This window comes from Bactrocera tryoni, chromosome 2 (genome assembly GCF_016617805.1).
Source record: "Bactrocera tryoni isolate S06 chromosome 2, CSIRO_BtryS06_freeze2, whole genome shotgun sequence".
Classification (NCBI taxonomy): Eukaryota; Metazoa; Arthropoda; class Insecta; order Diptera; family Tephritidae; genus Bactrocera; species Bactrocera tryoni.
The window spans coordinates 35,701,584-35,773,672 of NC_052500.1; the positions used below are offsets into that span (position 1 = coordinate 35,701,584).

General features: G+C 33.5%; 7 protein-coding genes across 8 annotated transcripts; 3 read left to right on the forward strand and 4 right to left on the reverse strand.

Moving 5' to 3' along the window:
• Positions 1 to 774: 774 nt before the first annotated feature.
• LOC120767400 (cytoplasmic protein NCK1) lies at positions 775 to 30,165 on the reverse strand. 2 transcript variants are annotated; one of them, XM_040093439.1, is made up of 6 exons: positions 29,585 to 30,165; positions 7,171 to 7,777; positions 6,696 to 6,900; positions 4,865 to 5,210; positions 4,350 to 4,778; positions 775 to 3,245 (listed from the first exon to the last, which is right to left on the reverse strand). In XM_040093439.1, exons 2-6 carry the CDS (start codon positions 7,682 to 7,684, stop codon positions 3,036 to 3,038), a joined length of 1,704 nt encoding a protein of 567 aa, XP_039949373.1. In that variant the 5' UTR covers positions 7,685 to 7,777; positions 29,585 to 30,165; the 3' UTR covers positions 775 to 3,035. The 2 variants fall into 2 exon arrangements, with proteins under 2 accessions (XP_039949373.1, XP_039949372.1); XM_040093438.1 differs by having other exon boundaries at positions 7,171 to 7,851.
• Positions 30,166 to 30,758: 593 nt separating this feature from the next.
• On the forward strand, positions 30,759 to 32,366 carry LOC120767666 (RCC1-like G exchanging factor-like protein). The gene is made up of 2 exons (XM_040093839.1): positions 30,759 to 30,947; positions 31,001 to 32,366. The coding sequence occupies exons 1-2, from the start codon at positions 30,848 to 30,850 to the stop codon at positions 32,266 to 32,268; spliced, it is 1,368 nt and encodes a 455-aa protein (XP_039949773.1). The 5' UTR covers positions 30,759 to 30,847; the 3' UTR covers positions 32,269 to 32,366.
• Positions 32,367 to 32,789: 423 nt separating this feature from the next.
• Positions 32,790 to 36,490, reverse strand: LOC120767668 (integral membrane protein 2B). Its single transcript, XM_040093840.1, has 3 exons — positions 36,212 to 36,490; positions 34,291 to 34,978; positions 32,790 to 34,191 (listed from the first exon to the last, which is right to left on the reverse strand). Exons 1-3 carry the CDS (start codon positions 36,335 to 36,337, stop codon positions 34,064 to 34,066), a joined length of 942 nt encoding a protein of 313 aa, XP_039949774.1. The 5' UTR covers positions 36,338 to 36,490; the 3' UTR covers positions 32,790 to 34,063.
• A 1,678-nt stretch (positions 36,491 to 38,168) lies between these two features.
• LOC120768933 (post-GPI attachment to proteins factor 2) lies at positions 38,169 to 39,464 on the forward strand. The gene is made up of 2 exons (XM_040095715.1): positions 38,169 to 38,953; positions 39,017 to 39,464. The coding sequence occupies exons 1-2, from the start codon at positions 38,317 to 38,319 to the stop codon at positions 39,151 to 39,153; spliced, it is 774 nt and encodes a 257-aa protein (XP_039951649.1). The 5' UTR covers positions 38,169 to 38,316; the 3' UTR covers positions 39,154 to 39,464.
• On the reverse strand, positions 39,453 to 40,596 carry LOC120768932 (peroxisome assembly protein 12). Its single transcript, XM_040095714.1, has one exon. It carries the CDS (start codon positions 40,500 to 40,502, stop codon positions 39,615 to 39,617), a length of 888 nt encoding a protein of 295 aa, XP_039951648.1. The 5' UTR covers positions 40,503 to 40,596; the 3' UTR covers positions 39,453 to 39,614.
• A 1,055-nt stretch (positions 40,597 to 41,651) lies between these two features.
• LOC120768089 lies at positions 41,652 to 44,562 on the forward strand. Its single transcript, XM_040094627.1, has 8 exons — positions 41,652 to 42,049; positions 42,115 to 42,261; positions 42,337 to 42,489; positions 42,766 to 42,907; positions 42,965 to 43,615; positions 43,695 to 43,825; positions 43,887 to 43,992; positions 44,045 to 44,562. Exons 1-8 carry the CDS (start codon positions 41,750 to 41,752, stop codon positions 44,470 to 44,472), a joined length of 2,058 nt encoding a protein of 685 aa, XP_039950561.1. The 5' UTR covers positions 41,652 to 41,749; the 3' UTR covers positions 44,473 to 44,562.
• LOC120768090 (probable ATP-dependent RNA helicase DDX28) lies at positions 44,476 to 46,258 on the reverse strand. The gene is made up of 2 exons (XM_040094628.1): positions 45,353 to 46,258; positions 44,476 to 45,292 (listed from the first exon to the last, which is right to left on the reverse strand). The coding sequence occupies exons 1-2, from the start codon at positions 46,205 to 46,207 to the stop codon at positions 44,564 to 44,566; spliced, it is 1,584 nt and encodes a 527-aa protein (XP_039950562.1). The 5' UTR covers positions 46,208 to 46,258; the 3' UTR covers positions 44,476 to 44,563.
• Between the last annotated feature and the right edge of the window lie 25,831 nt (positions 46,259 to 72,089).

The following is a 72,089-nucleotide window of genomic DNA, read 5'->3' on the forward strand; positions in this document are numbered from 1 at the left end:
CTAAAACAAATTAAAAAAGCTACTTTAAAAATACGAAATTAATATTATTTCTTCTAAATATTCGTCATTTATTACTGAAACTCATATCTCTTCCATATTTTAGGTTGCGACATTCTGCAGTAGTCGTCTGCACCCTTTATCGACCTTATAATAATTATTTTTTTAAATATTTTAAAAGTTAAGAATTAAACTATTTATATTCGCAAGTGGGACTTTTAGAATATTATTTTTGTCGTATTACTTATTTATATTTATAATATAATAATTTAGTACATTTAATAATAAAATGAAGCAGCTGGGCTGGTTCGAAAGTGTTTACCATTGAAAGGTAGAAGCGGGTAGTGGCGCTCCGTTGCTTAGTGGCTTTAGTGCTAAATAGTTGACTACAGAGCTGAGCAGCTACGTACATACATAGGTGCATGAGACCACGAATGCCATTTACACATACTAGTACAGCACATATATGTATGTTTATATAAACGTTATTTTTATTTTCCTACGATAGTCTGTTCTATTTAAAATATGTTTACTTTATATTTTCAGTGTTTTATATTTTATGTATTTGCATTTTTAATCATCACCTCTCCATGTTTTTGAATAATATATAGTAGTAATGAAATTTCGTATATATATTGTTTGCATAGTATAGTATACATATTACAATATTTTATGGTTTATGTATTTATAAAGTATTGTTTGGTTTTTCAATTTACTTTATATAGCTTACTACATACTAGTATGTCTGTGCAAGCTCTCCGAAAATGAAGGGATCTGTTTGTGAGTACGCAGTATTCGGTTTTTTGTATAGTAAAAAAATAATAACTTTTTTAAACATAGAGTTTTGTGAAAGTATTTCTTTGTTTTTTTCCTTTACAGAAGCGGCGTAATTTTATAACTGAGAAGCTACATAAATTCGAAGCAGTATAAACCCGAACCCTTCAAAATCGTTTTTTCGTTTTTTCGTTTTTATACTTTATGTGTCAACACATTACATTTTTGCAAAGTCTCTGGCCTCATACATTTATTATTTTGTTATTTTCTCATATGGTATGATTTTTTGTCTTTTGTAAATATGATATATGATAATTATATTTGTGACATTATATGACTTTTTCCGACCTTTCCTAAAAAGCTTTTACATTAAATATGTAAGCAAATTTAATATATTTTACATTTGCATTCAAAGCCTTCAATGTTTTGTAGTGAAAATCATATTAAACTTGATTTTAAATTTGATTTCACTAAATTATATTCACATTTTGTTTACTTAGACTTCACTAAACGATCAGACAGTTTAAAAAGAAAACTATTCGATTTTTCTCCTACTGAAATAAATCATTTTAATATTACGAAAGGAAAAGAATCGATTCCAGAAAATGGGTCAACATAGTCTGAATTTTGTCAAAGAAATTCGAAAAATCCTCCTAATGAATATATTTGAGACCTACTTGCTTTCTGGATCCAATAATCTTTTCGATACATTTTACGTCTTTCTTTTAGTTTAAAAGCCTTTATATGAATATATACAAAAGTTATAATTGTAGAAAATTACATTAAAGAGATATTTAATGACTACCAACCAACAAAATATGTAATCCAACGCTACAAATGAATTCTACCGAAGATCTAACTCTGGTTGAATCGGTAAGTAAGTATAAATGGTTTACAGGATATTTGTCATTTTTTTCTAGACGTTACATTCATTTCAGTTACAAAACAAGCTTGACATTGTTGCAAAGCTTTTTTCTTTGTATTCAGACGTACAAGAACAAATTTCGATGCAACTAAATTTTCGAGTGGTCACATATATACATGAAAAACTGAAATAATTTGGAAATTTATTTCTCAAAGTTACAAAAAGTTTATATTCTATGAAAATGAGCAAATTAATAAGTATGAGTATTTTAAAAATTAAAAAAATGACAAGCATTTTCTGAAATAAAATCCTTTTGTCGAATTTAAGAAAAAGCTATTTTATTTTCGAAAACATTACTTCAAATAGTATTTTCACTAATCACAAATATTTACAACATTTTTCGCGCTTAAAAATTGCTCTCAAATTAGTCGCGCCAATAAACAGTGAAGCATTTATTTAAGTCAATTGTGTTTTCATACCTATCTAAAATAATTTCAGCAACCAAAATATTTGTTCACTTGTATATTGTAAAAAAACCTATCTGATGTTTAAAATCAATCGCTCCCTCTAAATCTAATATAAATATACGTATCTATAAATATGTTTGCAATAAACAATGAGATTTCAGTGCGCACGCGTTCACAAATTGCGGCGCGTAATGTTGCGCTCGAACAAATATTGTCGAAAATGCTGGCAACTTGAAAATTGTTAGCAACTTAAATCGAATTAACCCGCTTTTTTCCGTGCTTGCCTTCTTCAAAACTGTCTTCATTAGAGTTGAAGAAGAACAAATAATCTAAGATAATAACTATGATAATAATAATCAACTAAAATATATAATACAATACTATGCAAGTGCCAGTTTTTTACGTTCATTTATTGTAATATATATAAATATATATATTTGCATCCATTAATTGATTCATAAGTTTATATATATAATTTAAATGTTTCGTTTTTTGGTAGTTGCATCCACGTTAATTAATTTGCTCTTTATAGTTTAAAATAGCAAAGGTTTAAATTGTGATAATTTGACGATACTCATCCCTCTCTAATTGTTATCAAGTTTGTTGTTGCATTATTTTTCATTTTGTTGTTTTGAAATTTGCTTACTTCGTTTTAGCGCTTGCTGTAGCTTTTCAATTACACATTAACCGTTATGTATGTCGTATTTCATTACATTTACGTGTATCGGTAAAATTATATAATAATATCTAAATTTGTTTGGGATACCGCCAGGCGGTATTAGCAGCAGTAAAAGCAACAGGTGCAAACTTCCTAAAGTGGCCAGTATCGATGAGTTGTGTGTATGTATGTAGTTGCGTATGGTTTTTCTGATGAATGTAATGTACTGGCATAACGAGGATTATGCCAAACTGCTGCCGCAAATGTAGTTTGCTTACGTGCCATTTGCCTTTGGTAACGGTCGTACCAAATATAATTTTTCGCCTTGCTTATTCGTATAAATCGGTGCTCTTTGGTAATGATCTACTAATTGATCTAGTGTGTGAAATTTACGTTGGCCAATGCAGTACATGCTATTCTCAACATGTACACGGAAGTGTTTATTGCGGCCTGGCGCCTTAAGAGAAACCGAATAATCACCCATCTGAAAGTGGGAAAGAAATATCATATGTTAATATACAGCTATGCTCATTAAAATAGTTGTGCAGGTGGGTTCTAACTATAAAATAAAAAGTAAGAAGATAAAAATACAAACTACTATTTCAGTAACATTTAAAATTAATTTACATTTCTTTGTTCTAATTTATTAAACTATGGCTAATTGTTATTATTGTTGTTTTAACGGAAATCCTGCTTGCGTAGAAAAGCCATCGAAAACATCTAACGGCAGCTCCAGAAAACTTGCTGTTTCGATGGGGTCGGATTATTGTTTCAAGTGCTGTAATTGTAATGCAAAATTGCTTAGAATCAAGCGGGGACTCGCTGTATGGTATTTCGAGGTCGATTCTGGATAAGTCAGTGTTTAACATTTTTAAACTGTCTGGAGAGTAATTCGTCAACCGAAAGCTTACGGGCCTCGCTGTATGTTTGATGGGTTCACATCTAGAGGCATCCTGTTATATTCCGGTGCTGCGTAGTTAATGTCCTGTTGGCTGATTGGCTTTGCCAAAAACTTTTCTTTGTCTTTTAATCACGTGCTGTCCGGTAACAACTTGCGAATTTTATGCGTGTTTGTACATTGGCAATAATTGCGGGCGAAGAAGAAGTAAATAACTATCTTCACGAATTTCTCGTTTCTTCTCTGCAAGGAGCCTAACACTCTTCTTTATCAAATTACTAATGGTATTCCTCTCCAGCTCAACAATCTTCTCTCTCTCAGGCTTAGTTAATTTTCAATGCACTTAAATTACAGAAGTCTAATCTATGGTTGTTGCTACTAGTACAAAATCCACCAAATACGTCCACAAAGAACACCAAACGAAATAAGGATATAAACGGACACAAGTTATATTACTTCGTAGTCTTGTCTTGAAAACAGAATGAGCGAGGAATGAGGATTTGTTGAGTGATTCCTGAACAAGGTGCCAAACTCGATGAAAGAGTGGTAGCGGCGTCAGGCATTCAGTCAATAGTTTTAGAGACTATACATAACCAACAATATAGATAAGAATTTTAAATAACAAAATGTAATTAAAATACTAAAAATAATTATTTTTCTAGGAATAATACTAATACTATCAACACTTACATTAGTCTCACTATCTCGTATAAGGAAATCACCATCATGTCCATGTTGATTCAATACTGTGTCGCATTGGCTACGGGTGATAGCGCCATAATACCAAGATTTCCCAGCCAAATTTGGCCGTTCCATCGGTGCCATAGGTGGTGAAGATTGCGCAGACATGCCGTCATTGCGACGATCAATTGAATCACCACCACTGCTACCGCCACCACCGCCATTGCCATTGCCACCACTATTATTACGGAACGGTGTAGCTAGATAATCGTTTAATTCTTGGAGATAGTTGCGTGGAACTAAACCGACTTGACCTTGATTATTTCTTGCCTTATACCAATCTGGATCAGATGCTGGACGATCCACAATTTCGAGTCTGTCGCCTTTCTCAAATGACAGTTCTTGGTCATTGTTCGATGAGAAGCTATAAAGCGCGACCTAAAGTGAATATAATTTAAATTTAATGTATTTCTTATTGATTTTTTGTTTTTATTTGGTAAATAATTGAAAAAAGAAATTTATACCACAATGTCGAGCACATTCTCCGCCATGGCATAGGTGTGTATTTCACCGTCATTATCACAATCCTCAGTTGTGTAATTACTTGGAAACCAGCCGACGGCATTTCCACTCTGTCCACGCCACCAGCCATCGTTTGACTTTTCAAGTATGAGAATACGTGTCCCTTTGCTCAGTGACAGTTCGTCTGGCTGTTGGGCTTGATAATTATATTTAACGATTGCAGTGCCAATAGCTTCGGCTGGATCTGGTGGTAAACGTCGTGACATTGTTGGACTTTCAATTTGCCTTGAGGGTGAACAATTTGGTAATGTTTTCGAACCGGAGCCTTTTTTCACTTTTTTCTTAATGCTGCAAGAAAGCAAAGTACAAATTAACAATGTATATTGGAACCAGTTATTTGTTTTATAATTAAGAAAGCTATGTATGAATGCCGCAATTGTATGCTAACGATTCAAATATAAGAGGGTTTAGCTACATGTCATGGAATGCAATTCAATAGTTATGTGGACTTTTGGTTAAACTAGGTGTATTATATATATGGGTGGATTTCCTTTAATATAACGATGCAGGGAATCTATATGTATTCAATGCTACATTTATATCCGAACGTATTAGGAGTAATTTAAACATGAAAATATTTTACGAATGCACATGGAATATAATATGTACATATGTAATTATATTTAAATTACCGGTAAAATACGCAAATGTTTCTAGTTCTCCAAACATAAAGTAATGTTCTAAACATTTTGATAATATAGCCTTTCACAAACCGATTAGTGACTTATGTACATATATAGGTTTTTAGATCAATTTACATTATTGAAATTGTATAAACTTTTTCATGACTTTTGGTAACAATATATTCAAATTATTCACTAATATTTTTTTTCGACAAAAAGTAAAGTAAAACTTTCAAAAATAAAAAAAAAATGTTAGCTTCCCAGGCAAGCTTTGAAGAACAGTAATACAGACTACTAATTTTTTTTAATTTATTAATAACTCAGCTTTGTTAATAAGAATTCCAATTTTATATCTGATGTTGGTGCTTTCCTAATATGTCTTCCAGAAGAACAATAAACAATTAACACCATAAATTGGTAGACATGATTTGTTAAATATTTTAAATTCCCTTCTGAAAATCATGTATATGAACCTTGACACAATTTTAAAGTGAAGGACAATTTTTCTAGAATCGGTTGTTGTTTTACATTGAGATCAGATCATAAGTGGTTTGGAGCTCATCAGTTTGTAAAACCCTACAATTGTAAAAACAAAACTCTTCCCATATTGTTAATTAAATAAAAAGAATTGGTAAAGTATAAAAATAATAATTTCGGAAATATTCTAAAAATATTGATTTGGATTCCGTAGAAAAATGCTGAATCACCTTTTAAAACAAATTCCTCAACTAATTCAATATACACTTCTGAAAAATTAAAGGTTCGCCTTTTAGTGGACAGGATTACTTTGATAACATGCTAGAAGAATACATTTCCTTTTTAAGATGGCTGTTAGCAGTCTACTAGTCAGCCAATCTATGAATAACCGAATCATTCAATACGAAGTATCTTGAATTTGATGTTGGTTTTAGTGTTTTTTGTGTAATGATTGGAAACAAGGAGCGACAAACTACGAATACGAAAATCATAATGTAAGCAAAGCAACAAGAATACCAAATTATAGACAAAACTAACACATTACAGAAAGTAAAACTCATAATTAGTGTTGCATTCACAAAATAGAAAGAGTTATTAAACAATATAAAGTTTTAAGTTCAGTTGCAGTGAATTGTTTTTTTCCTACTAAGAACTTAAGTAGGCGCCAACTCACCTATCGAATAATGACGGTTTCTCCTTCTTCACATAATTGCTAGGTACATAACCTGACAGATTGCGATTATTTTGCACACGCCACCAATGTTTTGAATCGTCTAGCAGTAAGTAGCGTTCATTTTTTCGCAAATCTAATTCTTGCGCACCTTGCGCCGCATAATCGTATTTGGCTACAACGTAGCAAACGTCTTCTTGTGATTTGCCTGTGAAATACCAAAGAGAAATATCAAAAGTAATTTGCATTCAATAAACAATTACAACCGACTTAAAGCAGCAACACACATACATACATAGGGGCTTAATGCTCGGCTTTGTCCGGCGGTTCGACTTGTTTGTTTTTGTTTTACTCATACTTATTCTTTTCGAAACAACGTTTTTGCAACATATTACCTTTATGAATACTGTTACATTTATGCAATTATTTTTGTATGTATGTATGTATGTATGCGGTCTACTTTTTGTTTAGTACCAACCGTGTTTCATGTTGCCCGCCATTGATTGTTGACCGCAACTGGAGTTACCGCTGCTGCTGCCGCCGCTGTAATCGCCTGCGTATCCGGCGATATTGGACGCTGCCGTCACTTGACCGAAGGTCACGCTCTTGTGCTGTGCACTACAACTGGATGCGGTCGACAGGGTGCGTTGGTGTTGCTGCTGCTGCTGCTGCTGCGACTGTGAGCGTGGTTGATATGAGGCGGTCACTGCAATTGCTGTTGCGTGTTGTTGTGGTATATGCCGATGTTGATGTGCTGGCGAACCCGGTGTTGCTGGATAGGGCTGGGGTGGATATTGCTGGTGGTAGTGGGCACCGACTAAGCCACCACCACTACTATTGCCTATCAGTACGTGTGGTTGTTGATGTGATTGCTGGTGATTATGATTATGATGGTGTAATTGATGTTGATGTTGCTGTTGATTTATCGGTACGTTACTCGCCGTTGAGGAATCGGGGATATTGCGAGCAAATCGTTGGGGATATTCCAACATTCCAGTACTCCTCTAAGCGCGGAGGAGGCGACGTCCTACGGGTTCTCACTAGATTTATGGATGATGCTAATCACAACGACGGCAATTTGGCTCCTGAGTATAAGTGAAAATAGTTTCAATGTTGCCCTCGGTTAGTCTGACTCGTTGCCAATTGAGTTCATTCATTGCTATAACAACGATAACAACAACAACAACGAATAGACGACAGTTGGCGATATGTATGATGTGTGTGAACCGAAATTGATGTGCATACGAGTTGAGTTGGTTGATGTGATCAATCAAGAAATGCAGAAAGAAAACAAATAAAGAAAGAGAAAAGGCCAACAAATTATAATTAAGGCATTCACTAGCAGTTAATAAGCAAATAGAATAACAATAATTGAATATATAATAATAGCAAATGCAAAAAAATATTTCGCAACAAATTCAAAATATGTTGGTGTGCTGCAAAATTATGTAATATGTGTATGTATCGTACACCTATGTAACATAATGTATTTAAATAAAAGGCAAATAAATTAAAATTTCAATGGTATATGTGCGAACCTAAATGAGTTACGGTCTTAATAAATCCTCACAGAGTACAACACTACTGCTATCAGAGTGATTACCTCATATCACACACATACAAGTCTACGACACTTCAACGGATGCAATATTTGTGTTGTGAAAAAGATGTTTTTACGTTTTATGATTCAATATATTTTTTTCCAAAAACGTCACTGCAGAGCTCCCATTTATGATCTTCCATTTACTGAGCGTAACTTCAAATATGCATTGTATGTGTATATGTATGAGAGTGATAATCGAGTAGTTGAAAAATTATATGACAACTACATATATTTTTAGAACTAATGATAAAATTATATAGATTTTATATCATTTGAAAAATATTATTTTACTCATAATGTCTATTATATATTTCAAGTCAATGTTTATATAATATGACATTAATCCTATGTTTAATTAATTAATACGACATTCACCCCATGTTTAATTTAAAAATAAATTATTTCTTTGGAACTTGTTGTTCTCGCTTTCATACAATATGATATTAAAATCCAAATCCGTTTAGTGGGCAAGTTTACTCCTTTACAAACGGCCCCGAACGATTATTGAAATTTAGATGCAAAACCAGAGAACTAGCAAATAAATTGAAAGATACAAAACTGTTATTTGGTACAACGAATTGCATGAGAAGGGGAATACAAATTTTAAAAAGTGGGCGTAGTACCGACCTAAAAGGTTTTATATAGATTTTTTACAAAACACCAGATTTACTTAGACCACATTTTTTCGACTCAACGAAATTGAATACATAACATTATCCGTTCATGCGTTCAACGCTAACCAAGCCTACTTTTCATATAATGCAATTTACAAATCTATCTGATTCTTTCACTTTACGGTATACAAATCAACACGAATAAATATATCAAAATAAAGCTTTGCACAAATTGTATCTTTAAGGGAGTATTCCACTCTAGAATTTTGAAAAATTCGATTTTTTTCATATATTTAAAGTTTAGACCCTTAAGAACATATCCTCCAAAGGATTTTTAAAAATTAAAATTATTTTAAGAGTGAATCACTTTAGTCACTTTAGTGACGCAGTCCCTAGCCCGGTTCGGCCGTATCGAATTTTTTAAACGCGTTTTTCTCGAAACTACTTTTTTCCACACGGTACCGGCATTATCTCAAGTTCTATACAACCGATTTACTTGAAATTTCGTGTGAACCTTCTTTATATAACCCTTTATCGTTCTTATAAGCATCGTGTCAAAATTTTTGTTTTTAATATTTTAAAAAAATTCAGGAATTTAAAGAAAAAGCGTAAAAAATTATTTTTATTTTCAGGCAGTCGACGTTTTTCAAAAAAAAAAAAAATTTCGTGTTCCCTGAGGTAGGGACTGTAACAGCATCCTTACTGATTAAGAATTTCTTTTGATTTTCTTCCAGACCACCAGGAGAGTCAGGATCAATGTCACCAGGATGCGCCATTTTTTTTTACACCTGTCTCAACCCCCCCTCTAATTATTTTAATTTTTAATATTTTTTTGTAAAATTTTTTTCTGTATTCTTAAGATATCAATAAAAACACCATAAAAAATGGATAGTAAAAATATTAATTGCCTTTTTTTACGACACTTTAAAAATTACCTGAAATTCATGCTTCTAGAGTAGAATACCCCCTTAAGGTATACCATACGAGACTAAAAATTTCCAAAATCGAACAATAACTTTTCAAGCCCTCATATATGTGGACGATAGAGACTAAAATGACTTTCTACTTAAAATATTGGTCAATAATATTATTACACACTTGCGTCAAAAATGTATAAAATCGGGTCTATATCCCTTATCCCCCATACATTACATATGTATAAAGAGTTTCGAACAAATTTTCTCTAAAAGAATATGAATAAAATTGGTATGTATACCAACATACAACGTATAAACCACATAAAGTTGTGTGCAATTAAAACTTGAAATTATCAATAATGGAAGGTAAATTGAGAATACACTCTTAAGAAATCGCTAATGATAAAAGCTAAGTTGAATCATACACAATGTTCATGTATTAGAAAAGCGAGCATTTTGGCGAAAAATTTCTCGAATCGAAAAAAAAATTATTTGCTATTTAGCTATTGTATTTGTATTTACTTTCGTTTTATCAAAACTGATTAACATTTTTTAAATGCTTATCATTTATTCCGTGCGAAAATATATTAGGGTGTTCATTATTTCCCAAGTCGAAGTTTCAGTTGATGTCAAGTTTTCAAACCATTTTACTTCGCCCAAATATTTTTAAAGGATTTTATTTGTCTTTTGCACATTTTCAGTACATTTTATGTATACTATTAACTGCGTATCACTTTGAAAGAATGTTTTTATGGAGACAATCAAAGAAAACCTTTTGTAATAGAATATAATTTATTTGTAAGGTTGTGGGTGTAATTGTACAATGCAACATATCAAATAATTCCATGTTATATGGATGACATATATGTACATAATTTGGCCACGATTATATGTATTTAAAATAAAAAGCTTATTTACGTTGGATCCTTTTTTATAGCATGAACGGAAGCTTCAAAGAGCATTTGCAAAAAAACAAAACTACTTGGGAAATAACGGACACTCTCATATGCATAAGCACATGAATTACGTTTATCAGGCATGAGTAGTGAGTAACAGCCCAAATAGATAAAACTGAATTTGAAGCTAATAATAATAATTGTTGGTTACTCGTAATGGCATGTGGCTCCGCGATATGCTTCAACTGTAGTGGAGCCATGACAAGATTTAAAATGCAAACAAACGAAAACAAGTGAAAGTTGTAGTATCTGGGAGCAAAAACTACATTTACAACTATATGACGGCGACAGTAAGCAACAGTAACAAAAACAACACATAACAATTACAACAAGAGTTGTTATAACAGTGATGGAAAAAGTTAAACACTTCGCTTGCCAATAGAAAAGGCAATTTAACAACAGCGAACGAAACGAGAGCCGATTCACTTTTTACTTGTTTTATCGAGGAAAAATCAAAATTTAAAAGACATAAATTAATTTTATGATGGTGACAAAAAATGTGAAGGCTATAATCACGTATGGAACATAGGCGTGCTGACTTTAATTATAAGCTCTGTCTTGAACCGATTTGTACTGTGTAGAGCAATTAGCTGTAAAAGCTAATATTCAAACTCGGAAGCTTATCGAAATTTTGACGGGTGCATAACCTGACTGAAATATTTAGTTTTTACTCATTAAAGGCAAATATGTACTTATGTACATTAATTTAAAGACATATACAATTGCATTATTCAACCTGCATGCACATACATACATTATATGTTTTTCCACTATCTCAAAAAAACCCACAACTTCGTCATGCAATTCGACACGCTGTTGTTGGTTCTTGAAGAGAGAGACATCCATTGTGCGCCTTTGAACGAAGTTGCTATTCCTTATCAGACTCCGCTATGGGTCAGAGTAAAGTATTTATAGCTCATGAAAGGAAAATTAACAACCAAATCTATACTACATATAAATGCAAGTTACAGTAATATCGAACATAAAATAAAATTGGAACATTCATGAGTCTGTTCAAATCACTAGGCTCCGGTAATGTGGAGTTTTAGATCATTTCAATACTTGGCCATTTTATCTTTAATATTAAAATAAATTTGTAACTTAATAACATTATTAAAAAGTATTACAAGGTGAGCTCCAAAGTAAACAGGACTTAAAACAAAAGAGAACAAATGTTTTTTTTCGGCAAAATCAATTTATTTTATTCAAAATAGTTAGTCTCTTTCTGCATCAATACAGCTTTTTGCACGGCCCAAAAGCATGTCGAACGAGTGTTTGAGCTCGTTGGCCTGTATGGCCGCCAGTATGGCCTCTACGTCTGCATAACGCTTTCCTTTCATTGGCAAATGCATTTTTTCCGAAAAGGAAGAAGTCGCACGGTGCCATATCGGGGGAATATGGGGAATGGTTAACGGTTAAAATTTGATTTTTGGTCAAATAATCGTGCTTCCAATGTTGGATTCTGAGCAATTTTTGGTCGTCAGTCAATTTGTGCGGAACAAACCGTAAGCCCAAATGTACGGTCAAAATGCGATAAATCGATGTTTTGGAGATGTTCAATTCCATTTTCATGAATTTCAATGATGATTTCGGCTGATTTTTGTTGAATTCACGCACAGTTTCGATGGAATTTCCGGTAATCACGGATTTTGATTGGCCCACATGTTGATCGTCATTTATGTCCTCACGACCACTTTGAAAACGTTGAAACCACTCGTGCACTCTACTTCGGGATAGGCAATCATCGCCATAAACTTGTTTCATCAATTGCAACATTTCGGTAAAAGTTTTACCAATTTTAAAACAAAATTTAATGTTGGCTCTTTGTTCGAAGCTCATTTTCGCACCGTTAACACAAACATACTGACCCTTAAAACGCAATAACTTCACTTCCAATCAATGAAATGTCATGAAATTCTCACTGGACAATCGATAAAGATAGCAGATTTTAATGCACGAGTCACATATAGGTGGCGCCACCAGGGGGCGCTGTTTACTTTGGAACGCACCTTGAATAATTATCCTCGAATAATTAAACATATTTCAACCAGAACAATTATATTCGACGGTTAATATGTAAGAAATCTTAAATTAAAAATAAGTGAGCGTGTATCATAGCGTGATAGAATTGGGTGCTAAGGCTTAAGGCAATTGATTCATGCCTTAAACCAGTATCTTAATATGATAGCTCCCGTTCGTTTTTTGTTAATTTTACGTCGTATATATAGGATAGAATATTAGTTAATACCAAAGTGCATGATCGGTCATTATATAATGAGTTTACTGATATATTCTGTCTGTTTGGTTGGATATAATGTAATTCATCAAAGTGTTTTTCTTTGTACTAAAAATACTTCTCAGACAGTTTTGTGATTGCTGGACTCAGTATTGTTTTGGCACCCCTCATAAACAGTTTTTTACCAATGGAGGAAAGTTTTCTATAAGCGTGATAAATCGATATATTCTAACTATGCTAAATAAATCCTTCAATTTAACACAAAAATAATGGATTTGTTTTTACTAGACCCTGCATACGAGATTTCCGAGATCGTGTTCTGTTTAATAAATATTTGAAGTCATCTTGATACAATTCGCACTCATTATATTTTTACTACATTTCAGATTTGGTTCCATTGGTATAGAGTACTTCTGCACTGATTTTATTATGCTTCTTCGAACCACTTCGTAACTACTATCGCAATCAGATAGATCTGATTACTCTAACCTTTTTACACATTCCGTCTGAAGATTTTCCCTCTCATGAGTAAATACATAAGTAATTTTAATGAGAATATCCTGATTCTCACTTGTAAATACGTGCAAGACTCATCTATTATTTAGGAATCATTATTTTTTTCTGCCATTTGTTGGGTTTATAACAATGTTCGAGTTTTTGAAAATTTAATCGTATAAAAAAAACATTTACAATAGTATTATTCACAGTATAGCCCATCTGAAGCTGTAACGTTTTCCCATCTTTCTGACAACTTGGACATTCATCCCAAAAGAACTGTCTGCTTGGGTTTTCATATTCTGTTCTAATGTGAACCGTATTCCAGAGACATCGTTCTGCATCGACCGAAACAAATAATAGTCAGAAGGAGCTGGGTGATAAAGCGGGTGAGGGTCAGGGGTCTGGGCGTTTTTCGGCAACCAATCGTTTTAATTTTATGGCGTTCCTAATTAATGGTTTCGCTCGGTTTTAGAAGCTCATAATACCGCACCCTCTTTTGCTCTCACCATACCTTGGCATAAGTAAGTCACAAATATTCGGCTTTGCCGTTGATTTGACCGGTTGGCCAGGTTTCATGTGTAATCTTTTGCATTTAGGGTTGTCCTCGAAACCATTATTTGTTGAAGCTTTTTGGAGCGGTCAAGCCTTATCTTCAAACTTCTTTGGGCGTCTAGGATGTTCTTCGTCTTCCATGCCAAAATCACTACTTGTAAATCGGCGGTTTTCAAACTGAGATTTTCTTCATAATACATCATTGAAAAAGAACTACTCGTAAAAAAATCTTTTTCAGCCATTTTTGAGAAAAGGTTAAACATTTTTAGGGTGGTTGTCGGATAGATTTTTCGAAGCATGATAATAAATGTGAACTAAAGTAATGTGAAATAGTACATAATATATATATAAATATAATATTTGGTTATAGAACTTTAATGAAACAACCTCAAAAAACCAGTTAAAGTAACATTTTAGGAAAATAATTTTCAAACTTACGACTTACAACTGAATATTCTTAATCATAACTAAAATGGCTTAACACAGCGTGTAATTATATCGAACTTATAACCGGAGGAAACCCGCCAAGATCTCAGGTAAATAAATTATAATTTTCAGACACTAAAGTCACATAATTTAAAAGGCAAATAAAAATCATAAGACATCTTTTTATAGCCTTAAAAAGTCGGTTTTCAAGGAAACTCCTATACACCCACGACCTCAAATGAACTCGAGAAGAACGAATGGTTAAACATAGCTCATTTACATGAATAGTGTCATAACTCAAAAAACACGGTTTTAAGTTAAGTATTATGAAATGAAATGTGCGCAATGTCATTGTACAAATTATGTAAAAATTGCATTCTGATGCCGTGAAAATTAAACAGTCGAGAAAAGAATGCGACGTTATTCCACTTGTTATGTCTTGCTTTTAACCACAATTAAGGCATAATTCAAAGTTATGCCTAAGGAAAAGCTGTAGTGCAGACTTTTTAGACTACTTATGGTCAGCACTTTATATTTGTTAAAAAGATGCAATTGAAAACTTTATAGCGCTCCTTAAAAATAGACTATTTTGAGTTATGACACTATTCATGTAAATGAGCGATATGTCTTTTACAATCCGGTAAACTCGAATACTAAGCAGAGTAAGCTGAGCAATTCAGAAATTTTATTAATCCATTGTGCTGCTTGAATTTACTATATAGTGTTGGCTATGAAAAACACAACTTTATAATAGAAATATTTATGTAGCTATGAATGTACAAAAACTGATGAATCATAAGCACTTCGGCTTAAATGATCTACTTAATGTATATATGTATATGTACATATGTATTATACAAAATATATATGTACATATGCATGTCTGCAAATTACTTGTGCGAAGTCAAGAAAGAGCGGGAGTGTAGAGATTGAACGAAAACATAAATGCAACTGGTTTATTTCGATTGTGTCAGCAAATCATTCATTGGTTTACATTAATACGTAACAATTATTTGCTTGACTCCATTTGTCTGCAGTGCGTCCACGCAAAATTTGTGTACAATATGTATGTATGTATGTAAATATATTGGCGCCTTAAAAAGAAAAAATAATTAAAGGTGAAGGTCGCGATCAGAACTGATAAACAAATATAAATATGCTTATGTAAGTAATATGTTGATATTGGTGAATAATATAGAAAGAAATGCTTTTGAGCGTTTAAATTCTTCCGTGAGGAGCCTTTTATGTCAAATAAAGCAAATATTTAATAAATATATTTAACAATATATTTAGACATTGGAAAACTTGGCGGTAATAAACGATATTTCGGGATTAGCGAACAAAAACAAATATTAATCATCGGAAACCGCTTTATAGTTTTTCGAAAATTTATCCATTAAGATCTATAACTTTTGCTTGCGTTTGAACCAAATGTTGAAGCAATTTTGCCAATGTGATTGATGTATCTCCAAAAAATGCGTTCTAAACGCATCAGCCACCTTTTCAGGTGTCGAAAAATGTTGACCTATTGGTTTATTTATACTCTCGCAACAAAGTTGCCAAAGAGAGTATTATAGTTTTGTTCACATAACGGTTGTTTGTAAGTCCTAAAACTAAAAGAGTCAGATATAGGGTTAAGTATACCAAAGTGATCAGGGTGACGAGTAGAGTCAAAATCCGGATGTCTGTCTGTCCGTCCGTCTGTCCGTCCGTCCGTCCGTCTGTCCGTCCGTCTGTGCAAGCTGTAACTTGAGTAAAAATTGAGATATCATGATGAAACTTGGTACACGTATTTCTTGACTCCATAAGAAGGTTAAGTTCGAAGATGGGAAAAATCGGCCAACTGCCACGCCCACAAAATGGCGAAAACCGAAAACCTATAAAGTGTCATAACTAAGCCATAAAGAAAGATATTAAAGTGAAATTTGGCACAAAGGATCGCATTAGGAAGGGGCATATTTGGATGTAATTTTTTTGGAAAAGTGGGCGTGGCCCCGCCCCCTACTAAGTTTTTTGTACATATCTCGGAAACTACTATAGCTATGTCAACCAAACTCTACAGAGTCGTTTTCTTCAGGCATTTACATATACAGTTCAAAAATGGAAGAAATCGGATAATAACCACGCCCACCTCCCATACAAAGGTTATGTTGAAAATCACTAAAAGTGCCTTAACCGACTAACAAAACACGTCAGAAACACTAAATTTTACGGAAGAAATTGCAGAAGGAAGCTGCATCCAGGCTGCTTTTAAAAATTGAAAATGGGCGTGGCCTCGCCCACTTATGGACCAAAAACCATATCTCAGGAACTATCGACCGATTTCAATGAAATTCGGTATATAATATTTTCTTAACACTCTGATGACATGTACGAAATATGGGTGAAATCGGTTCACAACCACGCCTTCTTCCAAAATAACGCTATTTTGAATTCCATCTGATGCCTTCTCTGTATAATACGAGTATAAACATTAGGAACCAATGATGATAGCGGAATAAAACTTTACAAAAATACGGTATTTGAAAAATATTTAAATGACGAATAATGAAATCTCGATTATCACTTTACCATGCGAGAGTATAAAATGTTCGGTGACACCCGAGCTTAGCCCTTCCTTACTTGTTTTGGTTTATAAAACTCGATTAGCACGTTTCACTCGGATAAAAGCGGAATTAAGCTTATAAAAGCGAAAGCACAAATACAACAACAATACAATTCAAATACAACTATTTGAATAATAGTCTTAGTTTTGGTTTCTGAAAAAAATATTTCTATAAAATCCGCTAGTGATTTAGTTAAGCTCTCATATATGTATGTATGTGTTATGAAGATGCAGTCTTACAAATCTAGTGTCTTCACAATTTTAGACTTTTATAATAAAAACGTCAAAAAAGTTATTTAAAAATAGTTTTTACTTCAGACAATTTCTTTTTTTACCTTATTCCGCAAAGATTCTTTTTGTCAAGTAGTTAGAGATGAGTTTAAAGAGTGCTTTTTAGTGAAATTTGTATATTCGTGTAGATAAATATACAATTGACTATATATTTTCCGTTTAATAATAAAAATAACTTTACTTTACCTCTAATACAAGTGTTATTTTTAAATGTCATCCGGATTTACTTTGGAATGTTCTACGTCCGCAATTGAAATAAATGCAATGTGTAAAGTATAGCGAAAATGCAAAAGGGTTGATTAGCTATCTATGTACATATGTATGTGCGCTTTGACAAGCTTTGCATGGAAAAGCACGCGGAGTGTGGAGTTCTTCTCCCCTACGTGTTATTTGGAACTTCAATGAACGGAATAAAGATCCAATTTGATGATGGAACATGTTACATACGTGGTATTAATAAAAGAATAAATCATTGCAATATCTTTAACATTCCAAAATGGTTCTATCTTAGTACAGAATTTCTCCCGGCATAGTCCCGATGTCGACTCTTTTGGTCGCCCAAACCGCTGATGCCTTGTGGCACGCTTTGTGTTCTTGTTCGTAATAGTTCGCAATCGATCGGTTTCAAAAGAATGAGTCTAATCTTTGAAACCCCATCGAAAACGAATTCGATATGAAAAGAATTTCCGATCGAAAATTTGTATGCGATCATTGATACCGTCGATAATCTGCTTTATCGTAAGTAGACTGTTTCATAACCATCGATACGGAAAGAACAGGGTGTGTAAAGGATACACAAGTATCTGCGTTATTTCCCATTGCTTGGTTAAAAGTTAAGGGATCGTCTCAGTGTGACCCTCCGAAAAATCACTGAGTTTCGCAATTTTTTTTTAATACTGTAATTGACCGATTAGGTCCGGTTTTTTTAAATAAATAAATACATTCATGACGAAAAGAAAATGATTTTTTTTATGTTTATTTATTGGGTGTTACATAAATTGTTGAAACGACAATTAAAAAAAAGTCGTGTTCGATGTCCACGATTGCGGCCGCAATTTTGATCTAAAACAAGAATTTCAAAAAGATTATTAATCTGTAGATTGCCATCGCGCTATGGAAGCTTTTTCTTTTTGAAATTAGACAAAAAGGGCAATGGTTTGAACAAAAAGTATCGACAAAAAAAGTATCCTTTTTTCGGCAGCTTCCATTTGTGCGATAGAGTATGACGTTACAAATGTTCTCTCCAAATTGAAACAAGGAATCTTCAAAACTCTTCCTTTGAGAGTGGAAGCCGTTTTTAAAAACACCATTCTGGAAAAATGTGTTTAAAGATTGGAGTCGCTACGTTCGCCACTCTGTTCCCTTTCTACAAGAAACGCTGTATGCTTGAGAGAATGTTTATTACAATGTACACTATCCGATAATGCGACAAAAAAACTGATTTTTTCGAAAATATCACAATGAGGCGATCCCTTAAATATGATGATTAATTTTGTATTTGGTGCTGGGAATAATCTCTTATTACTACTACTTTTAGCAGGAATCTAGGCATAAATAATCAGAAACTTAGCTGATTATAGCACTTTACGGACGTAAAATTAATGTACAAATGAAATATAAAATCAAACATTATCTCTAACTGCAGTAGATGCGATTTCCGCGTGAACATGTGTCTGCAATACGGATGTTTATACATGAATTTTGAGTTGGAGTAAGTGCCTAAATAATATTCATGGGCGTAATCAAGCAACTCAACAGCAACACTATACCAAAGTCTTCCAAAATATACAAACACTACATATCTGGGGCCGATTGCAGTGTTAAGGAAGTTCATTTGGTTACAGAGTGCATAGAAAATGTAATGATAAAATGTAAATATAAGCATTTGTACATTAAATGGATGATGGCAGTTTATCATTTCCATACAAATGAAATGTCGAGAGTTTATGCGGTGTTAAAAATCCTGTTTAAATATATTTTTTAGACAACTACGATTATAAAGATTAACACCCCGCGTTCAATATTCATATTCATAAGTCGAAAGGTAGGTAGCTTTTATTTTAGAGTTTAGTGTATTTTGTATATAAAAACAAAAAATTTAGTAACTAGTCAAAGTTTATTAAACACAAGATTACACCGTCTGCTGACAGGTCTGGGAAAAATATCTGTAAATAAATTTTATTTCTTCAAAATCATATTTTTTATAAGAAAATTTACAATATTTTTCTTTCACTTTCATAAATATAATTTGACTATAAGTTTTAGTTCAGAACAAGAAAAAGCCTTAATCTCAACTGCATTGAAGCTATAACACCCTTCAAATGTGTATTTCTTATAGCGAACTTTATGTTGTGTCGAATTTCGTAAAGATAATTTGTTAAATAAAAAAGTTTTCCATCCAAGAACCTGATTTTTATCGATCAGTTTGTATGATGGTGATATGCTGAAATAGTCCGTGGGGAAAAATTTCTAATTGATATCTCAAAACCTGAGTGACTAGTTCGCGTATACACTAAATCGACTCGTCATCATCGTGCTAATCATTTATATACATACATACGAGTACAAGTATATACATATTTTATAGGATAACCGACGTTTCTGGGTGTTACAAACTTCGTGGGTAACGTAATATACCCTGTTTAGGGTACAATGATTATGACTTTTTAACTTTAATTGATTTATTTTTAAAAGTTTTAATGATTATAAAATGCGGCAAGTGACAAATCTTTTAAATGTTGTTTTTACATTGTTCTCAAGAAGCGGCCAATTATCACTTAGTTCAAAGTAAGAGGATTTTAAGAAAAAAGAAATTAATAACTTCATAAAGTGCAGTCAACCTGTAGATTTTTTTTTTTTCCTTTTTGAAAAATATGTCTATTGCATATACATATTTCATTTCAATGTAATTTCAAACTACACTTACTTTTTTGGAATATAAATTTAACAAAACGCAAAAAGTATATATGAAATTGAAATTGCTTGTATTTAGGTATAAACTAATACAAGTAAATCTTAAAATCAAAACATAGTATCAGTCAGCATATTTCTACTTCACCAATTAAATGTTTTAAACTGGTACTTTGGCGCGCTCGTTAATCTAACAGATTTTTGGTGCACACGCACCCAACTCTTTACATTTTTCTATTGTTTTTTAGAATGCTAGAAATAGTGGATGTCAATCAATAACTTTGCAAGTAACGACAAAAACAATATAGCACCTTCCTAATTGCATGCACTATATACATGCTGCTCATCATATGTAAATAGTTATGTCCATATGTTTGCATAGAGTAAATAAACGAATGCTGACAAGCATTGCTGCTGTTACTTGATTTATTTTTGCCACAGTAGCTCCTCATTTGGCGCTTCACCGACTGCACTTTATGGCCAATGAACTTCACTTTGAGGTTGATATTCATAGCACTTGCTTCCATGTAAATAATGACATGCACACATACATACATGGGTGTATTTGTAGATATTTTCCTGCCTTTGTGTGAATATTATTCAAAGTGCTTGTTTCTAAGTTCTTGCATTGTTTGTATTTCGTTTTCGTCACTCTTTCGCTTTATGACCACACCATATCTTCATTAGACTGAAGTGAAGACCTTCAGGCTTCAGCAAAAAGGCAACCACAGTCGTTGGCTTCTGGTACGTTACGGTAATATTTTCAGTATACAGTGTAGAGAATATGTCGAATGACACAAAATCTGTGCCATGTTTCTGCTGAAGCAAAACGTGAATGGAAGACAACTACTTAAACTGTGGCTGGCACACCTTGAAAGAAAAAACTATGCATAATTTCGAATGTACATCCAAGTTTACGAGGTAGAAAAGTTGTAAGACCAAATGTCAACCCATAGTACTGAAATGGAAGATATCAACGCAATGTGGAACTAACGCTAGCCAACACAGCACGTGAAGTTGGCTAAATTTAACTATAGGAAATAAGAGCTATATTTTTTGCTGGCGGCATTTTTATTTGGCTGCATCGTTTTACAGAAAAATGGGAAAATCACGTAAAATAAATTGAGTGCTGAAGAAATGGTAACATTCCATCATGCTGCCCTAGAGAAAGAGTCTTCCGTATAGTAATTTAAATACTGATATACACGCAAATAAACATTTGTGTTGTTCACACAGAATAATCCATTAAACTATTTTTACGTTATTATTATCTCACAGTATTGCCAAAAGCAGTAAACGTAGATAAAGAGCAAGATCGCAAAACCTTTCATATTAATTGTAAACAAAGTATTTAAGCAAGGAATCGATGAAACATTTCGAACAAGTATGATAGGGCTAAGTTGAGGTGTAACCGGAAATTGTATACTTTTGCAACTTGCAGGAATCAAAGTCGGCGAAATTTATTCATTATTCGATGAAATCGTAAATAAATTAATTTTGACGTCTTCTTGACGACTTGAAGGCCATAAACTAAGACTTAGTTTTATTTAGTTCGGATCAGCTAAAATTATATTATATGTATGTATATATAATTGCGCTATTAACTCGACTGTTATATGGCGAGTGGGCGGGGTTATTATCATCCATTTTTACAGTGTACCCGTTTACCAAATGTGAATTTTCGATTATTTTTTTTTTTTTTTGCATATTTCGATAGTGGGTACTTTTAAGAATAATATACTAAATTTTTAAAAGTATATTTCAAATTATGTATGTTATATTTTTAAGTTATAGCCTTCTAAATTATAGCCGTCAAAAGTCAACGTAGCCAGTCAGTTTACTTTAAAATTACTTTTTTTAAATTCCGCTCTACAGTTTTTTAATTTATGAACAACAAAAACGCGCAATTTTTTGACAATAATCAAATTTGTTTCAACTTCTGACATTTTCTCAAATTTAATTTAATTTTTTTTTTAACAATCGTGGATCATTGCAGCAGTGAAAGACTTATTTTTAGTAAAGTTAAAAATAGCGAGAAAATCGATAAAAATTATAAATTATTTTATTATTTATTTGTGTCTATTAATTATTTGTGTATCAATATATATGCTTAACATTTATAAACATTTCTTACTCATTACTAATTAATTATTCCTAAACGATTTTAATAAAATTATGAAGCGTATACCAGAAGCTAACAAGCCCTTAACTCTATGAAAACTATTGTTGTGTCTTTACCACACAAACAAACAGTATTTCCTTATCGAATTATGAATTATTAGACAAATAAAATAATAAACGAAAGGCACTTTTTAAAATGTTCCCAAACCCCAACACTATTTTCTGATGTAAATATTTAATATTGGAAAAGCAAATTTGCTGAACTCTGTTTCCTCTTATAATTACGGCAGTTTGCAGAGTAGTTAAATTGTATATATTCCGTAACAATGACAACAAGTCAAATGATTTACGAAGTAACAAACACTAAAATTGATATCTGCAAGTATACGTATGTACATATGTATATATAAATGTACATATGTATATATATACAAGGTGCATTCCAGAGTAAACAGGACTTTTTGAATCCAGCGCCCTCTGGTGGCGCCATCTATATGTCGACTAGTGCATTAGAATCTGCTATCTTTATCGCATGTCCAGTAAGAATTTCATGACATTTCATTGATTGGAAGTGAAGTTATTGCGTTTTAAGTGTCAGTATGTTTGCGTTATCGGTGCGAAAATGAGCTTCGAACAAAGAGCCAACATTAAATTTTGTTTTGAAATTGGTAAAACTTTTACCGAAACGTTGCAATTGATGAAACAAGTTTATGGCGATGATTGCATATCCCGCAGCAGAGTGCACGAGTGGTTTCAACGTTTTCAAAGTGGTCGTGAGGACATAGTAAATGACGATCAACAGTGGGCCAATCAAAATCCGTTATCACTGGAAATTCCATTGAAACTGTGCGTGAATTCATCAAAAATCAGCCGAAATCATCATTGAAATTCATGGAAATGGAATTGAACATCTCCAAAACATCGATTTATCGCATTTTGGGCTTACCAAAGGTGTGTGCACGGTTTGTTCCGTACAAATTGACTGACGTCCAAAAATTGCTCAGAATCCAATATTCGAAGGACGATTATTTGACCAAAAATCTCATTTTAACCAGTAACCGTATTCACCCGTGCGACTTCTTCCTTTTCGGAAAAAGCATTTGAACATGAAAGGAAAGCGTTATGCAGACGTAGAGGCCATTCGAAAGGCTTGCACCGGCATACTGGCGGCCATACCGGCCAACGAGCTAAAACACTCGTTCGACATACTTTTGGACCGTGCAAAAAGCACGGTTTTAAGTCCTGTTTACTTTGGAAAACACCTTGTATGTACATATGTAGTAGGTTAAAAAAATATTGCGCGTCCAACGTGGCATTACGAAATAATCCTTTGAAACAGAATGTCATCAGAGTGTTAATATCCACAAAAACAAAATTGTATGCGTTTCTGTTGGCATACACCACTACACACATACAATATACATACTATACTGACTCACGTTCGTAAAATTTGTAAATAATCGGCAATGCATGGACATTTTGTTTTTATACTCTCGCAACAATGTTGCTAAGGAGAGTATTATAGTTTTGTTCACATAACGGTTGTTTGTAAGTCCTAAAACTAAAAGAGTCAGATATAGGGTTATATATACCAAAGTGATCAGGGTGACGAGTAGAGTCGAAATCCGGATGTGTCTGTCCGTCCGTCCGTCTGTCCGTCCGTCCGTCCGTGCAAGCTGTAACTTGAGTAAAAATTGAGATATCATGATGATGGTACACGTATTCCTTGGCTCCATAAGAAGGTTAAGTTCGAAGATGCGCAAAATCGGCCACAAAATGGCGGAAACCGAAAACCTATAAAGTGTCATAACTAAGCCATAAATAAAGATGTTAAAATGAAAATTGGCACAAAGAATCGCATTAGGGAGGGGCATATTTGTACGTAATTTTTTGTACATAAAATGGAAGAAATCGGATAATAACCACGCCCACCTCCCATACAAAGGTTATGTTGAATATCACTAAAAGTGCGTTAACCGACTAACAAAAAACGTCAGAAACACTAAATTTTACGGAAGAAATTGCAGAAGGAAGCTGCACCCAGGCTTTTTTTAAAAATTGAAAATGGGCGTGGCCTCGCCCACTTATGGACCAAAAACCATATCTCAGGAACTACTACACCGATTTCAATGAAATTCGGTATATAACATTTTCTTAACACTCTGATGACATGTACGAAATATAGGTGAAATCGGTTCACAACCACGCCTTCTTCCAATATAACGCTATTTTGAATTCCATCTGATGCCTTTTCTGTATAATACGAGTATATACATTAGGAACCAATGATGATAGTGGAATAAAACTTTACAAAAATACGGTATTTGAAAAATATGTAAATGACGTATAATGAAATCTCGATTATCACTTTATTGTGCGAGAGTATAAAATGTTCGGTGACACCCGAACTTAGCCCTTCCTTACTTGTTGGAATTCATTTTTTGACCGGCTTGGCTGCTGATGGCTTGTTGCCGAGCGCAAGGATATAGAACACATAATTTATATCTACGCTTACTACATTAGGGTGAAAATTATTTTCACAAGTATCATTAATATGAGTAAAAAATGTTTATTAAAAATAACTTTATGAAGAATATGTATATAAACATAATATAATAACTTTCATTGACTAAATTGCTGGCTATAAATTAATCAACATCTGAAAACCAATGCTGATCTTATTTGAAATACAGGCTATGAAAAGCTCATATACTTTCACTGGCATTCACCAAACTCAATTTGTTTGCTATTATTAGTGACATAAAAAATTTCAAATAGTTCGGAACAGAGTTGTCCTTTGCTCGGATAACTCTTTCAGTGCCGATAATGGCTTGTAAACGTGTAAACTTATGTTATCAAACATTTAGGGGTTTCACATAGTCCCATAAAGTTATGAGTTATAACGATCGGAAAACATAGCGTTCAGAGTTGTATTTGCGTAAACTTATTTTAGTATGCAAACCAACAACAAATTTTTTAAACTAGTATAAAAGTCTATGATTTTAAGATGCTTTCTGACACGTTGTTAGTACCCCAATATAACATCATTATATTAGTAATCCTCAGGTTTAAATAGCTTTGGTTAATCAAAACTAAATAGCTTATACTTAAAAAAATTATTAGCGTTATTAAGGAATATTTTTTCTACTAAATTAAACAGTTAGTGTTTCACCAATATGGAAAATATTTTAATATTTACGAAATCGACTAAAAAAATCAAATATTTAAAGTAGGTTATCACGTCAGCACAAGACCCTTCTTTATTCTTTAACATTTTTAGTCAAGAAAATATTTTTAAACTTAAGGATTAACTAATTTAAGCATTTTTTATTTTATTAAGCGGCTATACGAGTTTTTGTTTTTTGCTTTGTCAATAGTTTATATTTTCAAAAATATCCTGTGAAATCGGTAAGGTCCAATCTTGAATAGTTTCTGAACGGCAGCGTTCTAAAGAGCGACCGCTCGCAGGTATAACGACATTTTTCAAAACTGCTGACATCATTCATCTCAACGAGAAATTGACCGATCAACTTGAAAATGAGTATTTTTAACTATATTTACTAAACAATGACCTACGATCTTTATAATCGGTTGAAAATTGTCAATTTGGTATTAAAAAAACTACAATTTTTTACTTAAAAAAACGAAATTTTTTGCAGAACTTCGACATTTTGATAATTTTTAATATTTTTCAAAAATCGTAGATCATTGTATTGAAAATACTAACTTTAATAACCTTTTTGAATTTTATTGTTTCAGCTACTCATTCGCCCGGAATCATGTCATCTGTTGCGGAACTTTTTTTTGACACCTCCGAAGACAACACAAAACTCCGTTATTTTTCAATACTTTTGTAAAAAAATATCAAAATTTAGCTGAAAATATACCTTATTATGTCCAAAGAACTTCGAAACATTCGATAGAGTACTTTCTTTTAAAAAAATTCACGAAAATCGTCTAATTTTTCATGGGTTACACTGATCTAGCCCCTTAATGAAAAGGTCTCGTATAGTTGAGTATGATTTCAAAGATTCAATGGGTAGCGATTATTATTTTTAAAATTGTTATTCAACTAATTCCTCTTTCGTGGAATACTGCCGGCCAGACTCAAAAACTTTGCGAACCAACACCTTGAATTAAATTGATGTTTCGCCTTTCAATCTCATATTTATACACGCAGCAGTGTAAATCAGTGAAAATGGAGAAAAGCAGTTTCCATCGCCTTTTCATTCGTATGTGCATTTATATTAGAAATATTAATAATTGCATAGATGGGCCTTTTCAAAATAATCTATTTTTGGTATTGAAAGACAGCATAGCCTAATCAGACTTGTGTTCCGGTGCAAATTGTTATTGTGTGTGGAATTTTAAGTGGAGTTTTCTTGTCTAAGTTTTACTAATTTCAAATATGGATCGTTCCTTCGCACCCTTTGAACAGTATGTAGGCTAATCCTTTAACACCTGCATTTGCTTACAACTTGGTAGTCGATTTTTGAGATCTAACTGTCAAAGTTGCTCTCTTGTAAACATCTGAAATCACTATTATGGGCGGCCACAGGTGCCCCTTGCAAATGCAATCCTCAGCAACATGTACCAGATTGTAATAAAAAAATATTAGCAGAATTATATTAATTGATCTATGTTTGTATATATCTGACATTCGACTGGTGCAAAAGTGCTTGATAAATTGGGACAATTGGTTGTTGATATATGAATCTCAGTAAAGAAATCATAAGTGCATACATATTTTGTGTTTTAACTTTATTTCTCTAGCTGTTCACTTGTTTTTATAGATTCTGGTTATTCTTTACTGTTAATCGATTGATTCTTATGTTATTTGCAGTAGCTTTTGTGAATTTCTTTCAAATAAAGTAGAAAATATTTATATGTGCGCGAGAGTATTAGCCGATTGTTTGATGCGTATTTAGTACATGTAATTAATACCTGTTATTCCAAAAGTACCTGCAAGTTAAATAATTTAAAAGGAAACTAAAAATCTAGTCAATAGTTTCGGGTTTGTAGTCTGGAACTAGTCTTTAAGCAGGGACGAGTGTTTAAAAATAATTTGCTCGTTACTAATCCACCGTTGAATTGCAATTAGTAATTTCCAAAAAAATTGTACAAAATATGGTACTAATGAGCGCCGTGGTAGAAAAACAAACCAAATAGATGCTTGATGCAAACGCCTTGTACTCATTGATTAAATGAGTTGTTCGTAATTTGGCGTAAGGGGGCATTTGGCGTAATTTGATTTTATATGTAACAAGAATAAGAATTTCTATGATACCACATCCAGACCTCATGCCGAAAATGCAGCAATGCAACTCTTGCTAAAAGATCCTTCAAATCCGGCAAAATTCTGCTTTGGGGTGGTCTGCAAAAAATCCATATTTACACCTTATGTGGTGACCCCACAAATTAAAAATGGCAAAACAGGGTGAATGGGCTTCAATCGGCATGTAAAATCTAAAATCTTAGAGATCTGAGTTAATTTTGTGCATAATGTGCAAACAAAAATTTGAGAACACCTTTCATATTAGAAATATAATGGCTTGAAGTCGGGCATATTATATTTTTTTGGATAATTTTTAAATATTCGTTTTAATAACCAAATCTTATTCGAAAACTTTATATAATAATAAAAATATTTGTTTATTTTATATTTTTTTGTTATAATATCTTAGAAACTTTCGAAATATTGATGTATTTATTAAGAAACATGTCAAAACTTTAGATAATAATAGGCGATGCATAAAATATATCTAACTGTAATCTACACAGAGATGCTGAATATTAGTCAATGCATTAACAGACATGGGAAGTACCAAAGGCCTTTGTTACAAAAGGCATGAGAAATAATGTCTGTACCATACATATGTATGTACATGAGAATAGGTTTGCGTTGAATAAGAGTAGTATGTAAACACTAATTTAAAGAAAGTTCCTTGTTGGTGGTGTGTTGAGGGTATCACCTTACATTACCAGGAGTAAGGTGGTGTTTTATTTCTTGTGTATAGTATGGCAGACATAACCATGTGCATTACCGATTACCCCCTTTTTGATAATATATGGCAAAGGTTAAGTCATTGGTACAAAGGATATACAGGACAAATGAAATATCGTTTGTCACACCACCATCGATGTAAGACCATTTAGATGAAAATGTATGCAGATAGAAGATTCACTTATATCATTTTATAGATATGTTTTTATTTTACATAAAATTGTATGTATGAAAGTATATAACTTTGCTACTAGTATACTAACACGAAATTAAGAAATATTAAAAAAAAGCGAAAAGGCCCCTACCTAATATCTAACCAAAATTTCATAATTAAGTTAATATAATATGAATAAAACACGCCCAATTTTTACTTTGAACATATGGATTAAAAACATAATGTTTATTAAATATCCTTACACATATACATATGTATGTATATATGTGTAAGGAACATTTACAACTTTTTTAAAGGTAGAATGTGGGAAGACGCGAAAACAAGAGAGGTGAATATGGAAACTCCCATCCGAAGTCGGCAAAATAATGCTCTCATATGCAAAATAGAAACTATTTAAGGGATGAAACAAATATTAGTAATGTCAGAACAGTATAAAACATTAATTGTGTTATCCTATTACGAGAAAAAGTTTATAATTCATTATGAAACAGTTTTAAAAATGTTTATTGAAAACTAGTTTAGATTAATTATTGCCATTAATTCGGAGACACCAGTTTTCACATTGAGTGGTGAATTTAATTATTATTTGAGAACTCCAATCATAAGAATTGTATTCGTAATCTCTTAAAACCGAAAACATACCGAATGAGCTTGTACGGATTTCCACCCTATCTATTATCCACCCACCACCAATGTATATGTTGATACGGGAAAACGTAACAGGAAGGCCAAATGTATGGCAAAGGAAACATTTTCAAAATTTTTGTATCTATGTACATACATAAAAATGTAGATTCATCAACCAAATATTTGGCTTTATTGGCGAAGGACTCTTTTATCTATAGGCAGGAAGACCCCTTCTATATTGAGTGGAGAGTACGAACAAGCACAATTGTAGGACAGGAGCGCATATTGCACATGAGCGAATGTGTACAGAGTATGAAAGAGGAGCAAAAAGTAGAATGAATTTTTGTGTGTACCTACCGGAGACGATTTTCGGTTTATATCGAAAAGCAAATTCGCACAGCCCCAGCCTTTTAATGCAATAACATTACGTCGATATGCCAAAAATTATTGTTGTTAATCCAGATATATTGTCCTAGAAAGTGTTTCAATAAAAATTGAATGAACTCTATTAATGTATTCGATTAAACGCTCGGTACTTGGTACATTAAGGGCGGCGCTCGTTAATTATAAGAAATTTTTCACCGAGTAGAAAAAATCGACGAATTGACTTTTACCGGTATAATAGAAAATTAATAGTTTAACACTTAAGCAAGGTATTTATCATTATTTTCTTTATATTTATTTAATCTTGATTTGTATAGTAATAAATCTGCTTCACTGAAATTTTCACTTGGTGACTTGGCCCATATACTCCAATAAAAATTGGATATATGCACTTTTTCATATCATTGAATACTTCTATAATATATGAGCCTTAACAAATTCACTGTAGTATTTCAAATATTTTTAATTATATCAAAATTTTCACTGGTTCACAATTTTTCTCCGACACTTTGACACTCCGACAACTTCGTTTCAGCAACTCTTTTTTTTCATCGCCATCTGTCTGCGGCCTGAACCAGGGTATCCGCATCAACATTTTATATTTGTCAATAATGTTACCAAGCCAATCATTTTCAGCTCTCATGGTGAATTAATAATAATATGGATGTTATCATGTTAAAAATATAGATGGCGCTCCATTCCAAGCAAACATTTTTTACAGTAAATGGGATTAGGCAATTTTATATATTTATGATTTTTTTTTTCTTTTATAGATAAGAAAAACGATGAATGGATTCTCGTAATAAATGTAATGATATTCACATATTTGTATATGACGATGCTCGCAATATAAATATATTAGAAAGTTATGTTCTTATTGTAAATGTCTTAACGTAAGATCTATCTGGAGATTAGTTGCATCTATAGAACCAATTTAGTGGTACAAATTATAATTAATTTTTTAATGTATGTACTATATTTAAAAGACAGCTCTTATGTATTTTTGTGTGAGTTTCATGTGTATAAAAATTACTTTATATATATCTAATTTTACTAAATTAGAAACCGACAAGGAACCACCTTAACATGCGTACGTATGTACACGATTTCATGCATGCTCAGGTCAGCTGTTTAGTTGAAACAGCTGTGAAAAACAAATTCTAATTAGATTTTTCGTGGGGTTCTTCCTCGTTTTTTTCTATTTCATAATAAATAATCCTCAAATCGATTGCAAAAATGTTCCGAAGCTTTAAAAGGATTTATCGTCTGCCAGAACGTCAGTATACCACTAAAGCAAAGCGGAGCGTCTTAATGCAAGATAAATCAAAGGTTTTGAGTAAGTAAAATGGATTCCGGCGTAAAATATATGACAGCTAACTCGTTTTGCAGCTTATACCCCCAAAGTGTCAGATCCAAAACAGCGTCGAGTTTATGCTTGGGGGTTTCAGGAGACAGGCGCTCTGGGTCTTCAAACTAACATCCGAAAAGCGAAAGAACGCTACACAGAAATGGTCCACCATCCAACACGAATGCAGTTTTCAGTTAACACAGATATCATAGACATTGCGGCCGGCTATGGGTTCTCTGCCTTTGCAGTTCAACGATCCGATGGTCATACTCTTTTTGGCTCTGGATTAAACACTGATTCACAATTGGGATTTCAAGTTAAGGGTAGCTTAAAAGAGCCATCTAAATTAGATGTAATAATCTATCCTACCGCCATAAACCTTCCCAGGCTCGAAAATGAAACTGACGCAGACATGCAAGTGCGCTGTATGTCGGCTGGGCGAGCTCATTTGGTCGTAATTACACAAAATGGAACCATTTTTACTATGGGTAATAATTCATATGGCCAGTGCGGACGAGCTATAATCGAAAATGAAGACTATCGCGGTAGTGCGCTTATACACCGAATATCTGAAAAGGAAATTTGTAAGCCAAATGATGAAATTATTTCTGTAGAATGTGGTCAAGATCACACTATGTTCCTAACTAAACTGGGTTGTGTATATACTTGTGGGTGGGGTGCAGATGGTCAAACGGGAAAAGGACATTACGATACAAGCGGTGAAATTGAATTAGCCAAAGGTGAAATTGTTGATCAACGAATAACAAAGTTAGCATGCGCATCAGATTGTGTTTTGGCTTTAAATGATAAAGGTGAAGTATTTGGCTGGGGAAATTCTGAATATGGCCAACTCGATAGTAGTGAAAATGCCGATACCCAAGTCAATACACCTCGCGCATTATCATTAACTAAAGGCATTGGTAAGATTAAAGATATAGCAACAGGCGGATCGTTTTGCATGCTATTAAATGAGGATGGACTTGTATATACCTGGGGTTATGGTATACTAGGATTTGGTCCTCGAGTGGAGCAAACTTCGAAACCACAACAACTATTGCCACCTTTGTTCGGCCGCAATGACTTCAGTGACAAAACTCATGTGACGTCTATTGGGTGTGGCGTGTTTCATATGGGTGCGATAAACTCAGACGGTGATCTCTTTATGTGGGGCAAGAATCGTTTCGGCCATCTAGGCTTAGGCCATAAAAAAGATCAATTTTTCCCCTTCAAAACAGCAGTGAACGGCAAAGTAATAAAAGTTGCTTTTGGAGTGGATCACACACTGGCGCTGTGTCGACCTTTTATTTAAATATCATTTCTGTTTGCAAGGCTGAATACATGTATAATAATTGCATATTAAGTAGTTTTAAGTAAACTGAGCAAAATAAATAAATTAAAAACTTTGAATGTCTCAGTTCTTAAATATTTACTTCAAAGGTTTCAAAACACATCAAAGTAATTACGAACATGCAGCAGATGGATGCCGGAAAGTGACATATGTAATGGGTTCTATGCTAAAAGAGCATTCGGGAAAGAAAAAAGCTGATGAGCTTTTCAAAAATGTCATTCGTCAGGTACAGAATATATAATATGTAAATAAGGCGCTTTTAAAGTTCGCAAAAGCGGTAACTTCCGGTAATTCGAATGCTTCAGCTCGAATTATACTGAACCTTCATCTGGCATAAGACCTATTACATCTGCGTATAGCGAGACAACCGGGTACTATAAGCTAACTTAACCTAATTACGGACATCGCTACAAGGAGGAGAAATTTGATAGTGAAACTGCAAATTCGATGATGCTGTAATTTGAGAAATGGCAACAAAAGGATTAAGACTGAAGGTGATTTTCCTTTATTAACATCATATTTTAACATTGAAAATTTGATTTATTGTATTTTTTGTTGTCATTAAATATCGAATCAATCGTAAAAAGCAATTATGTTGATATGTTCAAAATTGAAATTGATCAACTCATTTTTTTTTTGTTGAAAATAGAGAGTGCTTTCTTTAGTAATAGTTGCAAATGATTCAAGACTTTGCAATCATATGCATAGATTATAAAATATATAGAGGGGCACTTTTTAAATTATATAAAATGGAACTAGTGCATCACATTCAATTACAATACAATACTTTTTTAAATTATGTAAAATAATTTGTGTTTTAAAATTGGCCAATAAAAATATGAATATATTGATAATTATTATAGTACATTGGAATATATAAAGTATGTTACTACTTAAAAGCATTTGTAAAGTTGTAATAGGAAATTATTATAATGTATAAATTGTGTGACATTGTAGTTCAGTATTGATTTTTATATTATCATATTAAAGACTCTCGAAATTTTCTTAACCACGTGCCACCATCTGATACCAACAGAAGATAGTTCTGCCACACTTCGAGTTCATGACATACATACATACAGATGCATGATGAGCTATACATTTATTCTAGCACGTTTTTAATATTTGTCACAATTAATTTTCTTTTAGGTACGCAATTGTTTCTTATGCACAATAATTGATAATATTTCGGGTTCTTTAAAATACGTATGTTTAATTTGTTTGTCATTAAATTTTCATTTTGTTTTTGTTGTATTTGTTAACCATACTTGATCGCTCAACTTGATGCATTTTTGATTGTTATTTCGATTTTATTTAAAAAATGTACGCAAGTGAATAAAATAAGATCGGATGTAAACTTTATAAAATACAAATTTGAATCAATCGGAAATATTATGGTTAATTTACATACATTACATTTTTGAAGTAATAATAAAGTTAATACAAATGGATGGACTCCAATTTTCTAACATTGATAATTTCGAAATAATAAAAAAAATCGAATATATTTATACAATAATATTGCGTAATTTTGCAAATACCCTTCATACAATAATTTGCTAGGAATATATAAGGTAAGGGTAATTAAGTCGTTAATTATATAAGAAAAAATAAATTTTGTTTTCGGTTAATAAATTTGAATACAGCCGCTAATTTATCAACATCAAGTTTTACAATCATACAAACTACATTCTACAAAAATGCTTGCAAGCACCGCAATTAATGTATAAGATTTCTAAACAAGTTTTGAATGATTTTACTGCTGTTTCCGTTCAAATTCCTCTATATCATTCATATTTATCAAATTAAATTCAACGACACCTTTGCCCATGAATTCAGTGAACCTGTCAGTTTCTGCCACAGGAATAGCTTCACGTTTAAATACTGAAAATTACATAAATTTAAGAGTTGTATTTGTAAGAGCGTATTTACATATATTGTGACTTAATGAAAATAATAACTAAAATTTGCAATTGTACTAACCTCCTGAAACGTAGTTCTCCAACATGTAAACTCTCATATCATAGCATTCGTTAGCAATTCTCTCCGAGATCATTGAGAGGTCAGTTACAGGCGGGGTAACTACACGCATATTGCGACGAACGCGATCAGTGTCGATGTTGTAGTATCCTGAACCCATCTTTTGCATTAAATCTACAAAACTCTTTGGTGGTAATGTGGTGTCACGGTCAAGTGGCATTATGAAGCAACGATTTGCAGTGGTATCAATAATTGCCGATTGATTCTTTTTAAAATCATGCATAAAACGTCCCCGCCGTCCATCTTTGAAATCGGGTACATCAATTTTTGCGAAACTTTCTGAATCGCTCATATCCACATCGATTTCCTCACGGAAGAAATCATCACTCAAGTCGTTATTGCCGTTGTAGTTTGTAAAACGCGAAAAAAGATTACGCCAATCTAGCTCATCATGTTCTTCATACAGACGCGGTATAGTTATATTACCAGTCTGCATATATGGAATGTCACAAAGTGCACGGTAATGTAAATTCGAAGTAGTGGGTGCATAAGCGCGATATAGAGTAAATCCACCAAGTAGGCCCATCATCATGACTACGACAGCAATTAGAAATAACAACACGGTTTTGATGCATGAAGGTGGGCGATTGAAAACCATAGATTCGCCATCTATGTCCCCCTGATAGCGAGCCTGGGTCAATAATATACATAAACATTTTTATTATTCGTTTGATTACTTTGAGCTGTTTTTTTTATTATCAGCTTCTTTTTTCAATTAATTTTTTATTTTACTTTCTGGATTCCAAAAAAATTTGTCAGTTTACCATGTTTATATGAAAGAAAGTATTTGGTAGGCAACAAACCTATGTATATGTGGGCTCGATATGAAAATTGCAGGAACAAAACAAAACATTTATATCATATCGAAATATATAGTATAGTATGTAAAGAGCATAAAAGATAGTAAAAGGTACTAAAGTTCAGAAGAACCAATTTTTTTTAAAGCTGACAGCTACAAAATATACTTCTTATTAATATACAAGGGAGAGAAAGCATTCTGCTTATGGAAGTTGCTTACTCATGACCATAACAATAACACACATTTATAAATAATACAGATAACTTTCCACATCGAGTGCCGTTGATTGGAGCAAGTGCTTAGCTGGAGAAATATGTCTAGCCGAGATATTTTTTATTCACTCATTCTTACATCTACGCTGCTTTTCTAATATAAGAATATTTTTAATTAATTTGAAATATTGGGAAATCCGTTTCACATCCAAAGATGAAGAGAGTAGTATGTACATGTACATATATATGTGTACATATATATGTGTATACATATAAATGTTTGTATAAAATATGTAGCAAGAATTCAACTAATAGCTCGCATATATGAAAATTTCACCAACGAAAAGCAAAAATATTTGTATAATATATTAGGAACAATATATGTAAGTGCTTACGTTGTGCATTGATATTCACAGAGCAGTTTTTTATTGCCAATGTAATCCACGATATTTTAAGAAACTGTAAGGATTTCTCTAAAATATTTGATTAATTTGCGCATCTTAATGCACATTACATTCATGTTGTTAAAGGTAAATTTATTATATTGTTTTTTTCTTATATTAGGAAAATCAATAAGTGTCCTTACTATAAAGGCCATAATTGCAACTACAATATGCACATAACTATGTATGCATGTAGAATAAAATGAATTTCAGTGTCGTAGAGCGTTATGTTGTTTGGAAGGTTAACCCTTTTGTTTGTTGTATAATACAAAATTGAAAATACAATCTTATTTTTTGTCCAGCCCTTTACATACATACATACACATACATAGCATTCTAAAACACTCATTTTTTACTTAGCTGTAATTAACCGAAACGTACAAAATATGAAAAAAAGTAACAGAACTTACGCCCAAAAGATTTCCGTGTGCAGCTCCTCCTCGGAATGATGATGCATCATCATGGCCACCCAAAGCCAATGGCAGTGGTACCTTCTCCCCTTTTTTCTCATTAGATGGTTTCGTTAAAATGGTCATCTTTTCCCTAGCTTATAGCAGTCTAACGTATTTAAATTTTAATAGAATGTTATACAATAATTCTTTTTTTCCAAAATTTTTATTTAAATTATATCCAGTACTTTTTCTCAAAGTATTTTTGCGTTCTAAATTCTTTTCTCTCTGCAACGAAAATGTGAGTACAGAGAAAAGCAAAACATGAAAAGAAACATGAAAACGATAATAATTGCGACAATGTAGGGTTGCTTTTCAAACCAATCAGATGACAAACTTTATATTTGCTGTGGCTCTAAAACTTTTTTATTACCTACCATTCAATTAAACAATTATATTCCCATAATTACAGGTTTAACCAGAGAACATAAACATAATTATGATATGAGTATAATTTTGTATGAATGCATGCATAGTAATATTTATAGTCAATAATAATTTTCTTTGATTTTTACATAATATACTATACTAATAAATATTTTTGTATTATGTTTCTTACTAATAGAAATTTAATATTCCACAAGAATATATACATACATAAATATATCGTCTATCATATTAATCTTATTGTCTGCCCATATGATTGCATGTATACGCATGTGCGCATTCAGAAATTCAAATCATGATTTTATCACTTATCAATACACATATTACATGTGCGCGCATTGAGCTGCATGTTCATATGTACATTCATATATACCTATATGTACATATATTTGCATACATTGCCGAACAAATAATGCACAAGCATACAAATATATATACATATGCGTACACATGTGAATATGTCACCAACAAAAAATTGAAGCATTGTTCTACAAAAAGAACAATTGCCTAAATAGCATAAGCATGGCAAGCCAATATGTCAGCCGAATTGGCGAAGCTCAAATGTAGTAAATTTTACAACAAAAACGATTTCATTCATAAACGCAGCCGCATATGCCACAAGCGACTATATCTATAAATTATATACTCGTACATAGTCGCTTGCGCATTGTAAATATGTCAATCTGTAAGCGTACATTTCTAAACATTGAAATTAGCATCATTTTTCTCATTTAACACTGAAAATGCTCAATTCTGCTATTTTCGACGCTCCTGTTAAATATTGGTGAAATCCGCTTATAGAAAAGAGTACCCCTCCTTTTGCGGTGAAATCCACTAATACAAAAGAGTACCCCTCCAAAAAATGAAATATCGTAAGTTTGGCAACGCGGTGAACCTTCTCTATATTAAACGTTCTCTGCTAAAACAGCTGTGATAATGTGATAAATTTACCTACTAACAAACAGATGGCGCTAAATCAGGTTCGAGCAGGGAAATTTTGATTAGATTAGCTTCAAAACTTCTTAGAGACAACGAGATTAGCAAGTGCCATTTTAGTATGGAGAAATCTTGCTAAAGATTATCTCAATAATCTACTCAATGTCCTAATTAAGTTTCGGCCGGAACATGGTAATAGTGAATAGATTAAATGTTATCTAAATCATTAAATATTTTGATCGTGTTACAGATTTGTGAGATACATAAATACATTAAACCTTTTAAGGAGAGGACCTTATTTATTCTCTACTTATCTCGATTAGTTTTAGGCGATAAAAATAATCGTTAGCTGAACATAACTGTTATAAACTGGAGCAGCATGTTGTGAGAGTATATAAAATGATATTTTTAAGTAAATTATATACTTTAAAATAATTGCTACTGTCTTTTTAGTTATATGTCGCGGGAATTTGGACGCAAAAATCGTTAATATCAATGTCGATAATTTTTTGTTGATAAATATATCGAATTGTACAGTCGATATATCGTTCCATATTTATTGGTTTTGTTTACCAAATCAATAAATAAGTTGTCAAACTCCACAGCTGATTTGGGTGCTAGCTCAGGTCGATTTAAGTAAAAATGTCTTCATATTGAGGGCGTGGAATAAATAGGGAGTTAATATATTCATAAACGATGTTAATTATTAAGTAGACGAAACTGTGACAAAACTATTTTAAGATATGTTACCAACATTAACCACATATACCCGACTGGATGGTCCAAAACCTTTATTCCGCGTTCCTTTTGGAAGAATTGCATTTGCAGTTGTAAGTCTGCCACTTGGCAGTTTTGCATTTTGTGTAATTTGGTCGTTAATCTTTGAATTTGAACGTTCAACTTCAACGCACTGTGATGTACCTAATTATTTACCCTCCATATCGGCAGCCATTGGAAATTATGAACCACAAAAAACCGTTTGGCGCTTAGCGATTACAATGCAGTTACCTTTTCGAATAGCTGTTGTCAAAATGTACATGCAATACTATAAGGATACAATAAGGCGTAATCGACGTGTATATGCTATTTTAGCATGTTTGCTAAATATGGTGGAGAATTTTGCGCTCTTAAGTTTGTCCTTGTGGACATCGTTAGATAATTATCCGATACATCGAAATTCTTTCGTTGTTTTTATTGCCTGCAGTGAGATGTATATGCTTATATCTTACTTTCTGAACAAAAATGGACGTAAGATATCGCTCTTGCCTATGGAAGAGAAATCATTATTGTACAAAAGAAATTTGTTTATAACAAATGTAACTGCTTTCATTTTGGCTGGTTACTGCTTCTTGCGGCATAATTCGTCTTGTGAGCCGGGCGGTAAGTTGTAATTTAAATGAAATGTCATGAAATAATAAATGTACTTTGTATTTTCTTATTTAGTTTACACGTTTTTTGCGCTTTTCGAGTATGTCGTTGTACTAACGAATATGGCTTACCATATGACTGCATACTGGGATTTCCATGCTATGCATGTTACTTTTGACTGGGAACGAGGGCTTTACTTATCTCAATTTTAATTAATTGTATTAATTGCAATAGTATATGTTTTTTTACTCTCGCACCACAAGTGCAAGTTTACATAAGTATACGCATATATAGTACATATATGCATATATTAAGTCAAAGGATTACTTAACTTTACTTTAATGAAAAACTTATTTTTTACACAATCGTTAGTAGTGAGTTAAAATAATAAACAAATTAATGCACGCTCAAAACAGTGCACATACATATGTACGTGCTTTGTATGTTATATTTTGCTCAAAATACTTTTAGTGCTAAAATCATATAAGTAGATAGCAATAATAAATCTATCTGAGATATTAGATATACTTTATTGTTTTTAATTTTGAGAAAACATTGTAGGTAAATTCTAACCCAAGCCACAAAAACAGTACCACTAAAGTCTAATGTATATCAAATGTATAGCTTAAACAAACTTATTAATGAGTGATTAGCAATAGAGATTAATGTATTATCATGTTTCATAAATTCGAACTAAATCATCCAGAGTGATTTTGTATCCAGTAACTGGGCAAGTAGAACGTTCTTTTAAGTGGGAAATTATACATTTCCAGCAGTACACATATCCAGATATGCTGCACGCGGTGGGTGTTTCAATTTTCATGAGACACACCGGGCAATCACCCTTTGGTGGAATATTCTCTTTGGACATGTCAGGTTTATTTTTAAATGGCAGTGGATTTTTTAAAGTTCCTCCTATTTTACGGCGCTGATCATTAGAATACCACCATTGAATGAATTGCAGAAAGAATGCAAAAACTTCGAGTAACTTGAGAAATACATAGGTGATCTTATCGTCTTTTGGTGGTTCGTTAGGATACCTCAATGATAAATTTAATGCTCGAAAGATAGGAGAGTGGCTTCCGGAATATTTTATTAGATATAAAAAGGTGTGTATTGCTTTAGAAGCATGGTACGCACGTAAAACATTCAACATATGTCGCTCCCAAATTGAAATATCTTCGTGATGAGCGCTGCGTGTTTTTAATTTCCGCTCTAAAACTGGCATTAATGTTAAGATACTGGCAGATATCAGTTTCTGCTGTCGCGTCATTAATTCACCTGATGTCATTCCTGTTCGTTGCAAACCATAGAAACTTTCTCCAAATGAAGCGCCTCTGTTGCGGAAATATAAATATTGGAGTACCCATGTCAATATAGGTGACACCTCTCCTTTTAACCTGTATGCACCTAAAAGCTTAAAGTCCACTCCAAGATTAAGGTAATCAAATATTTTACTAAGTGCAGGATAGATAAGAGAATCTAGAGTTTCAGCGGCACTTATCTCAAATATTGAAGGGATATTTTGTAAATTTTGTCGTAAATTAGCACTCTCTGACATTTTAATTGCTTTAAATATTTATTTATAGATATATTCGAACTTCGTTTAGTTCAACCATTTCTTATCAAAACAACAGATGATCTTGAGAAATGAGTTTAGCGATAACACACGAATAATCATATGCCTACACGTTCGAAATGAAAGGAATTGAAATTGACAGAAATGGTTTGAACCGATAAATTGAGTACATAAAAAAAATATTTTTTTTTTTGGCGATCCCAGCACTCCAAGTTGAAATGGTTGCCTCCAACATCCCTCAATTGCAGTGAATTAATTATATATAAAAGAAATAATATTAAATGTTTATGGTCTGCGTAATTAATGGTAGCTCCGAAAAGGTGCTTCGCATATATTTCGAAAATAAAATTTGTAAGGAGAGAATATTTATGTGTCCACCACCACATGGGGTTGGGTTGGAATTTGGACACGCTTTTCTATTTCATGAAGAATTGTTGTGTATGCGCGCTGAAAAAACATATTTCATTACTAAAAGAACAAATTTTCTTGAGATACATAAATGTATGACTCAGCTTTTAGACTTGCCATGAATTGCTTTTATGAATATCCATGTGATATCCTCAGACGGAAAACTTAGCTGATTGCTATTTTGTGGTTCACATGGTTGTTTAGCTAAATAGTAGCGAATATATCAGAAAATTCAATTAAGGGCCGTACAAAATTCGATTTGCATGTTCTCGTTTTTTCGCGTTACCTAGTGTTACTTTACCACGAAGGAAACGGGTAACATTTTCCCCTATGTTAATTTGGGTGAAAAAATTTCTTATGGTGTAAAAAAATTTTACATTTTGCTGTTTCAAATGGAAAATAAAAATTTGAAGCCCAAGACTAACGCAATTGCGTCGTTTGAACGTTTACCTTGTTATTTAGAATATTAAATATATTCGTAAATTAATTAAATAATTTGCTTGCCAATAACAACATTATGAAACCAGGAAAAAAAAATAATTTATTTGTAAATTGTAATTGCAATTTTCGGCAACGTGTCGTGCTACTTAACTCGGGAGTGGGTAAAATTCTGAAATTCGGATTCACCACGAAAAAAGCTAAACTCACTTTGACACACAGCCGAAGTGTTGAAATTTAAACGATAAAATAATTCATATATCGTTTGTTAAAAACCGATATCTTTAATTTTTTGCGGCTCACTTCTTTAGTTGTATATAATTCATTTGAAAATTATGTGAAGATTATTATTTGTATTTAATGTTTGTAAAAATAAGTTCATAATGAAGGCTAATAATTCGAATTCAGCAGAAGAGTCTGTAAAAACTCCGTCAAGTAAATCCAGCAAAAAGTCTACTAAATCTCGTACAAAAACTTCCAAATCTGAAACAACCGGTGCGAGTGGCAGCGGTCCTAAAAATTCTATCGGTCTTGGTAACAACCAAACAAGCTCTTCATCGAACAATATTATAACTACACCAACTACGCCTACTACCAGCAATCCCAGTAATTTATTTGATTCATCTTTAAATACCATTACAAACGGTGGCGGCATTGGCGTGGATGTCAGTAGCAATTCCAGGGTAAGTGTTTATGTGTTTTTTCAAGGATGCTGTCATTAAAATTCTTGTATAAAATGGTTGAGTAGAATCATGTAAAGAGTTATGCTGGGCTAGAAGGGCGTTCGGTGAAAATTATTTGGGAACAACATGATCAGAGTGATTTAGAACTATCGACAGAAGTATGTGCTCGTGTCGCTGAAGATGTCTCCTATAAACTATGGGAATTAGTAAATGTAAGTGTCTCTAAAATTATTCTAATTTGTTTTTGTTATTTTTTTAATGAGCATATTCATATATTTCAATTAAAGAATATTAAAACATATGCACGCCATTCTGGCGGCACTGTAACATACGATTTGGTAAACGAGGTTTTGGCTGATGGTGATGTACCGCCTGCATTAGGTGCAATGGACAGCGAATGGGATCGCATTGACTACGACGGCAGTTACTTCTTTTATTCGGTAATTTCATAGATGAATATTTGAGCTCAAACTTTATCTTATACCCTGAACAGGGTATATACAGTGGTACAAAATGATCGATCAAAATCCAGTCCTTGTATAGAAAACCTTTTCATTTGACAATATATTTTCACGAAATTTGACAAGGTTTATTGTCGAAGCAACGGTACAATATCCGAAATAGCTAAAATCAAGTTCTTGCAATAAATTTTTTGTATTTGTGAAGGGTTTTATAGTTTCCTTGCAACTAAAGTTGACGGTTTTTTCTTGTTTTAGGATAAAATTATAGAGCTGAGAGATGAATATCAGAAAGAAGTTACTATGGAAATCATAGATGGTGCAGATTATGAATGCACCTGGCCCATGGATGAAAAGCAAAATGAACAGATTAAAAAATTTATTCCCAGTTTGATTAAAGGTAAATGATTTTCTTATTTTTTGTTTTCTAATTCTAATGCAATATTTTCGTTAAAAGTCGTCTTTTATGGAAATGAAGATGAACTAGATTTCGCTCTCTCAGAAGTGGCGTTTTCTCCTCTTCTTGGTGCTTGCTATCGTGTTATCCTTTCTAAGTTAATACAAATATTGGCATTTAAACAAAATGAGGATATCAGTCTGCGCTGTTGGCGCCTACTTCGTGCTAGCTCTTGTAATACACATTCCCGCCTGCAAAACGTACGTGTGGAATATTTTCATTTATCGGAGATACTTATATCACAACTGCTTGCCCCATATGAGAGCATAAAAGTACATCCGAACCCGAAATCCGAGGAGCAATGCAACAGTGCAAGCATAAAAACTGAAATAGAAGAAGTAAAGGCTGAAGATAAAATGGAAGTAAAATCAGAATTTATGGACCAGTCCGGTATATTTAATATCCAAAACACGAATGAAGAAAAGGTTTATAAATTACAAACTGATGATGAACAAGATGGCGATATTGAAATGCGTCCTGAAATATCTCCTTATTTCGCTAGTCCTGTTGATTGGAAACATGTTGATGATTTGTGTGATACAATAGGTCATATGGCAACTTCGAATGGTTACTTCCAGAAAGAGTGCATATTTCATATAACGAGAAGACTACAACGATTTTTCAATGGTCGCAGTGTGTCAATAGAAAGAGGTGATTTTAGAACAACAAATATTAATATCCATTAAATTATAGTAATATGAATTACTATATATTTTTTTTTTCACAACAGATTTTCGATACATAAGCCGTGCTGTGCGTGGTTTGATTGCATTGGGTGAGTTCGCTTTTCGTGAATTCATACCATTCATTTACAAATTCAACGTAGATGATGTACCTGAAAGTTTTTGGAACGATTTTTCGGTAATTCGATCATATTAATGCATTTTGTTTTATTGGTTATTACAAATATTTATACTTAAAGCTTAGCGCTGTGTTTATTAAAGGACCTGATGACATTTTTTTATACGAATGGCTAGAATATTTATGTGGAGCAGACAAATTGCAGCCCTTTTTATTATATTATGCGCGTGAGTAGATATTTATCGTACTATATTTGTATATTAACTTTTTTTACCATAGAATATTTTGAGAAGTTCTTGACGACACGCTTCCTCCGGCGTAAGCTGGGCACATTTAAAATATATTCCAAACCTGGGGTACGCCGCTTAGAATGGAATGCTTTGGCTGCGGCTATGTGTCATGGGGATGATCCTAACAAAGCATTGAAGCCCAAGCCGAAAATCAAAGAGGTCTTCCCCGATTTGGTTTCACCTAATCTACAATTGAATCGTGCCGGCAATATACGATTTAAGTTTGCAGGTTGTCGGCCAGTAATAATTAAGTCGAAGATGCCCACAAATTCTTCAATTCCGAAGTCGGAATCAAAGTCTTTAGGAATTTTAAGTGGACATAACGATATACTTATAGCCCGACGAAAGTTATATAAACCGTTAACGAACGAGCGTCGTATTATACCACTCAGTGGTTACTATTATGTAAGAATATAAATATTTTATTATTAAGCAATGTAATGTTTTAAGTCCCTTAAATATTAAAAACAAAACTTTTCTCTGGGAGAATGTTTTAAACAATGTAAACTTAAAATGCTTCTTCCTCTGGAACCTCTATGCCCGCCACTTGCATATCCTTCAATATTCGTTTGTTTATAATATTTTTTATGTTCGCATTAACGTTCGGTAGCAGACCGCCCGTTCGAGCTGCATGTTCAATTCTCTGCACTACTTCTACCTCGCGCCGTGAGGATATGAAATTCGTAACTACAGATGGTGTCAAATTCCCTACACGTCCAATGCGCCCGCAGCGATGTATGTAATCAGATACGTGCAACGGAAAATCGAAATTGATTACATGTCGTGCGCTTGTAGTGTCTAGTCCACGGCTACCAATATCCGTAGTGGATAAAACATCATACTTTCCGTCTTGAAATTGCTCAAAGCGTCCAATACGTATTTTCATAAGCATATCGCCGTTTAAATTTACGCTTCGCACACCATTGTTATTGAGAAATATATCTACAAAATCACTTGTGGCCGATTTATTGCTGAACACAATGACGGGCTGCTTTTTGGCGACATCTTTTTTTACTAAATTGAGCAAATTGGAGGGCCTGCTTTGCTTGGAAATTCGCATAAATCGTTGCTCTACATGTGGCATCAACTTGTGCAAATTGTGGCTTGAAACTTCGTGCAGCGTCTGCACATCTATAACTTTTTGTAACATTTCCTCAGTGTTCGTAGGCATCGTGGCAGACGCCAATATCAGTTGCGTGCCGACATTATGTTCATCTTGCGTGTGATTTTTGTGAAACTATGGAGATGAAAAATTTTGTGTTAATGTATTAAAAAATCATAATTAATAATTACATACAGGAAAACGTCGCAGAAAATATCCAAGTTTGTCGGAGAAGCTGTCGTCTAACAAAGTATCTGCTTCATCTAGCACGACATGTCGCACTTCTTCCATGCGATAGATACCCGTTGTTACAAGTTTGCTGAGAGCACCAACTGTGGCGACTAGAACATCAACATCAGCAAATTCGGGATTAACCATTAGGCGCTTTGTGTTTCCTCCAAGTATCGTTTTGATTTGCAAATTTGTGTGCTGGCAAAGATTTTCAGCCACCCTGCTTATTTGGACTGCTAGTTCACGGCCAGGTGTTATGATGACAGCCAACGGCGTATTGAACTTTCGATTAATTTTCTCCGCTTGCGCTTGCTTTCGTTCAATAATCTGTTGTAGAATGGGTAACATGTAGGCGAGTGTTTTTCCACATCCAGTCTCTGCGGCAATTAACACATGGTGACTATCGTACACTTTTGGTATAGCTTTGGTTTGAATGTTTGTAAAAGTTTTTATATTCAGATCATTTCTGAGGTTCTCCATTAATTTTTCATTAAAACAAATATTGTTTGAACGGAGAAATTCATCTATATCTATCATCTCAGATTGTATATCTGCCTTACTTAAGGTCGCGTTAAATATCATATAATCATCTTTGGATTTGTAATGCTTCCATCCACTAGTCGCTAGCGGTATTGTTCCAAAGTCAGAGTCCGCCGGTGCTGGTACATATAAATGAAACTGCGTTCGCTTACAACTGATTAAGGGCCTTTGCTTTTTGGGAAGAGCTGCACCTGGATTTGGTTTAACCGCAGTTGCTGCGACCGTTGTGTATAATCGAAATATACCAAGAAAGGCGGTATTCTTAGACCTTTTCAACATTTTAGTTACGTTATATCAGCAAATGATAACAGAACCGTTTATTCTCGTGGGATAAAATCAGCTGTGAAAGAGATGATTGATATTTAGCAATTATATCGATTAAATTCAATAGTGTTACCACTTAATTAAAAATTTTTATTTCTCAAAACTTGTTGAAACGATAAAAACCGTTTCTAACCTTTTTTTTTACCATTACCACTAACAGCCTTATTCTCATGCCCTCACAAAAGTCACCAACCTCACTACAGTGATGTTTCTCACTATAGTGAGGGTTACCTTATTCTGGCGAAAATTCAAAAGCTCAAATGCTCACTATTATCACAAATAACTGTGACGTGTGAAAGCAGCCATCATAATAGAAAACATGTGTGTTTTTTTTTTGTTTTACATCAATATTTGGCATTTTTTTAAAAAATATTTAAGTGTTATAACTAGCATGTAGGAACAGTTCTTTGTGTATGCGGTATATTGTTGAGGAGGAGGAATCGGGGAGTAGGAGGAAAATTTTGAAGGGTTTACGAGATAAAAGCGATCCTTTTACTATGCAAGACACAACATTTATAAGTACATTTCGATTCCTAAAATCGCTATGTAAAGTACTTATAGGTGAATTGGTGCCGCATGATGTGCAGAAGTCGAGTATATCTTTTGATCTGCGTTTCCTGGCGTTTGTGTTTTTACGGGCATGGCTCTTACAAAAAATGCGTTGGTAATAGTTATATGCTTTGGGATCAAGGGCACAATCGGCTCAATCGATTGTACCCATATTGGGATTGTTTCACCCTCAAGCATAGACGCCACTACTCCTCTCTCACTTTTCATGAACCGGAAAGGATTTTATAAGTTAATGATAAGTTAATTAGAACAGCGTGTGAAATATAATATCAAACTCTGCCTAATTAAAGCAAACATTTTAGAAAGCATTTTCAAATCTACTGCATCTGGTAATTGAACAAAAATTAAATAAAATATTTCATTAGGCACCAGAGTTCAATTTTATGATTTTCTACTATCGCTTATATTGTTTGCAACAATTATTTCCATCTTTTTTATGAATGCATAAACAAATATTGGATTTATTTTTGATTTATTGGTTATCAGCGATATGCATATTTATTTTTATTAAAACAGCTGTTTGACAGCGAAAAGCTTTTTACCTCACGTGGTGACTTTTTTAAGCTTTTTTCTTATGAGGTTTGAGCAAGAATAGCCTCACAAAATATGCCTCACAAGAAATCTCTCAAATTTTTCCTCTCAACTCAGTTGAGAGGTTTTTTCAGAATAGGGCTGTAAGGTCCAAGAATGATAGAATACAAGATTACGACACTAGTTTACAGTTAGTTTTTTTTGGTATAGCTCTTGACAATTCTTACAAAAACAAATACATTGTGCAACAATTTCGTGACGTCACACTTATGCGTTGAGACGAACAAGCATAGAAATGCATACAAATTGTAAACAGAAAAGTAAACACTTTTTGAAATTCCCAAAATAATATTAATTCATTCGTCTTTGCAGGAAAAATTTCAGTGGAATGTTTAGAATATTGTTGCGAGAAAATATGTATATAATTAGTTTTAGGCACATCCACAATAAATAGAGTAGCATGTGTGGAAATTGTTCAAATGAAGAAAACCAGTGTAAGTGTACTGTTGTATTTATTTAAATTTCTAAGCATAAATATATTAATTTTTTAAAATGAAATGTGCAGTGGCTTATTGTAATAATTATTATGCAATTAAAGGATCGAAAACGAGTTTTTTCAGTTTTCCGGCCGATTTAAAAGTTGCCAAAAAATGGGTGTTATTTTGCAAAAGAAATGATATATTTAATACTAAATTAATAATTTCACAATTCTTTTATCATAATTTCATACATCTGATACATCTGAACTTATAATATATGTAGTATATATTTATATACAACACAAGAAACGTCTTCTCCATTTGAATCACAACTTAATAGACAATTTTATTATCAATAGGCCGATATATTTCTTTAGAAATGATTCAAATCTTTTCACTCAACAATATTCAATCGCTTCACTAAAACTTTTCATTAAAATCGAAAGAATTAATAATATTTTGCGAATTTACAAAAGTGTTTACTTTTCTGTTTACAATTTGCAAGCCATTTGACAGTTTTTCACTCTTCTTCTTCTCAACACGTAACTATGACGTTTCATAATGGCGGTCGTCGTAATCTTGTATTCTATCATTCTTGCTAAGGTCGTTTACCGAAGGCTGCGTTGTCTTAGATGCCCAAGCAACCATAAGTGACAATAGGTCTTACGATCATGGTATACAGCCATCTTATGATACCTGGCTTGCAGCCTCAGGATCTGCCGGCTAGGCGTCTGCATATCATATGGCACATAGCCAAAGTATGAATTTTCAAGAAAAGCGATGAGTTTTATCTGAATAAGCAGTTAGAGATAGAAATTTTACTAGGAAGATAAACCTGCAACCTGAGCAGTTAAAGTGCTAATGTTGATGTAGTCAGCAGTACACTGAAGAAGTCGATTAGAGCCGCTCTTTGATGCCCTCAAGTTTTTTAGCAAGTGTAGCCTTTTGAGCATCTTCCACCAGACGAAAATAGCATAGAACATAATTGACTTGACTACGATTTCGTAGAGCCAAAACAGCACATATGGTGAGAGTCTCCACCTTTCTCCTATAGCTACTCTATAGCAAAATAAGGCAACTGATGCCTTTCTAATTTTCTCCTCAATGTGAAGAATAAGGTACATATTTCAGCTTTTCAAAAGGTTGAAGACGTAAGCACCCGAAAGAGCGGATAGGCATATTTGGGATCTTATACCTCCTAGTAAATAAAACCTTATCTGTTTTATTTGGATTAACGGCTGGACCGCTTCTATTCGCACAGTTGAATATCTCGTTCTTCAAGTTCTTTAAGCAGGTCGATTCACATCGATAGGTTTCAATAACCGCCTCTGGCCGCACATTATTGCTGGCTATTCCTCTTCGCACGCCCTATCTTTAGTCGTTGTCGGCAGATTCCTACCAACACACCCTAACTTCCCGCTCCTTGCGACGTTAAGCCGTGCACTATCCTATCCGGAGGACGTTTTCGTTTCTTTAGGTGATGCTGCCGAGAGGCGGTCCAATTTCTTTGAGGTCGGTTTCGATCTGCTTTCTCCCTTATTAACGTTTTTGTCATTATTTATATTTATTGGGACCCCACTCATCACAGTTACGAGGCCAAGGCGAGGAAAGAAGGAGTCATCTCAACTTACACCAATCTTACCACATCAATGTAATGTTGACGGGAAGGGAACGTACTCCGAGGCCTGCCAGGGTTGTAATGGGACAAGGCAGCCTTGGCATTAACCCATTACCCATTTCTGCAGAGTGTTAACTATGCATACTCAGCTGACAGTCTAGGATTCAAACCAATTCATCTAACGGTACGAGCTATGTCCGCGTCAAGCCAAGGGTTCAAATTCCGTAAGAGTCTAGAAAGGTCAAGAAGGACGCAGGAAATTTAGCGTTACCCAGGATACACCACATGGAGGCGAACCTGCTCTAAATCCGAAGGCATCACCATACATATTAATAATATTTTTTATATTTCTGTTGTGAGCCACGGTGAAGATCGCAATCACTGCACCAATGACTTTTTTAGGGAATTGTTAAATATTGTATGGTATAGCTTTCTAAATATTATTACATTATATTTTTCTTAAATTTTGTGTAAATTTAATTTTGTAGACTTTTATATTTCATCTCTACCACGCATATACTTACTCGTATGTATGCATGTATCATATCTTATAGTTAAAGAAAGTAAAAGGTGTTTAAATATAATTAAATTAATGTGTATATCTGTAAAAATGAACTTCAAAGTGAAATTAAATTTTAATTAAATCATGACAATTATTTCCTATAACCGCGCCAAATGTCAATTGTTTAAGAGAAGGAAAATATTTATTACTGGTATGTACATATGTTTGTATGAAGCAGACAAAAACTTTTGGCTAATTATAGACACATAATATGATTTTAATTAATTTCACTGCCGTTGACAAAAGTCGTAATTGAATACTCGTTCTGCTCGTGAGAAAGTTATTTTATGTTCGTTGACTTATGCTATGCGATTCCAAGAGCGAACAAATAAATAATTCAGTGGGATTAATGTGACTTTGTTAATGAGGATTATTCAAATATAGATTATGAATGGCCTTGAATTGTTTGATGTAGATGAGTTTGGCAAGGCGCTTTAAGATTGTGGTGATAGTGATTTTTAATTGCAAGCTCAATGTGTTAAGTGTGCTAATTCCATATAACATATCGGCTAATTTTAAATGATATGTCGAAATCTAGATTTATTTTTTACATACTCGGATCAACAATAAAAGTTTGCAGCATTACTTCAAAAACCTAGTATAATAGTAAACACTACTAAAAGATATTAGAGTTGATTAATTACCTAAATCAAAGTAAACATGTTCCGATAGGATTCGTGCTAAGCTAAATGTAACAAGTAAGGAAGGGCTAAGTTCGGGTGTCACCGAACATTTTATACTCTCGCACGATAAAGTGATAATCGAGATTTCATTATCAGTCATTTACATATTTTTCAAATACCGTATTTGTGTAAAGTTTTATTCCGCTATCATCATTGGTTCCTAATGTATATATTATACAGAGAAGGCATCAGATGGAATTCAAAATAGCGTTATATTGGAAGAAGGCGTGGTTGTGAACCGATTTCACCCATATTTTGTACATATCATCAGGGTGTTAAGAAAATATAACATACCGAATTTCATTGAAATCGGTGGAGTAGTTCCTGAGATATGGTTTTTGGTCCATAAGTGGGCGAGGCCACGCCCATTTCAATTTCTTCCGTAAAATTTAGTGTTTCTGACGTTTTTCGTTAGTCGGTTAACGCACTTTTAGTGATTTTCAACATAACCTTTGTATGGGAGGTGGGCGTGGTTATTATCCGATTTCTTCCATTTTTGAATTGTATATGGAAATGCCTGAAGGAAACGACTCTGTAGAGTTTGGTTGACATAGCTATAGTAGTTTCCGAGATATGTACAAAAAACTTAGTAGGGGGCGGGGCCACGCCCACTTTTCCAAAAAAATTACGTCCAAATATGCCCCTCCCTAATGCGATCCTTTGTGCCAAACTTTACTGTTCACTTTAATATCTTCATTTATGGCTTAGTTATGACAATTTATAGGTTTTCGGTCCGATTTTGCCCATCTTAGAACTTAACCTTCTTATGGAGCCAAGAAATACGTGTACCAAGTTTCATCATGATATCTCAATTTTTACTCAAGTTACAGCTTGCACGGACGGACGGACGGACAGACGGACGGACAGACGGACGGACGGACAGACAGACACCCGGATTTCAACTCTACTCGTCACCCCGATCACTTTGGTATATATAACCCTATATCTCACTCTTTTAGTTTTAGGACTTACAAACAACGGTTATGTGAACAAAACTATAATACTCTCCTTAGCAACTTTGTTGCGCGAGTATAAAAACAGTGATATTTCAGGTTACCTTAAAGCGCCCATACACGAGCACACAAGTGCGTTCGATCGGTATGTGTGCGCTTGCGGTTTATCGTGTATGGGCTTGTTCGCGTACCGATCCATGTTCGCGAAAATGTTTGATTTTTTACGATCGGTGCGCGAACATGTTTATCGTGTATGGCGTTGTCGGCGCACAAAATCTCATTTTTCTCGTGTCGCCGAACAGTGAAGATCGCGGACAATGGCAAGTGTTAAGGGGAGAGCCTGCTTTCGAGGCTTCAAAAAATCGATTTTTTTGAGGATTTTTTTTGGGAGGGAAAGAAATAATTGATTGAAGAGAAATTTCTAGGCTTTATAGTTATATATTTGAACATCTTTCACAAATTTTTTGGATACGAAATATTTGATATTCTGTCTTTGGGAAGCAATTACCCGATGCATCTCGCATGTACATTTTTCGGACGGCGGGCAGGATGCAGGTCGCAATTTCTATCGGAAACAAAAAATTCAAAGAGATTAATATTTTTTATTAATTTATCTTCTAGTTAAACTAAGAAAATTCCAAAAAAAATGTGTAAAATTTAAAATTTTATTAAAAATTGAATAAATAGTGGCTTCTGATCAAAAGAATTTTACTTAATGCTGTTTAAAAATATGTTAAAACTTGACTTTTCTTAATATTTTTTTTAGTTTAAATATAAGATAATTTTATGTCAATGATAATAAACTTTGCCCTAATTCCATACGACTTTTAGTATTTTTCCTATCCTTCCCGTCAATTAAGAATAATCGTAAAAATTAAAAACCGAGAAATCACGCTTCAAAGTTTTCGCTTTTTGCCTAAACGCTCATACATATACATATTTAGTGTAAGAAAAATAAAAGTTGGAATAACTTATTAACGAAATACAATGAAATAGATAAAAATGCTACATTAGAAATAAATTCCAAGAAATGTTCCTCTTGCCTGTCGCATATGTTAACTCTGTGAAGAACGAACGCAAAATGGATTTGTGTGTCGTGTATGGGCAAACGAATTCATACCGATCGAACGCACTTGTGTGCTCGTGTATGGGCACTATTAAGGTTCTTGTCGAGTGTAACGCTCTGAACACATAGAAATTTTCAGTTCACTGTCGTGCTGCCATGTCGTATCGTGAATCTTTCTACATGAACATTTGTAAGAAGGCAGCGACATAACAATGGCCGGCATGTACACAAAACAACGCAGTTGTCCATTTTGCATGTACACAATTTCGTTGTGGCCATACTGATACCTTTCACTTCAATGAAATTTTAATATTTTGTTCAAAGTGAAATTTTTTATGCAAAAAATAAGTAAATAGGTAAATATTTTTGTTTTAAATTATCAATTGTTATTACAAATGCTATAACTGAGCTATTTTATGCTTTTATTTGTAAAATAACGTCAGGTTTGTTAGAGCTTTGAATAATTTTACATTTTACACAATAGTGGCATTACTCCTCTCTACTGTCAACTCTACTGTACTCTCTACCATCGTCGGCAAATTTAAAAATATTTTCAAGTTAACGAGAGCGACAACTGAGAGCCTGCAGTTGTGTAGTCGTGCAGTTGTCTAAAATACTCGTTGTTGTAGTTATGAACTCGATGGAATAGAGTTCTCTTTTTTCTCACCGAGAGTTCGTTTCCTTCGCATATCAGGCCTTGGACACCGTCAGGTTCTAAACCACCCAAAATGAATATCTGACTTAAGTCATTCATCGATAAGTTGAAAACAGAGATAAAGAGATGTCCCACTCATCTTTCACTGGAAGTGAGAGAGCAATTGCTAAACGTCTAAACCTCCTGAACTCGATGTATTCATTTTCTTTGGAAAATAATGAAAAACTTAATATTCTCAGTAAGTATTAAATGTTCAAAAATAAATTATTTAAATATAGCATAAAAATATTTAAATAGTTTTTCCATATATTGAATGACCACTATATGGTAATTTTCAATCGTATTAAATGTTGGGTGTTTTAATTTAAATTCCAAATATATAAATATCCAATCTGGCCATAATGGAAAATGTTATAAAAAACGCTAACGTGAAGCGCTCCCACACTGAATAGGTTGGACATCCCTTTATCCCTGGTTGAAAATAACGGTTCGAAGATAACTCGGACTTTTTTGGATTCCTTTACAAAAATTCTGATACAAAATAAATATTTGGTGCTATACAGAAATTTTTTGAAAGTGCCAAAAATGAATTCTATGAATAGAAAAGTGAAGTTAACACTCTGCTACCTGAAAGAATGTTAGCATAAAAGTCAGTTTGGTTTTTTTATATGTTGCTGCAGTGTGTAATTATTTTGTTCACTTGACAATTAAATATGTTTTCTAAAACTATCAAGTTAATTTAAATGATCAGGATGAAGAGACGAGTTCAAAACCACAAAATTCCATGAAGCGAAAAAATATAAAGTGACATAACTTAGTGCCAAATTAAGATAAAGAATAAGAAAGGAATTTGGCAGAGCCGGTTGCAGTTACAATAGACGCCTGTGAGCTAAAAATTATGAAAAGGTGGCCGTGGCCCGTCCCCTAATTGGTTTAATTGGAATATCTCCTAAACCACTTAAGCTACAAACACTAAAGCGTTTCGGACAAATCCTTTAAGCACCCCTAAATCAAATTTGGTACGAAACATTCTTCACACATTCCACAGTGCGAAAATCGGACTGAAACCACGCCTACATCCCATATAAGGCCATTTTAATTACATTTGATTCTTTTATTGTAAAAAATCAAGAATCAATTAATATAACGGTATAAACTTTGTACTAATAATGTCTTCAGTGTTTGCCATCTTGTGATCAAAAAATGTTAAAATCCAACGAAGACCGTTCAAGCCCCTATCTACTGAATGTGTGGACCCCAGTAGCTGAATCCTTTGTGTAAGATGCGGTAGTCAACCCGTGTAGAGCCTAAGGTTACGGATAAAACAGAGAAAGCATCAACGGAGCCAATCCGACATATTTGGTTGAAGGGATCGCTGAAGTCTAATTGCAGCGTCTGTTCACCAGAGATGCGCTGCGAGCGCTGCAAGCTGCTCGCTATATAAGTGGGACTAGCAATGTAGAAAATCACTTCCAATGAAAAAGAAATAACAGCCTAAGATAAAAGACCCCAATTTTGATGACGATCACAACAAACATAATAAATAGGAACTATGATTTAAGAGTATTCAGTACGCAATACCCGCCGGGGAAAGGAGAGGAAGAGGAAGACCTCCACTCCGTTGAAGGGATCAGGTGAAGAATGACCTGGCTGCACTTGGTATCTCGCCAAATTGCTAAAAGTAGAAACAACTGGCGCGCTGTTGTTAATTCGGCTATAACCGCGTAAGTGGTGTCTACGCCTTTGAAGAAGAAGAAGAAGTAGTATATGTACATAAAAAAGTCTATTACAAACATTTTTTAAAAGATTTAAAAATAGAAATTTACCACAAGTTGTCAGCAGGAGTTTCTTCAAAAAGTATCGTTAATGGAAGCATTAAAAAGCCTGACAGCCAGAGGGTGAAAGACATTTCAAACTTCTAAAATTACTTCAAAAAAATAGAAAAGGGTCATAATTGTGTTATTATAAATAAAGTGCAAAACTATAATTAAATAAAATATAAAAAGGAAGTACTGAATTAATTCAAACAGGAAAATTGAATATAATTTGCTATTGTCTACCTTTAAGAACTCAGTGATGAAGATATTACATCTTTCGTTGTTAAACATGTTAATGTTGATCTTTTACTTTGTAAATTAATTAAAAAAGATATCAATGTTAATAATCTTAAGAGGGTAAAATTTAAGTCAGAAGTGTCCCCATCTTTTGAATGCCGTTTTTTTTTTCAGTTGGGCACATGGCATCAAGTTGCGCACTTTTAAGCTTCTTCCAAAGAGAGGGAAAAATAATCATAATTTTGCTCATTCATTTTCTGCACCTTCCCCTAATTGCTCTTGTCTTAAGGTCTACTATCAAAATTTATCTATTAGGTCTAAATCAAATGTTTTTTGTACATTTTCTTTACGTTTGGATTTTGATATTTTCGTTATTGTTGAGGCCTGGCTTAATTCTTGTCATTATGACAGTGAGTACTTCGACTCAAATTTATTTTTTGTTTTCCGCAAGGATTCCGAAAAAACCGGACGCAAATTCCGTCCTCATTTAATATTACATGATAGTGATGATTTTATTCTGAATCAACTAAGCGTTTGTATCAATGACTCTCTGTTCATTATTGTTTCCTACATCTCTCCTAATATTCCTCTGGAGTTGTATCAGATGCATGCAAATAATATTTCCTAATTGGTTTTAAATAAGTAAAACAGAAAAATACAGAAAAATGTGTTCTTGGTGACTTGTCAATATTGTCTGGTCCGGTTGTTCCTAAAACCCTCACCTTATTTCCTCTAATGTTAATGTCTTCTCACGAGTTATTTATCATTGATAGCCTGCTTTGTCTCAATCTGATTTTAATTAACTCTTATTCAAATAGTCTTGATCGATTTCTTGACTTAGTCTTTCTCGGATATAATTTAAACTTTCGGTTCATTGATGGTTTTTCTTCCATTACTCCAGCCACCATTCTTCATTTATATTTGATGTTTGAGTTTGATTTCGATAGGTTTGACACTATTGCCGGATTAGGTTTTAATTTTGCATTGCTCGTCTTTACAAAACTCAACGATCTGCTCCTTAAGTTTAAATGGGATGATTTATTTTCTACATTAGATATTGCTAATAATTTCTCTATTTTTAAGAAATCCATTCAAGCAATTTGTCATTAAAATATATGTACATATAAGTTGCCTTGTTATACTAAGAACCTCAAACGGTTGGAAGATCTTAAAAATAAATATTATAGACAATTTTCTTTAACAAAAGCTCCTCCTTCGTTCAATTTCAACAATACACAAAACTGCTTAATAATTTGGATACATTATACCATAAAAGGTTTATTGACAGCACGGAGTTTAACAATAAATCGAACCCTAAGTCTTTTAGGAAGTTCGTAATTCTACAAATAAAAAAATCAGTTATTTTTTCAGTGAAAGCAATCTTTAACGTCAATCAGCATGGGTTTGTCTCTGGTGGCTCTACTGTGTAAGATTTAGCTCTTTTTAGTGATTATTCCATGTCTGCCTTTTGCGCTGGATTTCAAGTAGATTGTGCTTATACAGATTTCTCTATAGTCTTTGTTAAGTTTCACACAATACTCTAATTAAAAAGTTATTCTCTTTAGGTTTTTACTCTGTCTTGCAGTGGATCAAGTCATATTTGCGCAATAGAGGTTGTGTTGTTATTGTCCATGGTTTTCTTTGTGCTGTTTATCAACGACCTTTCCTGTTTTTTCTCTTTTGCTAAACTTTTGCTATTTGCAAATGGCTTAAAATATCCACAATAATCAAAAGCTCTGAAGATGTAATTAAACTTCAGTGTGGCATTGATAGTTTTTATGATTGATGTCTGAAATCACAGCTTACTCTGAATTTGGATAAATATTCTCAAATCTCGTATGCGAGGGTACGTAGCATCTTACCTTTTAGTTACAATATTTCAAATTGCAACCTAAAATATGTAACCGAAATCAAAGATCTTAGGTTATCTTTAGCCACATCAGTTATATTATTTCAAAATCGATTTCTGTGCTTGGCTTTGTCCGTCGAAATGCTTCTAAATTTTCCGACCTCTAAACGTTAAAATTATTGTTTACGTCTTTTGTTCGTTCTATCTTGGAGTATGCTGTGTTCATCCGGAGACCATATTGTCTATCCTTAATTAGTGAGATTGAACGCGTTGAAAAGATTTTTCTTGACCCTATACTGTCTTATGAATCTCGTTTATTGCTATTACACCTTAAATCACTTGAAAATCGACGGTCCGTTCTCTTTATTTACTTTCGATGATATTAATGGAGGTATTGACTGCCCCTATATGTTAAGAAAACTTAAGTTCGATATTCCCCAGCGTTGCCTCATGTCTTTTTCTACGCTTTACTCTAAAAATGAGGAAACTAAATCTGTAGAATATGCCCCTCGCAAGCGTACTTTGCGTGAGTGTGACTCGATTTCCGAAAAAGCTCTTTTTTGATTTTTCTCACTCTTTTTTTTTTGTAATTGTAATTTAAGTCAAAATTTTCTAATAGTCTACAATAATTAATGCTTATAGACTTAAGTAACTAAGTAAATAAATAAATGGAGAAAATACATGTAGATACAGCTTTTCTATGTTAAGACAGCCGCCGGAGGAAATTAATACGAATCCTTTTAACCTGATTAATTTCCACAGGAGGATGACAAAGACAAATTATTCAGCTCACCCGTATTATTAGAAGTTATATTGTAACCCATCACTTCGGGCTTACAAAGGCACGCCGACTTAGATATGTAGACGCAGTCAGTTTAACCGGAAGATGCAACAAGTCGAAAGTTAGTTGAGTTTTGAATAGTCAACCACACAATGAAGCAGCAAACAATTTCATGAAAGTGAAATTCAATGTATACAAATAAATACTCGTAGAAATACCGATTTATGCAGGACAAAGAATAGAAGAGTCAAAATGACTTGCTAAAAAAAGCAAAAAAAATATAAATGATTTGTGCGCATTCAAAAATGGAGTTCCGTAAAGTATTGTAGCGAAAAAGAAATTTTGCTATTTCACCATATGTAGGTGTTGTTGCTTTGGTTATCGGAACATATATATTAATTTTTAATATCGAAAGTTATATTGTAGAAATAAAAAGGTATTAATAATTAAGAGAGGTAAATTGTGTTTATAATTCCATTTTTATTTAATTCCCGTTAAGATATTTCTTGTATTGTCTGATATATTCATTAGACTGATGATTTGCATGTAGCAAAAGGAAGGATGAGCGTTAGCAAATTGCACGCAAATCGGTTCAGATGTAAAAATTTCAAAAATATTTAAACCCATATAATTATAAAAATATTTTATCTACTTTCAACCTAAAAATCAAATTGCACTGAATACATATGTATGACGTTAAAACACCCCTTAGGAAATTTATAAGTTTTCATAAACAAACGTAAAGAAGTTATAAGCCAATTAGGATGATTTTATATAAGGAAAGTGGGAATTAAGCAATCGAATACAATTTTGCTATGAAAAAGGTTCTTATGAAAATCCAATAGTCATCTTGTCTCGATTCTCTTATCATACATAGCTGGAAAAGCTTTAACAATTATGAAGTATTCGTAAGTTCCACTTACTTGTAACTAAACATTTGGCATCATTTTGGTATGTTAAGAGGTTACACCAAACGAATTTCAAAATAAAATTTGAATATGTACAAAAAATATTTTCAGCCTATGGAATTACCAAACAAAAAATTTCGCACGTGATTTGGGTCGGCATTTAAAAAATGTCGATATGTTGTTATATGTGACCTGGTCTACGAAAAGGGAGCTAACCTGCGAAAACTAGTTTTCTGGGAAAAGCTGTTAAAAATAATCGTCAGTTTCTCGTTATCTCATTAATTGTTCTCCTTTTTTTTGACACCCAAGCCTCTTTCCGTAGACCACGTCACATATAATGTTATAAATTATATAAATATTAAGAAGAATTACTTTCTCAAAATTATTTAACACAAGCTTTAGCTTGAATTTCATTATACTCTACTTATAACATGTTCATTAACGATTTTTAATATAAGAATCGCCTAGTAACAGAGCGCTTGATAAGGAAAACTAGACTATGTATTTTCATTTCTAGAAAGCTGCGTGCAATTTTAACACAGTTCGCACGTTTCCCTAGAGGGTATGTACACTTGACATTTGCATACTCTGTTGACAATGCATATATAAAATGCATGTCAAGTGCTGCCTTTTGTCCATTAGCAAATATACATATACCTATTAGGGTGTCCGTAATTTCCCATGCTAAATGTTTTTTGCAGACGCTTCCTGGAGTTTCAGATCTTGTCCTAGAGACATCTGACATAAAAAGGTATTTATTTTAAATTTAAACCGTGTCTAAATAATATTTCTTTTCCCATATATGTATGTACATATATAATATGGGATAATTTTTTTAAATGAGGCAATACTTGACGTCGTGTTGAAAGCTGTTAATTGATTTCTACTCAGTTGGGATTGCCATTTCTTAATGAACAGACTTACTGGAATATCAAATTTATTACCAAAATATTGGCTTTGCTTCCAACAAGATGATGCTACATGCCGTACAACCGAAACAATTAAACCTGGACAAAAATTGGATCATTACATTAAATAACATGCGTTTCATTTCTATTTGAAACGAGAGGTCTAAAATAACACCCTTTGGTTCACGGGAAAAGTGAAATGATTTAGGCAAGGTTTAAATTGAAAGTAAAGAGCTGGTTTAGGTTGAATTACCGCTTTAGGGGAAAAACTGATAGTTCAGAGAGCGTCTACAAAAAAATCAGTTTGGAAATAACGGACACCCTAATACTGTATGTATCTACATTTCGTTTGGCTATGGTTTTTAAAGGTAGTAAAATTCAAACAAGTGAGACGCACACACGTACTTAGAAAAGTATGCATATATGGACTCGTAGATGTAAACACACTTATTGTTGTGATTTTTGCCTGGCTGGAACAAAATATTTTTTGCATGAGTAAATACAAAAGCACAAATACATAACTACATTTCTAATCTAAGTAATGTGTAATGCCACTTTGCGTGTGTGTTGCCATTTTTTAGACGTAGAATGTTCATACATAAGTATGTATTTGTGCAAACGTTGAAAAGGGTTCATTCTAGTAGTTAGCAAACAGCAAAAGACTTTTACATATAGAAAATCAGTTATTTGAGGCTAACTCATTGGGCAATTTAAGCGATGCACTGTTGGTGTGTAAAAAATGTATAAAGTTTCTAACGGCTAATCGTCACACTCAATTTAAATACGACAGAGAAGTTGCGACTTTTATGAGATCAAATCTTTGGTTGTATGGAAAAGTATCTTAAGTTGAGTAATATTGGTAATGATCACTGCATGTTTAAGTACCTGGATCAAGTTGATGAGACGAATTAATTTCCGGGTGTCTATCTCTCCATCCGTCTCCCCGTCAAGTTATAAATTTATTAAAAAAATATATCAAAACTGATGAAACTTTTTACACATGCTACTTGACAGCAAAATATGGTCCGGTTTACGGCTAATTGAGACTACAGCCACGCCCACAAAATGCCATTAAATGAAAAAAATATGGGAATATATGGGAAAAATTGGAAATTACAGGTTTCTGATTGATTGTAATCGATTCTCACTTTCATTGGTGTAGATCTAAAGGCTTTGTTTGTAACCGTGCAAATGTACAAACAGCGAAAAGTCCAAGCGAAGTTGTAGCAAACGGCCGAGTAATGATGCCAAGAGGTGGTCAGTTATTTGCAAAGTTTAACTACTTAAATATTTTTCTACCAATATTTCAATACAACTAAAGATATAATATCGTTTTGTATTATTTCATATGTGCATATGTATGTACCTTTATCAGTTTATAAAAGGAGAATGACCCAAGTACTACCTAAGATGCTTCCTCCTTCGTGTATTAAGGATAAGTATTGCAATAATGCTTGACCTTGAATAAATAAATAGTATACAGTGGCTCTCAAACGGTGACCTAATAGTTGGATAACGAATATTAAAATTTTATATACAACACTTGATTACTGGGGGGGGAGAGGGGGTTTCGGTCTATAAGGTTTGTTTCGTCGAAAAAAGACCTTTTTTCGTGAATTTTTTTAGAAAAAATTATTGGTATAGGTTTATTTTACTTATTATTATATGAAAGTACAACATTCGAAGGATACTTAAAAAAAGTTTTATCGAAAAATAGCGAGGAATAACGGATTTATAGTCGATCTCTGCAGGCACCTCGAAAAAAAGTTTTTGTGCGGTGACCAGCCTACAGCATCACTGGATCATCCGAAACCAAAAAATCAAAATGCTTTCTTTAGTTTAATAGTTTATCTTTCAATTGACGTCGAGTTTTTTTTTAATTTTTCAATTTTTCAATTTTTGGTACCATTTTCAAGCCAAAATGACGATTTTAGACGAAAAAATCGACTTATTTGTTATTGTAAAATTCTTAGAACTGAAAATTTTTGGAAAGACTCGACGTCATTCGAGAGCTATATATGTATATGCAGAATATTTGTACAAAATTTCAAAACGATCGATGCAGTAGTTTTTTTTTTGTAGGCTGGTCACCGACTGTAAGAATGACATATTTGGGAAAATCGATTCAAAGTTTTGTACACTCAGCGCAGGTAGCTGGAGGTACCGTTATTCAACCTGCTGTAACTTCGTTAGTTTTTCTCCGAATGACCTAAAACTTTAACACAATATTCTTGAGATGTTGATGGTTCAGAAAAAAATTTAAAAAAATGGAAAAAAGAAGTTGTCAAATCTTACCCCCCCTTAATCTCTGTGCAACATGCGAAAATATTACTTATAACGACTTAATCACGACTTGGATCACCATCCAAGTATAGGTCCTTTTTTCCGTAGCCTTTTTTTATAGATCATTTCATGTTATTTTTATTCAGTATTGTTTGGCATTTCATCATGGAAAGACTTACGCCTGATCATCTGATGTTAAATTGTTCAAATTTATTACGAAGTTCCGACGTTTTCGAGTCAAATTTGGTTTAGTGATGCGGCTCATTTCTGCCTCAATGGGTATGTAAACAAGTAAAATTGGCGCATTTGGGACGGAGAGCAACTTGAAGAGATTCAAGAACTGTCATTTCGTCAAGAAAAAACAACGGTTTGGTATGGTTTATGGGCCGGTGGAATCATCGGTCCATATTTCTTCAAAAATGTGCCGGTGGGAATGTAACATAGCGACCGCTATCGCCTCATGATAACTGATTTGATGCCTGAAATTGAAGCTCGTAATCTCTGCGATATTTGGTTTCAAGAAGACGGCGCCACTTCCTACACATCGCATCAATTAATGGATTTATCGAGAGAACACTTCAGTGAACAGATCATTTCACGTTTTGGGTCGGTCGATTGGCCAATAGTCGTGTGATATAACACTGTTAGACTTCTTCCTGGATATGTAAAGTGTAATACCTATGCGGAAAATCCTGTTTCGATTCAGGCCTTGAAACAAAACATCACGCGTGTCATTCACCAGGTACCAGTCAAAATGCTTGAACGAGTAATCGAAAATTGGACTCAATCATAGATGGACCGCGGTCAACATTTGAAAAAGATAACCTTCAAAAAAAAGTCAAAAAATGTTCTTTTTTTCTTTAAAGAATAGGAAACCTCGAAATCGATCCCTCTTTATTTCGATAATAACCAAATTGTATATCTGAAAAAATCTGTTGAATTAAGTCGATCTAAATGTTGTAGCCTGTTTCATGATTTTTCCGAGAAAAGAGTATTAAACATTAACTTTTATAGGGAGTGCGGTTATAATCGTCGATCTTCTGGCTCCGGTCGATATTTAAACATATAAATAATTTGGTATTTTGTAAGACCTTAAGGCAGATTTTATATCGAAAACACAAAACAAGTTTGTTCTCGGTCATGAATATTTACATATTTAGAGATGTGGAATAAAATAACGAGCTCTTCTAGCGTTGAGACTCTTTTTGGACGAAACTGAAACAGTAGCTATTTTTATTGTTAGGGGACATAAAAGGACACCATCTCGCTTGGTATTTGTTGTGATTGTGTTTATGGCACACAAAATTTGCAAATGCGCATTGCACACAAACAAAGAATTACATGCCTCTGCTGTCAAAGTCAGTTGCATTTGCTATGTGACTATACACATCTGTGAATAATTTTAAACTTAAATAAATTAGGGTGGGCCGAAAACAAACCTTTCGAATTAACGAATTAAAATATTTAGCTTAATTTTGAAAGGTGTCGGTGACCATTCAAAGTTTCGCGTATAAATAACATTTAAAAATTATATTTTCAAATACCATACCTTTAGGTCAAAATTGTGTACATCGTGGTTTCATGCAGAGCATTAAGTTTCCTTATAAATATTTCGCTCAGATGGGTTTTTTTCATAAAAAATCAATTCTAACTCATGAATTAAATAGGTAGGTTTTTGGTTCACCCTAGTATTCATATACATATGCATGTATGTATTCAAATAATGCTCTCCGCTGACATAAATTACAGAAAAAAGTTAAATGAGCCTGTTGAAAACCGTGGAACTAAAAAATAAAAATAATTAAGATAAATACTTGGGAAAATACACGCAGCAATGGTGATTGCTTTATAAGGGCTTAAGTACTGATTAAACAGAGTTGGAATTTGTTTTTTACTTTAACTGAATGCATTGAAAGTAGACAAAGCGTGAATTGCAATAACACAGTCAGCTTCCGCTTTCTCTAGCTGCGTGGAGTTCAGTTTGTTCCGCTTTGTTAACTTGTTTAAGCACGTTTCTATAATTTTTTCGCAAATTTAATCATTTGCACTGCTTACGAGCGCATGCGCATATGATATATGTGTGTAAATACATATGTACATACGTGCTTCAAATTCACAATCAGAGCCATTTGCATGCATTAAACTAATTGATTTTGCTATTTTCCACTCACGTGGGACGCAGGCGAGCGAGCCAAACCTTTAACTGCAATTACATAGACACATTAAATCACTTGCCATGCAGTAGCCGGCGCTTGTTTGTACACGCCCATGCAGTTCTGTTTTCAATTCACACGTGATTTCTTTCGTTTGCAAATACCAACAGGATACTGGTTAAGTGTTGAATAGCAATTCTTCATTCATTTGAGTATATAGTATACTGGAACACATACATAAAGCATTTACTTCTGCATGGGTGCAAATATCAGTTTGTGGGCGAAATTGGAAAGCCACAACTTGCAAAAAGGTGAATCTTTAGGGAAGAGTGATTAGGTATACATTGTGATGAATGTCTTTATGAAAACATATGTATATGGTTATATCAAATTCATGACATGCTTATTTCAGTCATTTGGAAGCGCCGATATAGAGAAGTTTCACAACACAATATTCAAGAATATCTCATACACCAATTTTAGTGTTGTGATTTAGTTCTAATTTTAAACCTCATACATATTTTTCTCAAAACTCCTTTTTTTCGAAATGTTTGTAAAAAAATCTCTTAATCAACGAATGTGCTTTCAATTTGGCATGATTTTCCCCAAACCAAACTTTTAATTGGAATTTAATTACAAAAAAAAAACGGAAATGTTTCAAAATAACCGTTTTCATAATAATATGTTTAAGCTTTGCGCCCTAACGGCATTTGTACTGATTTATCAATCAAATCTGTTTTTGTTTCTGGAACAAAAGTTCGCTGGGGAACAAAAGGCCATAATGAGACTCTTCCATTTCTTTAAAATTTTGCGCTAATCTCTTTTATGCCACATGTACGAGATTTGTAATGTAACTTTATGTTAAAACATGTGTAGCCGAATATTATATACTCTTGCAAGGCTCAAAGCCGGTTTTGGCAAAACTTAATACTAAAGATGCACATTGGACGATATATCTGATGGAAAAGCAACTAGAAGTTTGAAAATCTTTATATTACGTATAGGGGGGCGAAGGTAAGCATTGATCCGACTCAACCCATTTTTAATGCAAGGATATATTAATATTATATTATTATCAAGTAATATTTTCCGCTAATTTTAATAACATATCTCACATATTGACTGATATTTTGGACACAAAGTCAAATTCATGACATGCTTATTCTTCTCTGATCTTGAAAATTTTTAGTCTATATTCGACGATTTTATGGCGTAAGATGAAATTCCCTGAGAGAACTGTCAAGCAACATTTTATCCAGATATATTAATTGCTAATTGATTTGTATGCTGGGAAGTGAAAAAATCAAATGGAATTTAAAATGGAGTTATATGGGAAGTAGACCCGGTTTTTGTCTGATGTCGCCCACTGCGATGTAGCAATGACAGGATTATATTATATACCGGATTTGGTTGAAATCGTTTGACTAGATCCCAAGATATGGGTTCTATCCTAAATGTGAGTGGTGCCACGCCCATCACCAAAATTTGACACCGATTCCAATAAAGTCTTGTAAAGTAAATATCTAAAGTCTAATATCTCTGACGCATTTAGTTATTGGTTTATGACACGTTTAGTAGTTTTCGTGAAGATAGCTAACTTAGTTATTTTTGGGTGAAAAACTTTACTTGCGACTATTATTAGAATTCAATTTATCAGCTTACTAATTTTCTTAATTCCAAAAAATACTACAATTGCAAATGTTGCAGTAAAATTGGAATATTTTTCGCATCGGACTTCGTCTTTGTTTTACTGCTCAATAAAATCTCGCGAGCGTGGTGATAAATTTACCGAGACGAGAATAATGGCAGCAATAAAATATGTCTGATGGAATTAATATTATTCTGACAAAACCTTCCATATATACACACATACATATGTATGAGCCGTTACTCTCAATTTCTACAGGTAAAATAAATAAGAAAATCTAAGGCATGGCAAGCCAGCGTGCGAACAATTGTTTTTACATCGGTTATGAGTTTGGGAGGTATGGAAACTCATAAAAGATTTAAAATTTAGAAACATGGCTTTTAGTACTATGATGTTGAAACGACTAAAAAACAAATTTTGGCATATGTGTAAGAGGTACTCGTTCACGACATTTACGACAAACAGACTTTAAAAAGTGGTCTTTGGTTGTTGCTGTTTTAGCGGCAGAATTCTGCCAAGTTGACAATCCTTGACCGGATTAAAAATCCGGGTCTGTTCCGGTTACATGGACCCGGCTGTCGTGGTAACGGTCTTTGGTGTACCCCCGTGGTTCCATGCTTCGTCGACGGTCATGAAACGATACAGAAACTCTTTCGGATATCGCTTAAATAGGATTAATTGATATACGTATCACTGCGCGATTGTTGTTGTAGAAAAAGAATTTTCCTCGGATAAAAATTAATGTTAGCAATGTATGCACACATTTTTATACTCTTTCAACATGTTGCCATCTAAAGGTTGTTTGTATCACCTGAACCGATTTAGAGAGAATTACAAGACGATGTGTCCATCCGCTTATTCATTTGTTTGTCTGTCTGTGCAAGATGTAACTTGAGTAAAAATTAAGTTGCCGCTTGATACACGGACTCATTGCCAAAAAAGTGACGACGAGTTCGTAGATGGACGTGGTGGGACCACTGTCACGCCCACAAAACATCATTAACCGAAAACGTATAAAGCGCCATAACCAAGCACTAAATTAAGATACAAAACAGTAATTTTGTACAGGGGTACGCCGCAGTGAGCGGAAAATTTTCAAAAAGTGGCCTCCCTCGCTAAATGCTTAAATGTACATATCTTACAAACCACTCAAGTTAAGACCACCGAATTTACTGAAAAAAGTCCTTTTAACAATTCTTCATACACTGTGAAAAGGCCCACTCCTAATATAACAGTTATGTTGAAAATTACTAAAAGTGCGTAACTTACTAAATAAAAGAGCCATAAGCATTAAGTTCCACAACCAAAATGGCAGGGAAGAGCTTTATGGGACTTGGTGCAAAAATTAGACGATGGGTGTGGCGCCGCCCGGATTTCGGTGAAATCGCACTCACATCTTAGGAAATTTCAGCCAAATTTGGTATGTGATATTACCCAGTTATTCCTATGAAACATTGTAAAAATTGGCAAATTTGGATTCTTTCACTTTACAATATACAAGTCAAACATCAGTAAAGTTATCAGAGTAAAGCTTTGCATAAATAGTTATTTAATATTATGCTCAAAAATTGTATTACAACTTGTGCCCAAAATGTGAAAAATAGAGTCTACACTTCCCATATATGTACATAGCATAAATGTTTTCGAACTTCCGGTTCACTTTCTACCGCGTCTATTGGTCAATATGCAAGAAATCTTAATAAAATTAAGAAATAATGGATGAAATTTTGTTTGTAACCTTAAGATCAATTTCTAGTTTTGCTATCACCTGAAGGTGTTTTTCAGGCTTTGATCCCAGCAATTTGCAAGTGTCTTAAATGTTCGTTTGAGATTATTTTGGACCCTTGCTTTATCGGCTGTACAGTTAGTGTTTGGTGCCCAATAATATTGTTTCTATAATTTTTCTGCTCGACATGTGACATAAAATGATGTTCATTAAAAAAAAATATCGAAAAACTTTTGTTGACTGTAGAACAAAACATACTTGCTATTAAACTGCTGGAAAATAGTCAACATTGTAGAAAAAAAAGATATCACCACTAGACATTTCTTTTCGATTCTATTGATATCTTCTTCATGTTTGTAAAGTGTTTGTCAGTCGACACCAGAACTGTCCAATATAATTAAAGATGGTTGTTCTTGAAGATTTGACAACATTTCAACTGTGTATTCCAAGTTTTATATGTAAACATTTACCTTTCTGAATAACATTGAAATTAATTGTAATTTAACTGTAACAGAATACGGTTATACTAAGCATGAGCCACGCGCTCACATGTGAATTAGCTTCCGAATGCAATTATGTACGTATCATTGAAGCAAAATTACGAAACCACTGAACCTTGATTACTGCTTACCTTTGCAGATATTTACCTTGTTAAGGGCACTGCCCTTAACCTACAGTCAATGGAAGTAGCGAAAAATCGATTTACCTAGCACGCACACCACATTTCTCTATGAAAGGCTTAAGTGTGCACAAGAAAAGGTGAAGGAAGCACGTGCCGTTCTGTAACATGTGCACCCACATACACACTTATGTATGTGCGTTTATGCGCGAATGAGTAAAAGTTTAATCTAATACAAACAATCAACAACACACAGGCTCTTGGGCTATCAGACATATTACTTGCTTGTCGTAAGCAGTTTCCGGGGCGTATGAGCAACCTTTCACAGCTGCAATGCGCTAAACTTACAAGCGTTGCTAAGCAAAATATTTAGCTAACGTTTAGTAAGCATAATATTGTTATCGCTTGTGCATATATGTAAACAGTGATATTTACGATTATATACCGTTATTCATATTATACAAATCTACATAAACAAATTTGCGTAGCGACTGGAAGAAAATACCGAAATATTTTGTGTAATTGCTAATATTGTATATCCATTGCTGAAAAGGGGATGCGGTGAGGATAAAAGTATTTCTCTGAAGTATAAAAATATTTCTTGATAATATAATTACAATTTTCTATTAACTGCCACAACAAATACATATGTATGTATACGGTTTTGTGCCAGGATAATTCTGAGTAATCCTTTTTGTGGTAAGAAGTCTCCTAAGTTATATGCATATTTGGTGGTTAATGCCAACTAAAACTTTTACTGCTAATAACATTGCGCATATGTAGTTATTTATATGGTATGAGGTTGTAGGTTGTAGATATGTTAATGAAAATGTCATGCATTCTTAATGCTTATAAAAGTTGAATGAAGCGTCACAAAATTGACCGCAAATTTAGCCAACGCAAAATAATTGAGTAAACAGGTAAATTTTAAATACACTTGCATGAATATATATGGTAATTGCTTAGCCCAACACTAATAGTAATTAATAATTTAAATGTTGTAAATAATTAAGTTTATTTTGCCTAGAACTGAAAGGCAATAGCGACGTCACAAATGGTTTGAATGGGGTGCAACCGAATACTTTATGTATAAGATAATTTTTCATTATCATAATAAACTATACAGGTCACAATTTTTTTGTTTTGAGCTTGGGTCCTATTTAATATATTCCGTGGATATAAGTAAATATATAAAATTATAGCGCTGCACTGTTGCCGATTTTCCCGAAAAGCTGGCCAAAACTTTCTTTTCTTTCTGAAATTATCAAGTTAAGGCTTAAAAAATCTTCAAGGGGGCACTGCTGTGTACTGTCAAGAAAGCTGAATGAGTTTTCATGTTTCTTTTCCGGATTACACTCGGTGGAATAGTCGCGGCTCGGAGTTACGCCGGTCAAGTGTCTCGAGTCTCTAAATGCGCGCAGTTAAAAAAGTGTCTATCTAGTGATTAAGAAAATATTTGTGTATAACCAGTTCAATGGAGGGTGTTATTGAAGGTATGTATAACATATTATGTGAATCATTTGCTCTGAATAAAACAAATGTCTAACAAAATCACCTTTGCCGACGCTAAAAGTTATGAGATTAATAGAGATGGGTGGTCAACCAAAGTTTTTCGTGTCGGCTACAGTATCATTTATTGATATTTCGGAAAATCTTGTGCCACGAGGCACCAGTGCATTTTTATTGTCCGTTTTTTTTCGCGTAGCGTTGGAGACCCTACAGCGCGTGCTGAGATCCAGCTGCAGTCGCATCGAGTTTTTTGTTTTCTTGAGGACTTTCTAGTAAATACATAGAAAGTTTCTGAAGAAAATGACTTTGCATAGTATATTAAATGACTATATAATACATTAGGTGCGAAATAAGTAGGGACGTAGAGTGCTTTTTCTGGACCTGGGGAAAAATAAAATTGTAGAGTGGCTTAAAAAAACAATGAAAGTTTTAATGATACATCTGATTCTCACAATAGGTACTCAAAGTTGATTATATTCTTCGTCATTCTAAATTAAGTTCGTTTAAATCTTAAAAGTCTGATGATTTTTAAAAGAAAAATGGGATGGCATTTGAGTTAAATTTGAAGCAGTAAATTGTCTTTTAATCCTTAAGAGCCGCTGATAAAGGAGCTCGAGGAAAACTGTTTTGCTTGCTTTTGTAAACAAAGCCAAGTAAGGAAGGGCTAAGTTCGGGTGTCACCGAACATTTTATACTCTCGCATGATAAAGTGATAATCGAGATTTCATTATCCGTCATTTACATATTTTTCAAATATGTATTTGTGTAAAGTTTTATTCCGCTATCATCATTGGTTCCTAATGTATATATTATACAGAGAAGGCATCAGATGGAATTCAAAATAGCGTTATATTGGAAGAAGGCGTGGTTGTGAACCGATTTCACCTATATTTCGTACATGTCATCAGGGTATTAAGAAAATATCATATATCGAATTTCATTGAAATCGGTCTAGTAGTTCCTGAGATATGGTTTTTGGTCCATAAGTGGGCGACGCCACACCCATTTTCAATTTTAAAAAAAAACCTGGGTGCAGCTTCTTTCTGCCACTTCTTCCATAAAATTTAGTGTTTCTGACGTTTTTTGTTAGTCGGTTAACGCACTTTTAGTGATTTTCAACGAAACCTTTGTATGGGAGGTGGGCGTGGTTATTATCCGATTTCTTCCATTTTTGAACTGCATATGGAAATGCCTGAAGGAAACGACGCTATAGTAGTTTCCGAGATATGTACAAAAAACTTAGTGAGGGGCGGGGCCACGCCCACTTTTCCAAAAAAATTACGTCCAAATATGCCCCTCCCTAATGTGATCCTTTGTGCCAAATTTCACTTTAATTTCTTTATTTATGGCTTAGTTGTGACACTTTATAGGTTTTCGGTTTTCGCCTTTTTGTGGGCGTGGCAGTGGGCCGATTTTGCCCATCTTCGAACTTAACCTTCTTATGGAGCCAAAAAATACGTGTACCAAGTTTTATCATGATATCTCAATTTTTACTCAAATTACAGCTTGCACGGACGGACGGACAGACGGACGGACAGACGGACATCCGGTTTTCAACTCTACTCGTCACCCTGATCACTTTGGTATATATAACCCTATATCTGACTCTTTTAGTTTTAGGACTTACAAACAACCGTTATGTGAACAAAACTATAATACTCTCTTTAGCAACTTTGTTGCGAGAGTATAAAAATTTGTGTATACAATTGAATTGTAAATGTTTTCGGACTATGATGAAATGGATCTTCATCTTTATAAACGATTTGAATTATTCTAGACACCAGCAATGCTTTACAGTGCAGTCGCCGTGACATTTTCAATTCAAAGATAAAAAAGGATTCTTTTGATCCAGGTAAGAAAAATGCTTTGAAAGATCTCATTAACACCTTGAAAACAAAATGGATGATCGTTTTGTGTCATGATCGTTTTGTGTCAAAAAACGCAGACTGGTTGAATGGCCCTATAATTTTGAAAGTATGTTGAAGAAAAACGAAATTATGTATTTGCTCATGCTATGTTTGATAAAAAACCTTTCAATTTTGTTTACATATCTTCCTATACTTACATCTATATAAATAAAAATGAATCGTCAAAATGTATGTACGCTCATAACTCAATAACGCCTGGACCAATTTTGTCAATTCTTTTTCTTAAATGTTCGTTGAAGTTCAAAGATGGCGAAAAAAATTCGAATAATTTCCGGAAAACCCCTAAAACAGCCCTTTTCTTTTCCCCCATACAAACGTTACATACATACATACTTATGTACATATGTATGTTCC

What these genes read in the sequence shown, in the direction of transcription:
- LOC120767400 (XM_040093439.1), bottom strand. Translation starts at nt 7,684, where the DNA reads ATGTTGGAATATCCCCAACGATTTGCTCGCAATATCCCCGATTCCTCA. An exon ending in GGCGGGCAACATGAAACACG is followed by an intron (nt 6,901 to 7,170) that starts GTTGGTACTAAA and finishes GGTATTTCACAG; the next exon opens with GCAAATCACAAGAAGACGTT. An exon ending in TACGAGATAGTGAGACTAAT is followed by an intron (nt 3,246 to 4,349) that starts GTAAGTGTTGAT and finishes TCCCACTTTCAG; the next exon opens with ATGGGTGATTATTCGGTTTC.
- LOC120767666 (XM_040093839.1), top strand. Translation starts at nt 30,848, where the DNA reads ATGTTCCGAAGCTTTAAAAGGATTTATCGTCTGCCAGAACGTCAGTAT. An exon ending in AGATAAATCAAAGGTTTTGA is followed by an intron (nt 30,948 to 31,000) that starts GTAAGTAAAATG and finishes CTCGTTTTGCAG; the next exon opens with CTTATACCCCCAAAGTGTCA.
- LOC120767668 (XM_040093840.1), bottom strand. Translation starts at nt 36,337, where the DNA reads ATGACCATTTTAACGAAACCATCTAATGAGAAAAAAGGGGAGAAGGTA. An exon ending in CACACGGAAATCTTTTGGGC is followed by an intron (nt 34,979 to 36,211) that starts GTAAGTTCTGTT and finishes TTATTGACCCAG; the next exon opens with GCTCGCTATCAGGGGGACAT. An exon ending in GGAGAACTACGTTTCAGGAG is followed by an intron (nt 34,192 to 34,290) that starts GTTAGTACAATT and finishes TGTAATTTTCAG; the next exon opens with TATTTAAACGTGAAGCTATT.
- LOC120768933 (XM_040095715.1), top strand. Translation starts at nt 38,317, where the DNA reads ATGTTACCAACATTAACCACATATACCCGACTGGATGGTCCAAAACCT. An exon ending in TTCGTCTTGTGAGCCGGGCG is followed by an intron (nt 38,954 to 39,016) that starts GTAAGTTGTAAT and finishes TTTCTTATTTAG; the next exon opens with TTTACACGTTTTTTGCGCTT.
- LOC120768932 (XM_040095714.1), bottom strand. Translation starts at nt 40,502, where the DNA reads ATGTCAGAGAGTGCTAATTTACGACAAAATTTACAAAATATCCCTTCA.
- LOC120768089 (XM_040094627.1), top strand. Translation starts at nt 41,750, where the DNA reads ATGAAGGCTAATAATTCGAATTCAGCAGAAGAGTCTGTAAAAACTCCG. An exon ending in ATGTCAGTAGCAATTCCAGG is followed by an intron (nt 42,050 to 42,114) that starts GTAAGTGTTTAT and finishes ATGGTTGAGTAG; the next exon opens with AATCATGTAAAGAGTTATGC. An exon ending in CTTTTTATTATATTATGCGC is followed by an intron (nt 43,993 to 44,044) that starts GTGAGTAGATAT and finishes TTTTTACCATAG; the next exon opens with AATATTTTGAGAAGTTCTTG.
- LOC120768090 (XM_040094628.1), bottom strand. Translation starts at nt 46,207, where the DNA reads ATGTTGAAAAGGTCTAAGAATACCGCCTTTCTTGGTATATTTCGATTA. An exon ending in ATTTTCTGCGACGTTTTCCT is followed by an intron (nt 45,293 to 45,352) that starts GTATGTAATTAT and finishes TCATCTCCATAG; the next exon opens with TTTCACAAAAATCACACGCA.